The sequence below is a fragment of the Miscanthus floridulus genome, chromosome 13 (assembly GCF_019320115.1).
Source record: "Miscanthus floridulus cultivar M001 chromosome 13, ASM1932011v1, whole genome shotgun sequence".
In the NCBI taxonomy this organism is placed as follows: domain Eukaryota; kingdom Viridiplantae; phylum Streptophyta; class Magnoliopsida; order Poales; family Poaceae; genus Miscanthus; species Miscanthus floridulus.
The window spans coordinates 14557847-14629935 of NC_089592.1; the positions used below are offsets into that span (position 1 = coordinate 14557847).

At 43.0% G+C, this 72089-nt stretch overlaps 1 pseudogene; it reads right to left on the bottom strand.

Moving 5' to 3' along the window:
• Positions 1-663: 663 nt before the first annotated feature.
• Positions 664-14482, bottom strand: LOC136499492 (uncharacterized; annotated as a pseudogene).
• Positions 14483-72089: the final 57607 nt, after the last annotated feature.

The window sequence follows — 72089 nt, forward strand, 5'->3', positions numbered from 1 at the left end:
AGGAACAGGCAAAAGTGATTAAGGGAATATGTACCCGGATTTAATAATGGTAATCAATAGCAATAACCATTTAAAGTAGATAACTCCTAAGACAACAGGTCAAGTGTGCTACCAAACACATTGACATTAAGTTATATGTTGTAAAGGAGAAAATCCAGAATTATTTTGAAAGCATTGAGCATATAAGTACCAAGCAAGTACTTGCGGATCCGCTTACCAAAGGTTAACCACCCAGTGCGTTCAGAGAACATACAGTCGACATGGATTTACAGAAAAGCCTATGATTTCTGGATACTAAGGGCCTAGTTGAGAATCTGTTTCAAAACAGAGAGGTACATTATAGCTGTTTAATCTAATGGCAACTGACCATGACGATGAGGTACGCTCTATGCAATGATCTGCGATGGAATGGAAAAAAGATAAAGTAAGTTAAGTTTAAGTCATAAGGTGAGATCAATGGAGAGAATGTTAGATTGATCTACACCAGTTGGCCCAACGGTCAATTAGGCCCTTGATCCGTGCCCTGATCAGGGGCGCCCAACCGTTCTCTTGGCTGATGGCCCCCATTGCACAGCGTAATAAATAGGAGGTGGGGGCTGGGGCTCGAGATACGAGGTTCACCGTAGCTGCCAGCGCCCCACCATGTCCTAGACCTAGTCCGATCTAGAAGGGCGCGTTGTAAGCGACGGGAAACGCCATCGCCTTCGCCGCCACTACTGGACTGCGCCTCCACGTCGCTGCTACCTCGGCGGCGGCGCCATGGCCACGACTGCACTTTTGATGAGGTATATCAGTAAGTTATCCCATCTAAGTCAAGTCTTACCCACTAATCTATGCACCTGGAGGTTCTATTACATCTATCAACACGGACAGAAACACAAGCTGACTGTCAACTCGTCGCCTGTTCACCACTAACCACCCCCATCAATCAGAGTTCAGATGCTCGACACGCGTACTGACGATGACCAGAGGATGCAGCTGAGAAATGCACACGCAGGTGTACTGACGATGAACACAGGATGCAACACGCAAATGAAGAGTATATAGCACCAGGCACCCCAGTTCAGCAATGTTAGGACTAAAAGTCTAAAACATTGGAACTGATCGAACAGTGCAGGACGTCAAGCCATTTATGAAGGTTGGTACATGAATAAAAACCCACACACAAGGGCTCAATAACAGTGGCGCTAACGACAGAATCAACAGATTTGGACGGCATTCATGATCCCTCTTGGGACGAACAATCGTAATATTGTCCACGTGATCTGATAATATCAACCTTATCAATCAAGCAGTAAACCCCAGGACCAGGAAGGCCCATATACATAATAGTATCATCCTGTTTATCAGGAATGACAAAAAGGTAGTAAGAGATACCCAATGTTTGTGGTCACTCTGGGCTTGGAAGGCTGCAACTTATATTCACAGTAATAATGTTACAAGTAACCAACCGAGGTCACTATTTTACACAAGGTGTACAAACATGTCCACGCCTGCAAGATGCAAGGAACTGCTCTACAAAAAAAATACAATTCGCGAGTGCAATATTGAACCGATCAAACCGAGCTTCAATGCGCTTGTGCATGATAGCTACCCATGACGGCCAAGATCCGAAACAACTGCCGACTGGCAGCTTTGTTGGAGTTCATGGGATTTGGCAGAATTTAAGGATCCCACTGCGTGATGGGTTGTCCATCCTGAGGGGGTAGACGACCAACATCTTGCTGCTTGTTAATGGAGTATGGAGACCACAGAGCGACTGTTCACTGTTAATCATTCACGCGATGCTTCTAGCTAGTTGCTCAAATCTCTGGGTAATGACTTGCTGGTTTCTGCCCGTGTATATGCCAAGCAAGGACTGCAGGGCAGAGGAGAGCATAACTTTCTGAGTCACGTTTGGGCTGAAACCATCCTCATCATGTATGGCCTCCGTTGGCAAGGGCTGGTGCTCATTATTATTGAATGATGTGCATAATGATTTCAGCCAGTCTTCTAGAAACGATGCTTTCTGCTCAGGTCAGGTGGCAGATGAGTTAGCTTGGGTAATAGGCCAATAGGTCCATCAGACTACTAGAGAACAGTTGCAGCAGTCAATATTACATATTTAGACCATAGAAGAATTTGCAGTACACAGCAAATCTACATGGAGCAGGAAGCACCTTACATTACTTTTCTATTCCTGCATGGATTATGGAGTGTTCCGTTTATGCATACGTTACAAAAGCTACAGTACACTGATATAACTGTACATCTAAGTGATTCGGACACATTCAGCCTGTTCGGCAGCTCGTATCTGGCTTATAAGCTTTGGCTTATCACCCAACGAATAATATTTTTCTCTTACACCAAACCAGCCAGCAGTACTTTTAGCCATGACTTATAAGCCAATCCAGACGAAATGAACAGGCTGGTTAGGTGCACCTTACAATCCACTAGTCATCAGACCAAGACAAAATATAGAATAGTATTTATTCTGTTTGTTGTTTAGCAAGTATTGCAATGGTATTATCATCATATGCTTTCATTCCCAGGACATCTAATATTATTTATTTCTGTTTGTTGTTTAGCAAGTATTGCAATGACATTATCATCATGTGCTTTCATTTCCAGGACTTAATAATAGTAAACAGACTCAAGTACCAAGGCATGTCTTGAAGTCTCAAGGTATCATTCATGAACAAGTTGCTAAGGGCATGGCAAACATTCCATTGGACCTATACAAAAGACATGTCAAAGTGCAGCCAGTTATTCACCTCAAGAATCTTAACATTCCACAATGAATTCTACCATCCCATAAATTAGATAAAGATATATACTTTTTTTGTTAAATGTATAACAACCTATATTTTTCACTTCTTTACAACAACAACAACAACAAAGCCTGTAAGTCCCAAACAAGTTGGGGTAGGCTAGAGTTGAAAACCAGCAGAAGCAGTCAAGGTTCAGGCACGTGAATAGCTGTCTTCCAAGCACTTCTATCTAAGGCTAAGTCTTTGGGTATATTCCATCCTTTCAAGTCTCCTTTTATTGCCTCTACCCAAGTCAACTTCGGTTTTCCTCTGCCTCTCTTCACGTTACTATCCTGACTTAGGATTCCACTACGCACCGGTGCCTCTGGAGGTCTCCGTTACATTGTCCAAACCATCTCAACAGGTGTTGGACAAGCTTTTCCTCAATTGGTGCTACCCCTAATCTATCACGTATATCATCGTTTCGAACTCGATCCCTTCTTGTATGACCGCAAATCCAACGCAACATACGCATTTCCACAACACTTATGGCAAAATAATACATGTGATAAAGGGGAGAAATCCTTCACTTCCCATTTAATGAGGTATTCCTCCTAAGGATGATAACAAGGAGGCAAAGTTGCATATTCTTTTCTCTAGACTTAAAACACAAGAAAATGACTCAGAAATTAGGCTAGTGCTTAAACTGTTAAGTAAAACTATTTCTTGTAGTACCTTTACATTCCCAGTTGTCACACAAGACACCAAAGCCTGCACCATTCTTTCGAGCCACACCGGATCTCCATAAAAAACTGAATCACTGTTACTAAAATCTTAAAATTGAGTTGGAGTAACCAGCAATAAGAATAGTGATTGATCCATACAGAATGTTCTGCTACCTTGGGTCATTTATTGTGGCAGCCTGGTAATTGAATCTGATAAATCTTGAAAGATAACCAAGAGCTCTAACAGCGTTTGATTTTACCTGAATGAAAATCAAAACAACTCTTTTCACCACGCATACAAGCAGCTTTGATTAGTTTGCTTGTTTCACAGCTTTGATTAGTTTACTTGTTTCACAATGAACATCGATCTCCAATTATCTCTGTATTCCTTGTGGCTAAAACTGACAATCTGGTATGGATGCTGCCGAACAAACATAAACAAAATACATAAATTGGCTAAAGCAATCTTACTTTTTCACTATCTTTGGCCAGACGCAAAGCAACTTCAACCAAAAGAGATATGCTTGATTTGTTCAGTACACCTACACTTGACAAAAGATAATAAATGCATAAGCATGCTTTATTGGCATATACACTGGCACTGTAACCATCAAAATGAAATATGTACCTGCATAGGGATCTGTATGCACTTCCAATGCTCTAAAACGAATACAAGAACAGAGATTTGCCAAAGCCCATGCAGCAGTGACACGAACCTAAATATTAACATTAATTTACAGGTAAGCATAACTGAGAGAGAGGGAAAGGGAGGGAAGAAAGGGAGGGAGATCATACTGGAGTTGATGAATTATGTGTATTGAACTCAATGGCATCTATGAACTTGCCTGGTAGGCTAGAGCTGCATGAGAAAACAGTGCATCACGCACTATTAAGTAACTTAACAAAAATGCTTTGAGTTTAGCATTTTTTTTAGGAGAGGCTGCAATGCAATCACAGTTGTGAAAATTACCTTGACAATATCTGAGGAAAACATGCAACAATGCCAATAGCTCGACACGCAGCTGATCTTACACTAGGAACCATATCATTTAATGCCGCATGAACCTAGACAAGAACATTTCAATATGAATATACAATGTTTCTGAACAGGGTAAGAAAACACAATCAGATACAGAAATAGACTAATGAGATTCCTGACTTACAGATGAGGAGGTCATATAGTCTCTTTTATTTTCTGGCAGGGAGAAGAATACATCAGAAGTCATGCCAGCAAAGCATGTGAGGGATGCTGTCCTGACCTAGAAATAAACAGATACTTTATCAGTCCAGGGAAAACACAAACAAATAGGTCCTAGTGCACATCTAGCTTTCTAAGAAGTCAATCAATCCTAAGCTTGATTAAGTTTATAAAAAAATAGTATCAACATTTATGTTTACAAATAGGCTTATATGAAAATATATTTCATGATTAATCTAATGATACTTATTTTGTATCAATAATGTTAGTCTTTTTTGTATAGATATGGTCAAACTTGAAATTGGTCGATTGCTTGGAAAACAAGATGTGCACTCTTTTTGGGAAGTAGGGAGTATAAACAATAGCATATGCACGATGTCCATTCAACACTTTGATGATTATAAATTAGCTTGCTTCTTTAGGTCAAGTGGCAGCCATTTGTTGCCATTCTGCTTCATTAAGTTAGGAACATAGCATCAACTATTGATAGACAATGAAATCTCATGGATGTTTTACTATAAATAACAAAAGAAAATGCAGAATACAGGTTCTAGAGTGGTAAAATACCATAGCAGAGCCATGGGATAATCCCTGAGGGAGATGAGTCTCTATCACCTCGATCCAACAGCTAGTTCCAAGTGTTATGTCCAAAGAGCAATTCTATGATGATCCAGCAGCTTCCATTTCAAAGTGAGGTGCAGACTTAATAGTTTTATTTATGGTAAAATCAGAAATTTGCTGAATATCCAGCAATCTGCGTTCTTTGATGTCATCTGCTCCTTTGAATCCAGATGAAACACGCAGACATTCATCCATTACCTGAAAGGGAGGGGGGAAATCTTAACCATATATAAATGTATAAATGATAAAAAGGTTATTTACAGTACATCCATCACTAAAAGGAAATGGTCTACTCACACTACTGACTCAACATCTATGTCAATAATAGCATACCAATACATAAAAAATGGAAAAGGATAAAACACCAGTACATGCTGCATAAAGCAATCAAGTTCATAAGAACATGAGCATGAAAATTATACAAGCATAGACACAATGCAAACAATGGAAGTCTAATGTTGGACGAAAAAGCTTGTGTATACATACAACTTTGCGTGTTATATCATATGCAGATTAATACAACTTAAAGGTTGATAGTAGCGCAACATCCATAGTTTATCGTGCTTTCCTAAAGGGGTTAGGGTTGAAGTTCAGAAATGCACAGCGGACACAAAATGTGATATAGCACAAAAGTACAGATTGTTAAGCAATATCACAGAAAACATTACCTTTATTCCAGCCACAAGACATCTTTCCTTGATTGATGATTCTTCTTTGGGTCCAGAAGGCCCAAAGTTAGCATCATACTTTTGGTCTTCAAAGCTTTGTATTTGCAACAAATTAAGAACGTTGTCTCGAAGTTTTTCCCAAATCATGTTTGCACAGCTTGGGTAGTTGTGAACCGCTGATCTCAGCACCTGAGCACACATAAAAGGTGGATGAATTATGGACAAGAATGTCGACTTGTATGCAAAGACAACTAATATACATATGGAAAAATGCATTTTTGTAATTTGCGATAAGCCCTACAAGGATGCTGGTGCACAGCAATTTATTCCTATGGCTAAAGCCCACATGCATAGGAAATTTATGTTATGGTATCTCGATTGGTGGTCCATATGTTCTTATTCATCATGCCAGGACTTGTATCTTCAGTTGATGCAACAGGTGGTTGTCGAATGAAATATCATCATTTAAATTGTACAAACATGGAAAGGACAGAATGTTACTTTTATTTAAAAAAAGGATGAAGCTCAACTTTCCTGAAAGCCCATTAAAATCAGAAATACAAACAAGATAACCAGCATACAACTTAGAAGGATGATACAATAGTTTTCAACAGCGCCAGTGGTTATAATAATAAGACCATAATATAGGAAAAGCTTATAACAAGGGGGCCCGGAGTAGAGGGGAGGGAGCGAGCGAGCGACACTTAGCAATGGAAATACATGATATGTCAACAGTCAAGTCTGTCAGACAGTTACTGGACAAACAAATGCAAAAGCAATCTGTAAGATTCACTGGATCAGAATGACCACTTGCCTGGAAAGCTCCAAGTCTAACACTGTAATACATTTCCTCCTCTATACAATGAAGAAGAATAGCTATAACATTTAATCTATGCAGCACGGATACGGATACGCGTATCGGTATCGGAAGGATACGGATACGCGGATACGGCAATTTTCTAGAAAACATGATACGCGGATACGTTTTACTATTTTTTAATAAATAAATAATAATACAAATTAAAATTGTGAAAGTCTAAAACTTAGTCACAGAAAATCCTAATGTCTGTTCTCTGTTGAGATTGTGGCCGGTAGTCACAGCCCACGGATACTATGCTAGGATTAGCACTAGCTAGTGCCAGCACTACCAAATTTGGAGAGGCCACCTATTGCAATGATATGGTACCAATTTTTCTTACCGTTGGAGTAATATATAATAGTAATAATAACAGTGGTAGAGCAGGAATGACGGGAGTCATGGACTGAGCGTCCGCCCGCGGCGCGTTCACACGGCGAGCGACAGGACTAGTCGTGGGTGGACGTGACGGCTCCCATCCATCACCGCTTCACCAGCAGCACTGACAGCGCAGACGCCAGGCACAGGCAGCCCAGCCGAGCGCACACACACCACCATGCCGTCACCGTCCGTCCCCCTGGTGCCGCGCACGCCCGATCCCCCGCCCGCTGCACCCCACACCACTGACACACCGTACCCCACCACCAGAGGGCCCCGCACACCGGTGGCCGCAACGCGCGCGGCGCTGGGTCCGACGCCGCCCGAGCTCCTTTTGACTTCCTCGCACACCCAGCCCAAGCCAGAGTCCCCAGCGCCAGCGGCGGAAAGGGAAGACGAGGAGGGGAAACAAAAAAAAAACAAAGCCGCACACAAACACGAACGCGAGCGCCCGCGTAACGTCTCCCTCGTCCTCAGGGTCCACACCCGGCCCTCCACGTGGATGGCCCGCGCGTCAGCGATGCGGGGCGGGCGGGCGGTCGGCGCGGCGGTCGCGGGACCTTGTCGGAATCCAATGCGGTTGTGAGGTTTTAACGTCCGCAAGGACACGCGCACACGCAGGCACCCGAGTCGCAGGATTTTCTACTGCTGCTACTACTCCCATCTCTACCCTTCCCTCGCTCGCTTCCGCTTCCCTCCTCCCCGTCCTGCCGCTCGCCTCGCCTCGCCTCGCGCCAAAATTTGGAGAGGCCACCTATTGCATCCCTGCGCAGGAGGCGGCGCACATGTACGCAGGAGGCCGTGCGCGGGGGCGGAGGCTCGTCTCCAGCGAGCGGGGGCGGAGGCTCGTCGCCGGCGGCCAGTGAGCAGGGGCGGAGGCTCGTCGCCGGTGATCGATGAGCATTCCATGCGCGCGTTCGCCGGAGGCGGCGCGACCGCACGAGGTGCGAGCGTCGGGGGCTAGGGCATCGGGGAGACATTGTTTTTGTTGGGCTGGGCCGTATCCCAAATACAGATACGTATCCACAGGCGTACTCAAAAATTACAAAATTAATAAAAAATCGGATACTGCGTAGATACGTATCGGGAGCGTGTCCGACGCGTATCCGATACGCGATACGCTCCCTCAGCCACGTATCCGTGTAACGTTGCATTTAATTCTTCCTGATCATGTGATGGTCCTGAAAAGCCCATATTGATACAAAATGTGATAGCTTAGTACTTTTCAAACCCTTTTGAATAAGAACAGCTTTGCTTGCCTTTTAAGAAGACAATACAGTAGATTTGTGCAGTATAAATGATGAAAAATGAGAAAACCAAGGAAGAATGTTATTTAAATTCAGGATTATAAGGCCTAACCAACACAGCAATCCTCAGTGAGAACCACAAAGACATCCAAAGTTGGTGGCACTTTTGAAAATGCTGTCTCTAAGCAACTTAGAACATTAACCTGTTGTGCACTCATGTTAGGAACAGGGCACCCAAGACCACTGGTTCTTCAATAAAGGAATTAACCAAAAAAAAAAAAAAAAAAACTAACCAGCAAGGCATAATGTTCAGTCTTGTTTGAGTGCTTGTCCAGTATTCTACTGCACAATACTTTAATGACTGTTGGCAACAACTCCTTTGGCATCCGAGTGTACCTGTTCGTCTAACATATTATTAATTATACAAAATCGAGTAGAGAAAATAGAAAACAGGCGTGTCAAGATCATACGGTGTAGCAGATATCAAAAGAATGAGAAATCTGAACAATGCCGCAAGCAAAGTAGCTTGAGTTTCACGCTGTATCAAGTATAGTGCTCCTGCAAATCAGAGGGAGCCAAAAATGTAAAATGCAAAACATCAACAGATCTCTTACAAAGTGGAGGCATCTAGTTAATTGATCACAGATGGATAGGAGAAATGGCTGAACAAAAATATTCAAGTTCCACCAAAATAAAGGGACAAAATGCTGGGATTTTAGTGCTCAGCTGCAGAAATGAGGCTATGGATAACTTAAGTACTTAAATAAGTTAATAGTGGTAGTGATAGTGATATGAAAGATCTGTTCTAGAGTGCTTTTTGGTGTGAGAGCTCATATTTTTTTTAAAGTGGATAGCATAAGTATCTGGAACTTGTGGGCCCAAAAAGACATCTAATCTGGTGTGGCCCATTGTTCCTAGTCATAACAAAAGTTTCAGCTCAGCTGAGTACACCGTCACTGCTCACAAATTGGATCAAGCAAGTTCAGACCAGAAGCAAATTACTGGAGATGTTCAGAAGACTTCAACCAGAGTTTACTGTGTACTGAGGTTGGGCATCAACAAGCTTAATGTAGCAACCCGTATTTGCTTTATGCTATTAAGCTCATGCAGTCATAAGACTCGTGACCCTGACACCCGGTTACTGTGTTTTTCTTTGAGAGATGCCTCTTCTAACTGTTTTAGCTTGTGTAACAGATGCCGGACAGGTTTGGGAGCCAAGAGGAACATAAGAATTAGAATGGTACGTAAACAGATGCCGAACCAGGAAATTGAGACCAGGCACCACTGAGTTTCTCCTGATTATTCTTTCCTTGATTCCAAAGAGATGACCAGTTGCCATATAGATATAATAGATGCAAGGTAATCTTTGGCCTAACGACTTTGGGGTCATGAGTTCATGACCCAGCTTCCCAGCAAACTAACAGCCCTATCTATCTGACCTGGCGTGTAGAAGCTATGACCTGACAACTAATAGGGGTTGTTTACTTGTTTTCCATAAAAAAGTAATAGAGGTCGCACAAAATCCTGCTGCTACAGTGGTGCTCCTTGGGCACATACAACCAGCCCAGTCAGCATGTCATGACAGCTTGAGCTGAGCATAGTTGGTATTAGGTAATGGTGCAATCAATTACTTTAGGATATGATTTTCTATTTGGAGCAACAGTTGTCAACCACAATCTCCGGTGGTAAAAAAAAGTCCAAGATATTATAGTATTCGATTCTGAAAATATCAGTAACTCCCCTACCTGTATGCAGTTGCATCAATATTTGACCAAGTGAGGAAGATAATGTGGTGAAAGATCCACGCTTGGACGACTCCTTGTACTCTGCAACTTGTATCAAAACTAATGCTTGCCCTTCCAGCATGGAAGCAATGGTTGATGCTGCCTCAACACGTACCTGCGCATATTTAATTCAGGCCATATAGATAGTGTACATGAGAGTTTCTAAACTGAAAATTAACAATTTGATGTGACTATAAATTGCATGTTCCATCAAATTCGAAAGACGGTGAAAGATATTTAAATTGAGAAAGTATCATATAGAGAAATTCCATAGTGCCTGCCCACTCGGTCAAACATAGGAATCACATTCAGACTAAGTTTGCTGTACAAAATTACATCTATTTCGACGGAGGAGATCAAGGAAAGGTGAATGCAAAGTAAAGTTTGGATTAAGTGCATCGTTTATCAATTTGGTTACTGCATTAGAATTTCCTTTTTCCATAAAGCACATAAGTCATAATGGCATTACGGCAAATAAATGCCTTCATTCGCACAGTTCAAGGAAAGCACAGCTTTGTCAAATGCAGAATAACTAGAAAAAAAGATTGTATAATGATGATTATGCGCAAATTTGAGAAACTTAAAATCAGGATATATGTATGTAATTGAAGACTTGTACCTTTGTTATAGGATCAAAAAGCAAGCATGTCATCAGAGTTGCTTGATATTTCCTGTACAAGCAACAAAAAGTAACATCAGATGATGTTAAGGTGTGAGAAAAGCTGTAGTGTTGTATGAGGAAAAGTTTACCTTTGTTGGAGAACATCATTCTCAGGCAAAAGTACTGGCCATTGTGAAGTAAGTAACTTTGGATCAGCACGGCAGATATCCTAAAAGAGGTGAGAACAGGATAGTGAGATGGTTACTTCAACAACATGAGCATGTTGAAATATTTGATGTTGCATTCGATATTTGATATCTCATATGGCATAACTTCAGGAAGAAAATGACATCAATTAGTGGAACTATGCAGATGCCATCGTAAGATGAGCTATCAAATAATCATTTTTTGAGCTCCACAATTTAATTTAATTTGTAAAATAAAAATCAAATCATAAGTTTTTTGAATTGCCATAGGGGAGTTAAGTTGCCCAGGTTATCTAATAGGTCAGACAATTTGCCTTATGAAATCAGTAGATACCTATTAAAGGGTACCACCATCCCTTCATATATTCAATAAAAGAAACAACCATCCTAAAAGTTAACTATGAAGGACATATCCCATGATATTTAACTCCACTATACAGCTCAACCTAAGCTGTACAAATGCATAAGGAAAATTTGACTAATGGATGTATCAGAACTAAGAAGGGAAGCACGATTCAAAGCATATGTGTAGCTACATACCTGTACACAAAGGATGGCAGCTAATCTAGCCTTTGAACTCCGGAAGCGGTCTCCACTTTTTGCATAACTATCACTATCACTCAGGTCTGAGTCTGATGAGCTTATATCATACCGAGAATATTCACTATCTGAATTTCGACCTTCCAGTGAATCATTCTCTCCTCCATCCTTGTTCCTCAAATGAGGTGGTCTATATCGTCCATGTGAAGCTCTGGGTTTTGAATCTGTTCTAGTTTCTTTTGGAGCTAGTGTAGGAGGTGAAGATGACCTCAGCCCATATATGAAAAATATTTGCAGATTTGCCACAAACCCTGCAACCTTGAAGTTTTATGGACATTGTTACAATCAGAAAATGCATGTAGAAATTTTATTTAAATGAGAGGACTAAAGTTTTATTTTATACTTACATGCCCTAAAAGTGGTCCTTTGAGATCCGCAAGAACCAAATGTAGACAACGAAGAAAGGAAGTATAAAATATGTTAAATTGGTGAGGTTAGATTTGAATTTACCATTCATTCAATTCACTCTGATCTGTAATCCATGAAATAATAAAAGTACTAACCTTGACATGACGCTACTCTCTATAACAAGATTCCTTGCTGTGACAAAATCCATAACTTTCCTCAAGACCTAGAAAGTACAAAACTGGAGTTTGGATTAAAACAGAAGGCCAGTGCACACATTGATAATAAAAAAATTCAATTCAAGCCACAGAACAGATGTGCAATGTGGATCAGCCAGTGCTTGATGTGTTAGCATGTAACAGTGCCAAACATCAGCAGAAGTCTAGGTGATCAGTCACAGATGAAGCTCTAAACCATTGATGACGGTTGTGTAATAAATTCTACATTCTTGCAGATTTCTTTTGCTGTGGTACTTGTTTGGTCACTCAATGCCCCCATGTCATAGCACCAAGCAGAACAACAAAAAGATAAGATCAAAAATCACTAACCTCAATGACAGACTGCCACAGATTTTCTGTCATATTTGATGCAACCTTACTCAGTATATCTTCCACCATGGAAAATGCAGATATCTTCATATCCCAAATATTGGAATTTTTACTATTCACAGATCCAGAATTGTGGGAAGAAATGCCAGTGGCATTTGCTGGTTTATCAGAGATGTTCAGTTCGGCTTGCAAGTATGATACAATCGAGACAAGCACTGTTAGTGAATGTGAACTTTCAGTTAATGAAACGCTTCTTCCATAATCCCTGCTCCAGAACCTGGCCATCAAGAACAGAAAGCATTTAGGAGCAATATAAAGATCATACTCCCTGATGACATTTGAATTAATTATGAATGCAGTAACTTTAGTATCACATACATACAGTAGAACTAAAGGCATTTTCCTTTTCTCCAACGTGTAGGATAAGTGCACATCACTAAAGGCAGATTTTTCAAGAACCATTGAAAGGATTGGAAAATAATAATAATAATAATAAAATTGTCAAAGGCTGTATGGCCCCACCCTTGCTTCTCACTTTTGGCAATTACACCAGCATTTCAGGATTGATGCAGATTATCACTTTCAGTATTAAATTTGGCATTTTGCCTCCCTGAACTTTTAATGTAGCCTGACTCATTCGCCACTATGCCCTAAAAATTGGCATTTGTTTCCTCTTGATTGAACAATATGGGTGCTAAATTGCTGAAACTTGAGGTGCATGAGGTAATTTGCATCAAATTAAAAGTATGGATGGAACTGCCAAAATCTATTCATGGGGGTCTGGAGTATCAGGCAAGTACAGGTGGTGCAGCACAATTTCTTTAAGTAGCCATAGAGGTTTGCTTATCTGGAATAAAGGGAAGAACTTCAGCCAAAAAAAGAAGGGTTATGATAGCAAATTCATCATTTAAAATTCCTTTAGGTAAGGGTATGTTATATTGGTATAGTTATAAATGTAGAAGTCATTGTGCTGACTGTTGATAGAAGCAAGAAAGAATCAGAAATTTTTATGTCACTGAAAGTTCAGTCGGTACATGAATAACTAGCAAGAAAACAGGCCATTTCTTCTTAATTCAAAGAGCACAAGTGCAGGAACAGTTTCTCCAGTAGTATTTTATAATAAACAAAACCTAACCTGAGGATATGTAAACATTCAGATGTTGTATTCAATATAATGCAGCTGTCCTACTAGAGAGGCCCTTCATGCATGCGCCCTCAATCCAGCATTTGACAAGTATGTCAAGAAACTTCAACATTGCAAGCCAACCAGAAGAGTCAATCTCCATATTTGTTTTGCACATGACATCATAAATCTGCAAAAGTACATTTTTTTTCATGAAAATTAATGCACAGATTTTTTTTTTCAGTTTATCCAAAACGTATAGATCTCACACTGATAGAATATTTGAATCTTATCAGTAGCCTAACCCAATATGATTGGACTAAAAAAATACATGGTGAAACTGAATCGAGCCACATTATCCTTATTGACCATCACAGAACACAGCCGATCTACAGTTATATAGACACTATAATAGTCGGTACATATGCATTCCACCATATCCTGCGATTGCCACCTATAATAGGTCGACCGAGCGGAAGCGCATAACCATTACCAGGTGGCAGACACCGCGCAGCGCGTCGTTGGCGCCGGGGCATGACGCCACCGCCGCGGCCGTGTCAGCGAGGAACGCCACATCCGAGCCCACCTGCACAGAGAGGCGAAACGCCACAGCGAGTGAGATCGAGCCGAGCCAAAGCGGGGCGGAGACAGAGGGGATCAGGAGCCGCACCTCGTGAGGGGAGAGTGCGGCGGCGGACGCGGCGAGCGAGGGCGTGGCCGGGGAGAGGAGGACGCGGCGGAGGAGCTCGAGGAGGGCCGTGGGCGAGGGCGAGGCGAGGGACTCGTCGCGGAGGGTGAGCAGCGCGGCGCGCCACGGACGCGCGCCGCCTCCGGAGGTCGAGGCGGAGGCCATCATCGGCCGCTGCCGCCGCCGGTGAAGTCGCGGGCTTTGTTTTGGCCTTGGGTTTGGGTTTGGTGGCCGAAACGCACGTAGAGGAGGGAGCCTGGGAGCGGGATTCTTCGCGTCCGTCCGCCGAACAGCTCTCCCGCCCACTTTTCCCACCGAAAGCCTCGTTTTCTTCGTAGTAGTATGCTACAGAAAAACTAAATTTTTATATCGGACCATACGATAAGATAACAATATTATTAAATTAAATACTATGTTAAAGTGATATTTAATTTAAAAGGCAAAGTTCGTGAAATTAATATAGTCACGGAGAGCGCGGCGGCGCAGGCTCATAAACTCTACTGTATAAACTTTTTCGTGATATGGCTAAGATAATATTTTATATTGGCAGAAAGAATTCTCCGATATCCATTTCTTTTATGTACCAATAAATCCATGAATAAGTTCCGCTGCATCTCTATATAATCCTTTACACACAGGTTCGAGTATATATGTAAATATTAGTGCCTGTCACATGTATAATACTGCGTGTCTTAAAAAATCTCTTGTAAAATTTTAAAACAAAGTATGTTATACTCACCGTATAAATATGTGTGGCTTTAGGACTATTCCACACAGATATATATTGTAGAATAAGGTATCCACTTGAGTATCTGTTCCAAGATGTTGAATTAGGTGTAATTCTTAATTTCGACACATTTTTTAGGTCAAGGCAACCAATGGTGACATTTTTTTTAGTGGTGCATAATTTTATGGTGCACCTTTTGACTATCTGAGTAAGGACAAATTAACACTGCAAAGGCTCAGAAAAGCTGCTGAGAAGGCTAATGTTGAGTTTTCCTCCACTATGCATACTAAAACCTATGTCCCCGTTTATCATTGCCGATGCATTTGATGCAAAGCAATTCAACATTACCATGATCAGATATAAGTTTGAGTCTCTTGTGAGCAATCTCATAGATGGACTCTCATCCTTTATGTGATCTGTCTTAAAGATATTGACAGGACGATGGACCCATGTTGAAATGTCGCACCAAAACGTATTCATGTTTTGTCCACGATTTATTTCCCATGAATACATGCGGGTACTATGATAACACTAACTACATCAAATGAAAGATTAGAGGGAATTTACATTGCCTCCAAAAAGATTTATTTATTAAGTTCTTTGACTCTACAGGTAATTTTGAAATATCTGTTTGCATGTCTTACCTCGTATCCTAATTCAAAATTTTATAGTTTAATTAGAATATTTAGGTGATTGTATATATATAATATTTAATACAAGAATAATCTATGCATGATCTTCTTTAAAGATTTCTGTAGTGTAAAGACATCTTCGTTTTTCATGCATGCCCGTGCTAACGCTATGATAAAAACAAATGGACAATATATCAATTAAAAAATAAAAACAAAATTCATGCTCAAAGTCAAAGAGATAAATTATGGATGTTTGAATTTTGTCATCTATTATCTACCGGCGTGCCTATAAAATAAACTGAATAAACAATTAAACATAGATAGAAAACTAAATTAATGAAAGGATCATTGCAAGACATTAATCATCTCATAGCTTCGGACAATATCACAAAGCTACTAAAAACTGTAACCGTGCCCTCACCTCAAACATTGTCCAGATAAATGGATTACAATGAAAGAAATGGATATCGAAGATTTCTTCCTGCCAATATAAAACATTATCTTAGCCGCATCACGGAAATGTCTATAAAGTAGAGTTTGTGAGCCTGCGACGCTGCATACTCTGTAACTGTGTTAAATTCATAAACTTTGCTTTTTGGATTAAATGTTACTTTAACGTTGGTATTTAATTTTTACAGTATTATTATCTTATCGTGCGATCCTTGTGTTTTTAGTATAAATTGTTAGTTATCTCGTAGCAACGTACGGACACGCTACCCATTTTACTAAAAACATAAAGTAGGTCTTCCAAAAATAAAGAAAAACAAGTAAATAAATTGCTCACTCATAACACTACCCCTTTAGTTGGTGAGAACTGTAGCTATTGTAGTTAAATACAACATGTATAAATCGCAAAAAAAAAACCCGACCTGTAATAGGTTAACCTTTATGAATGCAAACTTTGTTAAACTTTATAAACCATGCTTATACGAGTTGAAACAACTCGCGTCTAAAGATTATACGGAGTCTGGTTTCAATTTCAATATGTATTTAGCCCCATTGCAATGTTTGATAACTTTTTTTCTTTCGTTGCAACGCACAGGCATATTTGCTAGTGAAAGAAGAAAAAAGTTGTTCCTTTTGCAAATGTAAAGAGGGGAAGTAATTAAATATAGGTAGATTTAGCAAGGTTCTCAGAAATACAAAGATGTTCCTTTTGTCTTAATTCTCTTTCCTTCTGTGTTAATTCTCTTTCCTTTTACTCGTTGCCACGTATGCTGGTGCATGCAAACATACAATGTGTATATGGATAGCACAATAATTTTTTACTTCCTATTTTACCGTGATTCCTCTATTACATGACAGACAATATTCAATCAAGGAGCCTTCTGTGTTAATTCTCTTTCCTTTTGCTCGTTGCCATGTATGCTGATGCATGCAAATATGCAATGTGTATATAGATATCATAATAATTTTTTACTTTCTATTTTGTCGTAATTCCTCTATCACATGACAGACAATATTCAATCAAAAAGATATCGTGGGATCGTAGGCGTGGGCAGATAGACGAACTAAAACAAACGTCTTGTAGGAGAATCAAAGTAGTACCGTACGGGAGCCCGACGCGTTCAGGTGTCAGGGTCCCATGCAGCAGCCCAGTCCCGAGTCCATTTTTTTCTTCACACTATGCATCAGCGATGCCCTCGCACTATGAGAAACCTGCAGTATTACCTCTCAAATAAAAAAGAAATATGGAGTATTTACGTGAGATATGCCTCTTTTTTTTCTTTTCTTTTCTTTCTTTTTTCTTATTTCTTTTTTCTGCATCAAATTATTTTTATTTTCTTTTTGTTTTATGTGATTTTTTATCATTCTTTTCATTTTTTATAATTTATCTTTCTTTTTTTTTCATTTTCATTTTCGTGCTTTCAGTTTATTTAATTATTTTTTGTTTTATGTGAATTATTACTATTCTTTTCATATTTGAATTCTTTATCTTTCTTTTATTCCTTTTTTTCTTTTCCAGTAATTAATTAATTTGTTTGTTATTTTATTTTTGTTTTATGTTTCATTCTTTTTTGTTTTTCTTTTCTTTTTTCTTTTCTCTTTTGCCTTCATGTTTTCTATAGGTTTTTTACTTTCTTTTTTATTTTACTCTAATTAATTAATTTCTTTTAATGTTTACTTTTTAATTTTTCTGTATTTAATGAGATGTTGTGATGTTCACGTAGTATAAAATAATGTTTTATGATGTATTTTGTGATGTTCAATACAATGTTCTTAGATGCATTTTGTGATGTTTATGTGGGGGAGTATGTGATGTTCTACGATATTTTTGTGATGTTGATGTGACATACATTTGATGTTTTAGGATGTATTTTTGTGATGTTCATGTAATATACATGTGATGTTCTATAATTAATTTTGGTGATGTTCATGTGGTATACAGTGATGTTCCATAATGTTTTTTATATTCACGTGGTATACATGTCATGTTCTATGATGTATTTACTGATGTTCATATAGTATATATGTGATGTTCTATGATATTTTTTTATGTTTATATGGTATACATGTGATGTCTTATGATGTATTTTGTGATACCAGTATATTATATTCGCGTAGCATACAATGATGTTTATGATGTGTTTTGTGATGTTCACGTGGTATACATATGATGCTCTATGACGTATTTTGTGATGTTCACACGATATACTTGTGATGTTCTATGATGTATTTTTATGTGATGTTCAAGCAGTGTAATTCTCTATGATTATAGGATCTCTGGTACGTCTAAAGGGGGTGAATAGGCCTGTAAAAATTTAACTCAAACCAAAGTCAAATTCACCCACGGCACTGCCGCTCTGTGAGTGCGGCACTACCGCACCAAACAGCGGCACTGTCGCACCTGCGGGAGAGATTAGTTCACAGTTTAAAATCTACCTAACGAAATTTAGATCGGGTAAATTTCTTAGCTTCCTGCAGGGTAGTAAATCACAGATCAACAGCTGAAAGTGGTGGAAACACCACATACAAGTGTAGCAACACAAGTACAAGATGACACAAGGATTTATCCCATGGTTCAGCTCGCCACCAAGGCTTGCCTAAGTCCATGTTATTGAGGTATACCACTAAGGCTTAAGGCTTTGCAACCCTACCTCGTTCTCAAGTCAAGAGAGTGAACTTTTGAGATGAGGGGTGATTTTACTCGCTGCAAGAGGTGGTTACAAACCTCCCGGGGCTGCCACAAACTTAGCAAGCTCACCGGGTGATGCTCTAGCCGACTAGGAGACAAGCTCCAAGAGTAACAAACACAACCACCGATCAAAACACGAACCAAATGCTCTTTAGGCTTTGGTAATCAGTGGAGCTGCTCTCTAATCACTTTTGGTGCCTTTTCTCTCAAGGATTGATGGGGAAGTCAAAGGGAAAGCTTGAGAGATTGAAGGGCACCAATGGAGGAGAGAGGAGATGAGCACCTGCTGATTTTCGTCGGTCTGAACGATTAAGGAAGAAGAGAGAGACGTTATGGGGGACAGAGAAAGTATAAATACACTCCTGCCTCCCAATGGTTACTTAAGTGCGACAGTGCCGCCCTAAGTGCGGTAGTGCCTCTCTCTAGGTGCAGCACTGTCGTACCCAGCAAGACAGCAAGGGTGAAGGAGTTGTTAAGTTGGCTGTCTTGGCTAAGGTGTGAGGATATTTTGTGTAAAGATTGAGCATTAGGTTGCACGCTTTTAACCAGTTGTAGTGTCCCCCTTTATAGTATGGCTTTTCCCATACTCAATTTCAAAAGACAAAAGAATTCAAAACTCCTTTGAGCGCGATGCTGTTCTTATTTGTAATTGGGGGCTCCTCCTTTCCATGTAACATCCTCTATAATGAATTTCCTGTTTGTTATCTTAATAAATCTCATTAGTTCTCTAATTAGGTGGTCATCAACACCAAAAACCACATTAGGGCTTGATTGCACTTACAATCTCCTCCTTTTTGTGATTGATGACAACCTAATTAGAGCTTACAAAAGGTATGAAATGAATAACTAAGATTTTTTTGAGCCATGGGTGTAGAGCCTCCCCTAAATATGTGAATAGAGAACTGAATTCTCAACTTAGCATAAGAGACCAAGATTCACACTTTAGTGAAGTGAAAATTAGGGCTCCCCCTACATCCATGCCTTTGTGGGGTGCTGCACACAGTGTCAAGAAAATATATAGATGATGCATATGACAGATCATGTACACATGTGCTTGCTATTGCAGCTAAGTGCAGCACTGCCGCACTAGGAGTGCGGCACTATCGTACCTGACTGTACGAGCAAGATAGAGTCAAGCACCACACAGCTAGCTCAGATAAAAAAAGATATGTAACCTAACACAATAAGATCACTTCTAATCTACACAAATGATACATGTCCATATCCGATACACAAAGAGTCAAATAGTAGTATTAATTCACAATTTAGAGTTTTGAGCGACTCTCAAACTTTTCACCTAGCGAAGACTAACACTCATCGAATAGGACATGAAGCGCAGCTGCTGACCATGGCGTCAAAAAGTTGTTGACCCCTCTAATTTTTGCCCCTTTGGCATAAAGCACGAAAAAGAGAAAAAAAGAAGAAAGATCAACACCTACTCGTCATCTCCCTAGATGTCTGTCCAATCAATATCATCACCTCCTGCAGCCCTAGCACCTCCTGCAGCTGTCCCGACACCACCATCACCATCATCGTCGTCGGAGTCAATACGTGCGTGGCCCTGACGGTGAGTAGTGGCGGTGTAGCGAGTGGAACGCCTCGGCTCCTGTCTCTGTCGGTATCTCTCCAGGGTCTCATCCCAATCTGCTGCTTGTCCCTGCTGCTCCTCATCATCATCATCCTCATCATCTGAATCTGTGTCAGAGAGACTCGGAAGGTCATACTATGGAGGTGGAATAGGAGGAAGTGGTGGAAGGTCCTGTCCAAGCTGCTGACGCTTCTCAGGATGTGTCTCATATGCTCTGTCAGCTACATAGGTGCACTTGCCGAAGATTGCCTTCAACCACTTGCCAAATTTCTTCATCTTGCCTCCTCTGCGAGACCTAGAGCGGGAAGACTCAGGGATATCTACATGTGCATGAGAGCTCCCCACTCCCTGAGTAGTTGCAGCTGGCTGGGTCTTCTCAATTTTGTAGACGGTGTGCATCCCATCCTTCGGAAAATAAAATCTAGTGACACTCTCAATCATGAACATGAGGTAAGGGGCATAGGGCAGCCCCCTCCTCACATCCTCCACTGCAAATCTCAACTCAGTCCACATGAATCTAGGGACATTGAACCTGTCCCCACCTGGAGTAAATCTAGCCAACACATTTCTCACATAGCCATTAATATCTGAGGCTGCTCCATCCTTTGGGTTGATGGTGTTCCTAATGAGGTTGTTGAGGATGTAATAGAAGCTGTGTAGACCACTCCTCTTGCCATCTACAATCCTTCTATCTCTCCACATGTAACTAATGTCATGGATCTCAGCTCGAGGCTAATCATAAATATAAGTGTAACCTCTGTGCTCCTCCCCAAAGCTAAGAATCTAGCTGAAAGTGACAAAGTCGACTCGGTAGTGCTGACCATCAGTCATCCAGTGAATCTCATCAGAGGTCTGGTCATAGAAGTATGTGGTATGAAACTGTGCAAGGACCTCCTCATTCTAGTTATACTGGAAACCTATGATGTCTGAAAGCTGGAACCTGTCACATTTTGATTACCTTCTCAAACTCAGGCTCCTCCTTCTCCTGCATCTCATCCCAATCAATATACTGCATCTTGATGATCTTGGTTTTCTTGGATGCAAGAATGGCAGTGGCATAAAAGTTGGAATAAAACTCATTCCAAAATATGTAATCAATGCCCAAATCCTTGCGCATTGTATAGGGATTGATCCCCTTACCTCTTCCACCAGCTTCCAACTCTTGGAATAGTTGACAACTGCATGCTGACGGGAGTCATCTAGAGGTCTCATGATGATTTCACCCTCAAAATCTCTCATGTATCTGTCATCAAACTCAGAGAGATGTTGTAGGGTGTCAGGAATGGCATCAGTGGTATGATCTATGATCTCCGGTCTCTCCTCATCTTCAATGTATTGCTCATGCCTCCCCCTATCACCAGGTCCCCTTGGAGCTGCACTACTGCCTACTGTTGTTGACCTCCCTCGACCACGGCGAGGTGGATCCTTGTCTCTTTGCTTATTCATCTTCCTTTCCCCCCTTTGGTCATTATCTCCGTGCTCCATCTATGCATAGAATGAACTAGATAAGAACTATACAAATGGGACATAGAAAATCACTTGAAGAATAGTCTTGATAAGAAAAAGGACTTAGATCATGAACTTGAGAGACACTATGGACAGTGCTGCCCTAGCAGTGCGGCACTACCGCACCCTGAGAGCAGCACTGCCGTACTTAGTATCTCCACAAGCTCATGACCTCCTTCTTCTTTCTTAGTAAATCCATTTTTCAAATGTCTTCCCACATCACCAAACAATTTTTAGAGCATAGTTCAAGATAAAAACACATGATGTCATGTAATAGATGGGAATAGTGATAACATTTTGAGTGGGAGAGAGCATGTGGTGAATAAATCCAACCAATACATTGATTCATCTGGGTAAAGTCACAACCAGACGCAGTCTTAAACTACAGGGTGCGGTACTGCCACACCTTACCGCGGCACAGCCGCACGTGGTGTGCACCACCCCCAAATGAATCGGCCTATTGATTTAATTTGTCCATTAAATCTCCCTCCTACTCGTTCATAGTACCACTAAGAACCCGAATCCATCATAGAAACACTCACATTGCATAGATCAAGTAGGTTTAGGGTTCTACCTTCTCAAATGAGGATTGGAGAGGAGAGGGAAGAAACTACTTGGGCTAGGGGCAGTAGTAGTCGTCAACGACGTTGAGGGAGGGCTGGCAGCTACTGCGGCACTGCCAGAGATCGGCAACACATGGCCAAGCGACGGTGACGGCGACGGCGTGGGCACAAGAGGAGAGAGAGGTGCGGGCATCGTCGTGGGGGGAAGAGAGATGGAAAGAAGTTACTACGGACCAGAGGATAAGAGGAAGAATAAATGGACCCCGCAGTAAAACTGTTTGGGCTGAATCTCAATTGAGATTCAAAGTGCGGCACTACCGCATGCCTAGCTGTAACACCCCGGGTGTTTAAATATTAAAAACAGGACATGTCATCATATGCATTGCAAGGCATTGGTCATATTGCAAACTATGATATGCATTCACTAAAACAAGTTTACATTTATGTTATGAGTGTTGAATTGAATTGTTTGAATCAAGTTCAAATTTGGTTTGGATTTGAATTTTCAAGAAAACCCTGATTTTCAGTATTTAAATCCTACCCTGAAAACTCATTTCAAAATCTAAGCATATTTTGGGGTTGAGCCCAAAAGCAAAAGTGTAGAGCTTGTCAAGTTATACAAAGTTTGTTTTTGGAGTTTTCAAAGTTGTTATAAAAAATTTGAAGTAATTCGAAAAGGCGTAATTCGTTAAATGACCCCTATTTGAATTCAAAAGTTCATTTCAAAATGTAGACTGAATTAGGGGTTGGTTATAAAAGAAAAGTTGTAGAACTTTGAATTTTGAACAACTTTTATTTTTGGAGATTTTTGAGTTGTTATACAAATTTGGGAGTAATTTGAATTTGAACACGAATGACAATTCTGTAATTAAGTGGAACAGTGTTCACCGCCTAAGCTACACCGCCGGTGACCTTCTGCTTGCTTCCAGGCATGGCCGTGGTTGTCTTTGGCATCGTGCTGGTGTGGTAAAGACCGTGGCGTGGCTTCTCCTTGTTTCTAAACCAAGCTATTTAGCCTGAGCCGTCGCCGTTTGTCTTCGCTTCCTTGATATGCTTTTCCCGACATCGCCGATCATCTCCGTCGAGCCCTCGCCATCGAACCAGCGCCTGTGCCATCGCAGCAAAGCGCCCAATAGATTCACCTACTCCTTGCGCATCTAGGCAACCAACTATGGTCGCCTGATTCCATCGGGAACCGATCTATTCATGGGGGTCTGGAGTATCAGGCAAGTACAGGTGGTGCAGCACAATTTCTTTAAGTAGCCATAGAGGTTGCTTATCTGGAATAAAGGGAAGAACTTCAGCCAAAAAAAGAAGGGTTATGATAGCAAATTCATCATTTAAAATTCCCTTTAGGTAAGGGTATGTTATATTGGTATAGTTATAAATGTAGAAGTCATTGTGCTGACTGTTGATAGAAGCAAGAAAGAATCAGAAATTTTTATGTCACTGAAAGTTCAGTCCGGTACATGAATAACTAGCAAGAAAACAGGCCATTTCTTCTTAATTCAAAGAGCACAAGTGCAGGAACAGTTTCTCCAGTAGTATTTTATAATAAACAAAACCTAACCTGAGGATATGTAAACATTCAGATGTTTGTATTCAATATAATGCAGCTGTCCTACTAGAGAGGCCCTTCATGCATGCGCCCTCAATCCAGCATTTGACAAGTATGTCAAGAAACTTCAACATTGCAAGCCAACCAGAAGAGTCCAATCTCCATATTTGTTTTGCACATGACATCATAAATCTGCAAAAGTACATTTTTTTTCATGAAAATTAATGCACAGATTTTTTTTTTTCAGTTTATTCCAAAACGTATAGATCTCACACTGATAGAATATTTGAATCTTATCAGTAGCCTAACCCAATATGATTGGACTAAAAAATACATGGTGAAACTGAATCGAGCCACATTATCCTTATTGACCATCACAGAACACAGCCGATCTACAGTTATATAGACACTATAATAGTCGGTACATATGCATTCCACCATATCCTGCGATTGCCACCTATAATAGGTCGACCGAGCGGAAGCGCATAACCATTACCAGGTGGCAGACACCGCGCAGCGCGTCGTTGGCGCCGGGGCATGACGCCACCGCCGCGGCCGTGTCAGCGAGGAACGCCACATCCGAGCCCACCTGCACAGAGAGGCGAAACGCCACAGCGAGTGAGATCGAGCCGAGCCAAAGCGGGGCGGAGACAGAGGGGATCAGGAGCCGCACCTCGTGAGGGGGAGAGTGCGGCGGCGGACGCGGCGAGCGAGGGGCGTGGCCGGGGAGAGGAGGACGCGGCGGAGGAGCTCGAGGAGGGCCGTGGGCGAGGGCGAGGCGAGGGACTCGTCGCGGAGGGTGAGCAGCGCGGCGCGCCACGGACGCGCGCCGCCTCCGGAGGTCGAGGCGGAGGCCATCATCGGCCAGCTGCCGCCGCCGGTGAAGTCGCGGGCTTTGTTTTGGCCTTGGGTTTGGGTTTGGTGGCCGAAACGCACGTAGAGGAGGGAGCCTGGGAGCGGGATTCTTCGCGTCCGTCCGCCGAACAGCTCTCCCGCCCACTTTTCCCACCGAAAGCCTCGTTTCTTCGTAGTAGTATGCTACAGAAAAACTAAATTTTTATATCGGACCATACGATAAGATAACAATATTATTAAATTAAATACTATGTTAAAGTGATATTTAATTTAAAAGGCAAAGTTCGTGAAATTAATATAGTCACGGAGAGCGCGGCGGCGCAGGCTCATAAACTCTACTGTATAAACTTTTTCGTGATATGGCTAAGATAATATTTTATATTGGCAGAAAGAATTCTCCGATATCCATTTCTTTTATGTACCAATAAATCCATGAATAAGTTCCGCTGCATCTCTATATAATCCTTTACACACAGGTTCGAGTATATATGTAAATATTAGTGCCTGTCACATGTATAATACTGCGTGTCTTAAAAAATCTCTTGTAAAATTTTAAAACAAAGTATGTTATACTCACCGTATAAATATGTGTGGCTTTAGGACTATTCCACACAGATATATATTGTAGAATAAGGTATCCACTTGAGTATCTGTTCCAAGATGTTGAATTAGGTGTAATTCTTAATTTCGACACATTTTTTAGGTCAAGGCAACCAATGGTGACATTTTTTTTAGTGGTGCATAATTTTATGGTGCACCTTTTGACTATCTGAGTAAGGACAAATTAACACTGCAAAGGCTCAGAAAAGCTGCTGAGAAGGCTAATGTTGAGTTTTCCTCCACTATGCATACTAAAACCTATGTCCCCGTTTATCATTGCCGATGCATTTGATGCAAAGCAATTCAACATTACCATGATCAGATATAAGTTTGAGTCTCTTGTGAGCAATCTCATAGATGGACTCTCATCCTTTATGTGATCTGTCTTAAAGATATTGACAGGACGATGGACCCATGTTGAAATGTCGCACCAAAACGTATTCATGTTTTGTCCACGATTTATTTCCCATGAATACATGCGGGTACTATGATAACACTAACTACATCAAATGAAAGATTAGAGGGAATTTACATTGCCTCCAAAAAGATTTATTTATTAAGTTCTTTGACTCTACAGGTAATTTTGAAATATCTGTTTGCATGTCTTACCTCGTATCCTAATTCAAAATTTTATAGTTTAATTAGAATATTTAGGTGATTGTATATATATAATATTTAATACAAGAATAATCTATGCATGATCTTCTTTAAAGATTTCTGTAGTGTAAAGACATCTTCGTTTTTCATGCATGCCCGTGCTAACGCTATGATAAAAACAAATGGACAATATATCAATTAAAAAATAAAAACAAAATTCATGCTCAAAGTCAAAGAGATAAATTATGGATGTTTGAATTTTGTCATCTATTATCTACCGGCGTGCCTATAAAATAAACTGAATAAACAATTAAACATAGATAGAAAACTAAATTAATGAAAGGATCATTGCAAGACATTAATCATCTCATAGCTTCGGACAATATCACAAAGCTACTAAAAACTGTAACCGTGCCCTCACCTCAAACATTGTCCAGATAAATGGATTACAATGAAAGAAATGGATATCGAAGATTTCTTCCTGCCAATATAAAACATTATCTTAGCCGCATCACGGAAATGTCTATAAAGTAGAGTTTGTGAGCCTGCGACGCTGCATACTCTGTAACTGTGTTAAATTCATAAACTTTGCTTTTTGGATTAAATGTTACTTTAACGTTGGTATTTAATTTTTACAGTATTATTATCTTATCGTGCGATCCTTGTGTTTTTAGTATAAATTGTTAGTTATCTCGTAGCAACGTACGGACACGCTACCCATTTTACTAAAAACATAAAGTAGGTCTTCCAAAAATAAAGAAAAACAAGTAAATAAATTGCTCACTCATAACACTACCCCTTTAGTTGGTGAGAACTGTAGCTATTGTAGTTAAATACAACATGTATAAATCGCAAAAAAAAACCCGACCTGTAATAGGTTAACCTTTATGAATGCAAACTTTGTTAAACTTTATAAACCATGCTTATACGAGTTGAAAACAACTCGCGTCTAAAGATTATACGGAGTCTGGTTTCAATTTCAATATGTATTTAGCCCCATTGCAATGTTTGATAACTTTTTTTCTTTCGTTGCAACGCACAGGCATATTTGCTAGTGAAAGAAGAAAAAAGTTGTTCCTTTGCAAATGTAAAGAGGGGAAGTAATTAAATATAGGTAGATTTAGCAAGGTTCTCAGAAATACAAAGATGTTCCTTTTGTCTTAATTCTCTTTCCTTCTGTGTTAATTCTCTTTCCTTTTACTCGTTGCCACGTATGCTGGTGCATGCAAACATACAATGTGTATATGGATAGCACAATAATTTTTTACTTCCTATTTTACCGTGATTCCTCTATTACATGACAGACAATATTCAATCAAGGAGCCTTCTGTGTTAATTCTCTTTCCTTTTGCTCGTTGCCATGTATGCTGATGCATGCAAATATGCAATGTGTATATAGATATCATAATAATTTTTTACTTTCTATTTTGTCGTAATTCCTCTATCACATGACAGACAATATTCAATCAAAAAGATATCGTGGGATCGTAGGCGTGGGCAGATAGACGAACTAAAACAAACGTCTTGTAGGAGAATCAAAGTAGTACCGTACGGGAGCCCGACGCGTTCAGGTGTCAGGGTCCCATGCAGCAGCCCAGTCCCGAGTCCATTTTTTTCTTCACACTATGCATCAGCGATGCCCTCGCACTATGAGAAACCTGCAGTATTACCTCTCAAATAAAAAAGAAATATGGAGTATTTACGTGAGATATGCCTCTTTTTTTTTCTTTTCTTTTCTTTCTTTTTTCTTATTTCTTTTTTCTGCATCAAATTATTTTTATTTTCTTTTTGTTTTATGTGATTTTTTATCATTCTTTTCATTTTTATAATTTATCTTTCTTTTTTTTTTCATTTTCATTTTCGTGCTTTCAGTTTATTTAATTATTTTTTGTTTTATGTGAATTATTACTATTCTTTTCATATTTGAATTCTTTATCTTTCTTTTATTCCTTTTTTTCTTTTCCAGTAATTAATTAATTTGTTTGTTATTTTATTTTTGTTTTATGTTTCATTCTTTTTTTGTTTTTCTTTTCTTTTTTCTTTTCTCTTTTGCCTTCATGTTTTCTATAGGTTTTTTACTTTCTTTTTTATTTTACTCTAATTAATTAATTTCTTTTAATGTTTACTTTTTAATTTTTCTGTATTTAATGAGATGTTGTGATGTTCACGTAGTATAAAATAATGTTTTATGATGTATTTTGTGATGTTCAATACAATGTTCTTAGATGCATTTTGTGATGTTTATGTGGGGGAGTATGTGATGTTCTACGATATTTTTGTGATGTTGATGTGACATACATTTGATGTTTTAGGATGTATTTTTGTGATGTTCATGTAATATACATGTGATGTTCTATAATTAATTTTGGTGATGTTCATGTGGTATACAGTGATGTTCCATAATGTTTTTTATATTCACGTGGTATACATGTCATGTTCTATGATGTATTTACTGATGTTCATATAGTATATATGTGATGTTCTATGATATTTTTTTATGTTTATATGGTATACATGTGATGTCTTATGATGTATTTTGTGATACCAGTATATTATATTCGCGTAGCATACAATGATGTTTATGATGTGTTTTGTGATGTTCACGTGGTATACATATGATGCTCTATGACGTATTTTGTGATGTTCACACGATATACTTGTGATGTTCTATGATGTATTTTTATGTGATGTTCAAGCAGTGTAATTCTCTATGATTATAGGATCTCTGGTACGTCTAAAGGGGGTGAATAGGCCTGTAAAAATTTAACTCAAACCAAAGTCAAATTCACCCACGGCACTGCCGCTCTGTGAGTGCGGCACTACCGCACCAAACAGCGGCACTGTCGCACCTGCGGGAGAGATTAGTTCACAGTTTAAAATCTACCTAACGAAATTTAGATCGGGTAAATTTCTTAGCTTCCTGCAGGGTAGTAAATCACAGATCAACAGCTGAAAGTGGTGGAAACACCACATACAAGTGTAGCAACACAAGTACAAGATGACACAAGGATTTATCCCATGGTTCAGCTCGCCACCAAGGCTTGCCTAAGTCCATGTTATTGAGGTATACCACTAAGGCTTAAGGCTTTGCAACCCTACCTCGTTCTCAAGTCAAGAGAGTGAACTTTTGAGATGAGGGGTGATTTTACTCGCTGCAAGAGGTGGTTACAAACCTCCCGGGGCTGCCACAAACTTAGCAAGCTCACCGGGTGATGCTCTAGCCGACTAGGAGACAAGCTCCAAGAGTAACAAACACAACCACCGATCAAAACACGAACCAAATGCTCTTTAGGCTTTGGTAATCAGTGGAGCTGCTCTCTAATCACTTTTGGTGCCTTTTCTCTCAAGGATTGATGGGGAAGTCAAAGGGAAAGCTTGAGAGATTGAAGGGCACCAATGGAGGAGAGAGGAGATGAGCACCTGCTGATTTTCGTCGGTCTGAACGATTAAGGAAGAAGAGAGAGACGTTATGGGGGACAGAGAAAGTATAAATACACTCCTGCCTCCCAATGGTTACTTAAGTGCGACAGTGCCGCCCTAAGTGCGGTAGTGCCTCTCTCTAGGTGCAGCACTGTCGTACCCAGCAAGACAGCAAGGGTGAAGGAGTTGTTAAGTTGGCTGTCTTGGCTAAGGTGTGAGGATATTTTGTGTAAAGATTGAGCATTAGGTTGCACGCTTTTAACCAGTTGTAGTGTCCCCCTTTATAGTATGGCTTTTCCCATACTCAATTTCAAAAGACAAAAGAATTCAAAACTCCTTTGAGCGCGATGCTGTTCTTATTTGTAATTGGGGGCTCCTCCTTTCCATGTAACATCCTCTATAATGAATTTCCTGTTTGTTATCTTAATAAATCTCATTAGTTCTCTAATTAGGTGGTCATCAACACCAAAAACCACATTAGGGCTTGATTGCACTTACAATCTCCTCCTTTTTGTGATTGATGACAACCTAATTAGAGCTTACAAAAGGTATGAAATGAATAACTAAGATTTTTTTGAGCCATGGGTGTAGAGCCTCCCCTAAATATGTGAATAGAGAACTGAATTCTCAACTTAGCATAAGAGACCAAGATTCACACTTTAGTGAAGTGAAAATTAGGGCTCCCCCTACATCCATGCCTTTGTGGGGTGCTGCACACAGTGTCAAGAAAATATATAGATGATGCATATGACAGATCATGTACACATGTGCTTGCTATTGCAGCTAAGTGCAGCACTGCCGCACTAGGAGTGCGGCACTATCGTACCTGACTGTACGAGCAAGATAGAGTCAAGCACCACACAGCTAGCTCAGATAAAAAAAGATATGTAACCTAACACAATAAGATCACTTCTAATCTACACAAATGATACATGTCCATATCCGATACACAAAGAGTCAAATAGTAGTATTAATTCACAATTTAGAGTTTTGAGCGACTCTCAAACTTTTCACCTAGCGAAGACTAACACTCATCGAATAGGACATGAAGCGCAGCTGCTGACCATGGCGTCAAAAAGTTGTTGACCCCTCTAATTTTTGCCCCTTTGGCATAAAGCACGAAAAAGAGAAAAAAAGAAGAAAGATCAACACCTACTCGTCATCTCCCTAGATGTCTGTCCAATCAATATCATCACCTCCTGCAGCCCTAGCACCTCCTGCAGCTGTCCCGACACCACCATCACCATCATCGTCGTCGGAGTCAATACGTGCGTGGCCCTGACGGTGAGTAGTGGCGGTGTAGCGAGTGGAACGCCTCGGCTCCTGTCTCTGTCGGTATCTCTCCAGGGTCTCATCCCAATCTGCTGCTTGTCCCTGCTGCTCCTCATCATCATCATCCTCATCATCTGAATCTGTGTCAGAGAGACTCGGAAGGTCATACTATGGAGGTGGAATAGGAGGAAGTGGTGGAAGGTCCTGTCCAAGCTGCTGACGCTTCTCAGGATGTGTCTCATATGCTCTGTCAGCTACATAGGTGCACTTGCCGAAGATTGCCTTCAACCACTTGCCAAATTTCTTCATCTTGCCTCCTCTGCGAGACCTAGAGCGGGAAGACTCAGGGATATCTACATGTGCATGAGAGCTCCCCACTCCCTGAGTAGTTGCAGCTGGCTGGGTCTTCTCAATTTTGTAGACGGTGTGCATCCCATCCTTCGGAAAATAAAATCTAGTGACACTCTCAATCATGAACATGAGGTAAGGGGCATAGGGCAGCCCCCTCCTCACATCCTCCACTGCAAATCTCAACTCAGTCCACATGAATCTAGGGACATTGAACCTGTCCCCACCTGGAGTAAATCTAGCCAACACATTTCTCACATAGCCATTAATATCTGAGGCTGCTCCATCCTTTGGGTTGATGGTGTTCCTAATGAGGTTGTTGAGGATGTAATAGAAGCTGTGTAGACCACTCCTCTTGCCATCTACAATCCTTCTATCTCTCCACATGTAACTAATGTCATGGATCTCAGCTCGAGGCTAATCATAAATATAAGTGTAACCTCTGTGCTCCTCCCCAAAGCTAAGAATCTAGCTGAAAGTGACAAAGTCGACTCGGTAGTGCTGACCATCAGTCATCCAGTGAATCTCATCAGAGGTCTGGTCATAGAAGTATGTGGTATGAAACTGTGCAAGGACCTCCTCATTCTAGTTATACTGGAAACCTATGATGTCTGAAAGCTGGAACCTGTCACATTTTGATTACCTTCTCAAACTCAGGCTCCTCCTTCTCCTGCATCTCATCCCAATCAATATACTGCATCTTGATGATCTTGGTTTTCTTGGATGCAAGAATGGCAGTGGCATAAAAGTTGGAATAAAACTCATTCCAAAATATGTAATCAATGCCCAAATCCTTGCGCATTGTATAGGGATTGATCCCCTTACCTCTTCCACCAGCTTCCAACTCTTGGAATAGTTGACAACTGCATGCTGACGGGAGTCATCTAGAGGTCTCATGATGATTTCACCCTCAAAATCTCTCATGTATCTGTCATCAAACTCAGAGAGATGTTGTAGGGTGTCAGGAATGGCATCAGTGGTATGATCTATGATCTCCGGTCTCTCCTCATCTTCAATGTATTGCTCATGCCTCCCCCTATCACCAGGTCCCCTTGGAGCTGCACTACTGCCTACTGTTGTTGACCTCCCTCGACCACGGCGAGGTGGATCCTTGTCTCTTTGCTTATTCATCTTCCTTTCCCCCCTTTGGTCATTATCTCCGTGCTCCATCTATGCATAGAATGAACTAGATAAGAACTATACAAATGGGACATAGAAAATCACTTGAAGAATAGTCTTGATAAGAAAAAGGACTTAGATCATGAACTTGAGAGACACTATGGACAGTGCTGCCCTAGCAGTGCGGCACTACCGCACCCTGAGAGCAGCACTGCCGTACTTAGTATCTCCACAAGCTCATGACCTCCTTCTTCTTTCTTAGTAAATCCATTTTTCAAATGTCTTCCCACATCACCAAACAATTTTTAGAGCATAGTTCAAGATAAAAACACATGATGTCATGTAATAGATGGGAATAGTGATAACATTTTGAGTGGGAGAGAGCATGTGGTGAATAAATCCAACCAATACATTGATTCATCTGGGTAAAGTCACAACCAGACGCAGTCTTAAACTACAGGGTGCGGTACTGCCACACCTTACCGCGGCACAGCCGCACGTGGTGTGCACCACCCCCAAATGAATCGGCCTATTGATTTAATTTGTCCATTAAATCTCCCTCCTACTCGTTCATAGTACCACTAAGAACCCGAATCCATCATAGAAACACTCACATTGCATAGATCAAGTAGGTTTAGGGTTCTACCTTCTCAAATGAGGATTGGAGAGGAGAGGGAAGAAACTACTTGGGCTAGGGGCAGTAGTAGTCGTCAACGACGTTGAGGGAGGGCTGGCAGCTACTGCGGCACTGCCAGAGATCGGCAACACATGGCCAAGCGACGGTGACGGCGACGGCGTGGGCACAAGAGGAGAGAGAGGTGCGGGCATCGTCGTGGGGGGAAGAGAGATGGAAAGAAGTTACTACGGACCAGAGGATAAGAGGAAGAATAAATGGACCCCGCAGTAAAACTGTTTGGGCTGAATCTCAATTGAGATTCAAAGTGCGGCACTACCGCATGCCTAGCTGTAACACCCCGGGTGTTTAAATATTAAAAACAGGACATGTCATCATATGCATTGCAAGGCATTGGTCATATTGCAAACTATGATATGCATTCACTAAAACAAGTTTACATTTATGTTATGAGTGTTGAATTGAATTGTTTGAATCAAGTTCAAAATTTGGTTTGGATTTGAATTTTCAAGAAAACCCTGATTTTCAGTATTTAAATCCTACCCTGAAAACTCATTTCAAAATCTAAGCATATTTTGGGGTTGAGCCCAAAAGCAAAAGTGTAGAGCTTGTCAAGTTATACAAAGTTTGTTTTTGGAGTTTTCAAAGTTGTTATAAAAAATTTGAAGTAATTCGAAAAGGCGTAATTCGTTAAATGACCCCTATTTGAATTCAAAAGTTCATTTCAAAATGTAGACTGAATTAGGGGTTGGTTATAAAAGAAAAGTTGTAGAACTTTGAATTTTGAACAACTTTTATTTTTGGAGATTTTTGAGTTGTTATACAAATTTGGGAGTAATTTGAATTTGAACACGAATGACAATTCTGTAATTAAGTGGAACAGTGTTCACCGCCTAAGCTACACCGCCGGTGACCTTCTGCTTGCTTCCAGGCATGGCCGTGGTTGTCTTTGGCATCGTGCTGGTGTGGTAAAGACCGTGGCGTGGCTTCTCCTTGTTTCTAAACCAAGCTATTTAGCCTGAGCCGTCGCCGTTTGTCTTCGCTTCCTTGATATGCTTTTCCCGACATCGCCGATCATCTCCGTCGAGCCCTCGCCATCGAACCAGCGCCTGTGCCATCGCAGCAAAGCGCCCAATAGATTCACCTACTCCTTGCGCATCTAGGCAACCAACTATGGTCGCCTGATTCCATCGGGAACCGCCGCTAGCAGCCTTTCTTCCTTGCGGCCGGGAGCATCTCCGTCAAGCGCGTTTCGCTGTGGCTAGAGCTCCACGGTCTGTCTCTGCTCGTGCTTGGCATGCCGCCAGCTCCGCCTTATCCCCGTGATGCTCTATGACCAGTTGCTTACTCATTTTGTCCATCACAGTCGCCTGAGCGCCACCGTCGTCGTCGCTTGCTCCGCCGTAGCCGCTGTCAATGTCGACACACGTCACCGTTGCTTCTCCGGTCTCGCTATTTGCTCCAACGTGTTCGTGGTGAGCTACTAAACCTTCCCATGCCTTTTGTTTCACCATTTTCAGCTTCGTTTCACCGGCGTAGTGTCGCCGAGCCGCTGCATCCGCCATGGCCGGTGTTGAGCTAGTATAGGGTCATAATTGGTGCAAGTAGGGACGTCAGTAGGTGCGCCTAGTCTCGGTGAACGTTTTGGTACTTTAGCCGTCGCCGTTGGTCTCACCGTCGGCGAGTTAGCGTCGGTCAGCGCCGTCACCGTCGTGGTCAAAGCTGGAGGTTCAAGATGACAAGTGGGGTCCGTTGTCAGCGACTGTATAGTTCAAAATGAATTTTCTGTTTTTCAGATTTGAATGAATAGTGATGCAATTTGTTATTTTTGTGTAGATTTATTTAGAGTTCCAAAAATTATGAAAAGTTTTGTGTGACCTCTCTGTGATGTATAGTATTTAAGCAAAATATGAAATATTGTTTTTCAGTACTTTTTGAATGTGATAAAAATTCCTCAATTAATTAATAAATGGATTTCCATGATTTTTCTAGGCTTATTTAATTATCTAAAAATTATGAAATTTGTTTTGCCACTTACTTATCATGTGATGAACCTTTACTAAAATTTTGAGCTCAAGTAAAATAAGTTGATTTATTTCATCATTTTTGAATTAAATAATTAATTCATAAAAGCAAATAGTAACCTTTAATGATTTAGGTTTTTCTTGAATTTTTTATTAAGTGATGACCTTGGGTCATTAGTTGGTAATGATCCTTGGCAAATGATGTATGAGTTACGAAAAGGGTTTAGTTAGTTTGACTTGCAACTGTACCGCGAAGGAAAGTTGTATTCCAGTTGTTAATTTTTGCATCTATCATCAAGCATCATGTTTCGTATTCTGCATCATGTTAAACATGGCATTGTTACTACATGTAGTGAACGAAGGTGAACACGTGGTAGTTAATCAAGTTGCGGAGGAGGTTAATCCGTCTGTTGAGGTCGGATCGAATACTTGTGGAAGGTCGCAGGAACCAGACTTTTCCGTCAACGAAGGCAAGCCCCGGATGCATACAACCCTACCTTGTGTTTTACAAATTAATTTCGCTTTTGCTTTTCTATACTGCATTAAGTGATTAGGAGTTAAGTAAAAGCCTAATTGGTGCATTACCAACATTGTTTTTCTGTATCTACCTTGTTACCGGTTTTATGTCATAAATGTCTAGTTATGCTTAGCCATGCTTAGACAGATCAAAGTTGGGTCATTACCTGTCACCTACAGGTTTTAAATGGATCTTTGGTTACTTATGTTATCATGTGATATGAGTATGTGGAGTAATAAATCTAGACCGGGCGGATTCGGTATGTGAGAGCCACAAGACGTGGAGGTCTTGTGAGCGGGTTCTTTCCGCCTATGTCGATTAAGGTCCGTCCGTTGTTGAACTGTGTGTGGTGAGACTTTGTAGTACTAACCACATACTCCGGTAAGCCTTAACTTGGCGATTCTATCACGAGAATGGCTACTCGCACACTGGGAGTGGAGAGATGACGGGAATAGCGTGTACCCACGTGGCAATGGGCTAGATTGGTGGAGTATTGTATTCTCAGGTGGCGTGGACCCATTCTTGTTTTAGAGGATCTGAGAGTAGGTTGGTATATGTAGGTCAGGGACCTACATATGTCGTGTGGTCTAGAATTCCCAGCTGGGTTTATAATCTGTTCGAATCGTTGTTGCCCCTCGGTTATGGAGACTCACTTCTCTGTTCATCATCGTAGTTTAATAACTGAAATTTAAGAAGGTGTTGGATATGAAGTTTCATGATCTCAATTCAGATCGTGTCATCTTGGTATATGAATTTATGAAGTTTTAAATGTCGAATTAAAGAATTTTGTTAAAGAGCTTTTACGCAAAATAACTTTGATTATTGTTAAAGCTATACCTTGAATCCCTGAGCCTGCATTCCTGAGTTTATCAATTCTTATTTCGGTTAAGTCTTGTTGAGTACTTTTGTACTCAGGGTTCGTTGACCCTTGTTGTAGGTGAGCCTCATGAGCAGATCTGTTTTGGATCATGCTGCATGACTATTGTTCGATCTGACGATGAGAAGTAAATGTGTGGCCCTTGGGCAGGGCAATTCTATTGTGTGTTTTGTATTATGTTATAATGCCACTCCACTACTACGTTTTGTATTAATTATCAAACTTAGTTTGTAAGGTTTGAAACCACTAGTTTGTAAACTAAGTCTGGTAGTACCAAAGGTTCCTGAGTTGTGGCAGTCAATTCTAGAAGAGGCACATGCTACTAGGTTATCTATCTATCCGGGAAGTAACAAGATGTACCATGACTTGAAACAAAGATTTTGGTGGACTAAAATGAAAATATAGATTGCTAGATACATAACAAAGTGTGATACTTGTCAAAAGGTGAAAGCTATACATTTGAGGTCTGCTGGTGAATTACAACCATTACCTATTCCATCTTGGAAGTGGGAGGACATAAGTATGGATTTTATTGTTGGTCTACCCAAGACATCAAAGGGATTTGACTCAATATGGGTTATTGTAGATCGACTAACCAAGTCAGCACATTTTCTTCCAGTTCAGAATACATATCCCACTATACGGTATGCCAAGATGTATTTAGAGCGAATTGTGAGTCTCCATGGAGTACCCAAGACTATTATGTCCGATAGGGGTACACAGTTTGTCTCCAGCTTTTGGAAACAATTGCATTCTTCATTGGGTACCAAACTACTGTATAGTATAGCTTATCATCCACAGACTGATGGACAGACTGAAAGAGTCAATCAAGTACTTGAAGATATGTTAAGGTGTTGTGTCCTTAACTATTCCAATAAGTGGGACGAATGCTTACCTTTGGCCGAGTTCTCATACAACAATAGTTATCAGGAAAGCATTAGAATGCCTCCATTTGAAGCACTCTATGGTCGTAGATGCAGAACATCGCTGAGTTGGTCTGAGCCTAGAGAAAGAAGGTTCTTTGGGGTTGACCTTATGAAAGAAATAGAAGACAAGGTTAAGCAAATACAAAGTAATTTGAGGATAGCTCAATCCCGACAAAAGAGTTATGCGGATAGACGACGTAGACCATTGGTGTTTAACAAAGAAGATTTTGTATATCTAAAAGTATCACCAATGAAGGGAGTTACCCATTTTGGTGTTAAAGGCAAGTTGGCACCTCGATATATTGGACCATTTCAAATTCTGGAGAGGTATGGAAAAGTGGCATATCGCTTGAAATTACCAGAACATCTCATAGCTATACATGATGTGTTCCATGTTTCTCAATTGAAGAAGTGTCTCTGAGTGCCTGAGCAGAATGTTGAGGTTGAAGGAGTGGAACTTGAACCAGATTTGACTTATTCCGAATATCCTATCTGAGTTTTGGATCAGAAAGATCATGTTACTCGAAGAAGGACAATCAAGTTCTACAAGATATAATTGAATCAACATTCAGAAGAAGAAGCTACTTGGGAATCAGAAGATTACTTGTTAGAAAAATTTCCAGAGTTTCTTGCGTCAATATAGAGTAATGTTAGTTGAGCTAGGTTGTTACAAATTGTGTTTTGTAAAGGGACCTCAGCTATTTTATGGACAGGTTTTGGATGTTTTTGAACCAACACATTTCCTTTTCCATTACTTACCCTATGACTTTGAATCTCGGGGCGAGATTTCTTTTAGGGGGAAGGATTGTAACACCCCGGGTGTTTAAATATTAAAAACATGACATGTCATCATATGCATTGCAATGCATTGGTCATATTGCAAACTATGATATGCATTCACTAAAACAAGTTTACATTTATGTTATGAGTGTTGAATTGAATTGTTTGAATCAAGTTCAAAATTTGGTTTGGATTTGAATTTTCAAGAAAACCCTGATTTTCAGTATTTAAATCCTACCCTGAAAACTCATTTCAAAATCTAAGCATATTTTGGGGTTGAGCCCAAAATCAAAAGTGTAGAGCTTGTCAAGTTATACAAAGTTTGTTTTTGGAGTTTTCAAAGTTGTTATGAAAAATTTGAAGTAATTCGAAAAGGCGTAATTCGTTAAATGTCCCCTATTTGAATTCAAAAGTTCATTTCAAAATGTAGACTGAATTAGGGGTTGGTTATAAAAGCAAAGTTGTAGAACTTTGAATTTTGAACAACTTTTACTTTTGGAGATTTTTGAGTTGTTATACAAATTTAGGAGTAATTTGAATTTGAACACGAATGGCAATTCTGTAATTAAGTGGAACAGTGTTCACCGCCTAAGCTACACCGCCGGTGACCTTCTGCTTGCTTCCAGGCGCGGCCATGGCTGCCTTCGGCGTCATGCTGGCACGGTAAAGACCGTGGCATGGCTTCTCCTTGTTTCTAAACCAAGCTATTTAGCCTGAGCCGTCGCCGTTTGTCTTCGCTTCCTTGATCTGCTTTCCCGACGTCGCCGATCATCTCCGTCAAGTCCTCGCCGTCGAACTAGATCATGTGCTGTCGCAGCAAAGCACCCAATAGATTCGCCTACTCCTTACATGCCTAGGCAACCAACTATGGTCGCCTGATTCCACCGGGAACTGCCGCTAGCAGCCTTTCTTCCTCGCGGCCAGCAGCATCTCCGTCGAGCGCGTTTCGCCGTGGCCAGAGCTCCACGGTCTGTCTCTACTTGTGCTTAGCATGCTGCCAGCTCCACCTTGTCCCCATGATGCTCTATGACCAGTTGCTTGCTCATTTTGTCCATCACAGTCGCCTGAGCGCCATCGTCGTCGTCGCTTGCTCCGTCGTGGCCGCTATCAACGTCGACACGCATCACCGTTGCTTCTCCGGTCTCGCTATTTGCTCCAACGTGTTCGTGGTGAGCTACTAAACCTTCCCGTGCCTTTTGTTTCACCGTTTTTGGCTTCGTTTCACCGGCATAGTGTCGCCGAGCCGCCACGTCCGCCATGGCCGGCATTGAGCTAGTATAGGGTCGTAATTGGTGCAAGTAGGGACGTCAGTAGGTGCGCCTAGTCTCGGTGAACGTTTTGGTACTTTAACCGTCGTCGTTGGTCTCACCATCGGCGAGTTAGCGTTGGTCAGCGCCGTTGCCGTCGTGGTCAAAGCTGGAGGTTGAAGATGACAAGTGGGGTCCGTTGTCAGCGACTGTGTAGTTCAAAATGAATTTTCTGTTTTTCAGATTTGAATGAATAGTGATGCAATTTGTTATTTTTGTGTAGATTTATTTAGAGTTCCAAAAATTATGAAAATTTTTGTGTGACCTCTCTGTGATGTATAGTATTTAAGAAAAATATGAAATATTGTTTTTCAGTACTTTTTGAATATGATAAAAATTGCTCAATTAATTAATAAATGGATTTCCATGATTTTTCTAGGCTTATTTAATTATCTAAAAATTATGAAATTTGTTTTGCCACTTACTTATCATGTGATGAACCTTCACTAAAATTTTGAGCTCAAGTAAAATAAGTTGATTTATTTCATCATTTTTGAATTAAATAATTAATTCATAAAAGCAAATAGTAACCTTTAATGATTTAGGTTTTTCTTGAATTTTTTATTAAGTGATGACCTTGGGTCATTAGTTGGTAATGATCCTTGGCAAATGATGTATGAGTTACGAAAAGGGTTTAGTTAGTTTGAAATGCAACTGTACCGTGAAGGAAAGTTGTATTCCAGTTGTTAACTTTTGCATCTATCAAGCATCATGTTTCGTATTCCGCATCATGTTAAACATGGCATTATTACTACGTGTAGTGAACGAAGGTGAATACGTGGTAGTTAATCAAGTTGTGGAGGAGGTTAATCCGTCTGTTGAGGTCGGATCGAATACTTGTGGAACGTCGCAGGAACCGGACTTTTCCGTTAACGAAGGCAAGCCCCGGATGCATACAACCCTACCTTGTGTTTTAAAAATTAATTTTGCTTTTGCTTTTCTATACTGCATTAAGTGATTAGGAGTTAAGTAAAAGCCTAATTGGTGCATTACCAACATTGTTTTTCCGTATCTACCTTGTTACCAGTTTTATGTCGTAAATGTCTAGTTATGCTTAGCCATGCTTAGACAGATCAAAGTCGGGTGATTACCTATCACCTGCAGGTTTTAAATGGATCTTTGGTTACTTATGTTATCATGTGATATGAGTATGTGGAGTAATAAATCTAGACCGGGCGGATTCAGTATGTGAGAGCCACAAGATGTGGAGGTCTTGTGAGCGGGTTCTTTCTGCCTATGTTGATTAAGGTCCGTCCGTTGTTGAACTGTGTGCGGTGAGACTTTGTAGTACTAACCACATACTCCGATAAGCCTTAACTTGGCGATTCTATTACAAGAATGGCTACTCGCGCACTGGGAGTGGAGAGATGGCGGGAATAGCGTGTACCCACGTGGCAATGGGCTGGATTGGTAGAGTACTGTATTCTCGGGTGGCGCGGACCCATTCTTGTTTTAGAGGATCCGAGAGTAGGTTGGTATATGTAGGTTAGGGACCTACATATGTCGTGTGGTCTGGAATTCCCAGCTGGGTTTATAATCGGTTCGAATCATCGTTGCTCCTCGGTTATGGAGACTCACTTCTCTGTTCATCATCGTAGTTTAATAACTGAAATTTGAGAAGGTGTTGGATATGAAGTTTCATGATCTCAATACGGATCGTGTCATCTTGGTATATGAATTTATGAAGTTTGAAATGTTGAATTAAAGAATTTTGTTAAAGAGCTTTTACGCAAAATAACTTTGATTATTGTTAAAGCTATACCTTGAATCCCTGAGCCTGCATTCCTGAGTTTATCAGTTCTTATTTTGGTTAAGTCTTGTTGAGTACTTTTGTACTCAGGGTTCGTTGACCCTTGTTGCTGGTGAGCCTCATGAACAGATCTGTTTTGGATCATGCTGCATAACTATTGTTCGATCTGACGATGAGAAGTAAATGTGTGGCCCTTAGGCAGGGCAGTTCTATTGTGTGTTTTGTATTATGTTATAATGCCACTCCACTACTATGTTTTGTAGTAATTATCGAACTTAGTTTGTAAGGTTTGAAACCACTGGTTTGTAAACTAAGTTATCATAAGACTTCCGCTGTTTTTACTCTGATGTATATATTTGAATAAATGTTGTAATACTGCAATGACTCTGTAATGTGATCCTGCTCAAAAATCATGGATGATTCGGGGTTCCCCGAGGACAACCGACAGACTTCTTAAGTTACCAGGAACATATGCATAGTTGTCAAAGGTCGTTGGACAGTGACAAGTGCATGTGGGTCCTATAATTTAGGAGGTTCTGCCACACTAGCCTAGCACTGCCGCAGAGCGGCACTTCCACACTCCCCAAAATAGTGGGAGTTAGCTATAATCTATATGACTCTCTCTGTATAAGATATGGACACATATCACCTATATACCATGACCAGAAACATATAATCAATACAGACCCTGATCATGATACATAAGTTGCATTTTATAAATCATTTTCATGCACAATATGAAAATTTGCAACTCTTTTGCCTAGATACTAGTTTATCAAACAGAGGCAAGCTAAAATTCAAACCACGTTATGAGAATCAAGTATATTTAGCTCACTACGCAAAGCACAAAACCTTGACTCATCGAGGGGCTTTGTGAAGATATCGGCTAGTTGCTTTTTGGTGCTCACATGGCGAATTTTGATATCTCCTTTGGTTTCATGGTCTCTCAAGAAATGATGACGGATGTCTATGTGCTTGGTTCTAGAGTGGCTTATAGGATTGTTTGTAAGCTTAATGGCACTCTCATTGTCACATAATAATGGGATTTTGGTAAAATGGCATCCAAAATCACGAAGAGTTTGCCTCATCCAAAGTAGTTGGGCACAACATGCACCGGCCACAACGTACTCAGCCTCGATAGTGGAAAGGGCTACACAATTTTGCTTTTTAGAACTCCAAGACACTAGGGATCGTCCAAGGAATTGACGTGTCCCCGAAGTGTTTTTTCGATCTACTTTGCAACCGGTGTAATCGGAATCCGAATACCCAAGTAGATCAAACTTAGAGCCCTTAGGATACCACAAACCAAGGTTAGGAGTGTGTACTAATATCTCAAGATTCTCTTAATAGCCACCAAGTGACACTCTTTCGGGTTAGCTTGAAATCTAGCACACATGCACACACTAAGCATAATATTAGGCCTAGATGCGCACAAATAAAGTAGAGAGCCGATCATGGAACAATATTCCTTGGTATCCACGGCTTTCCCTTCAATGATAAGATCAAGATGTCCATTGGTTGGCATGGGAGTTTTGATAGGCTTGGCATTCACCATGTCAAACTTCTTGAGCATATCATTGGTGTACTTTGTTTGACTAATAAAAGTTTCATCCTTCACTTGCTTGATTTGAAATCCGAGGAAGAACTTCAACTCACCCATCATGGACATCTCAAATCTCTTCATCATTATCCTACTAAATTCCTCACAAAAAGTATGATTAGTACTACCAAATATTATGTCATCGACATATATTTGGCACACAAATATATCTTTACCAACTTTGTGAGTGAAAAGGGTAGGGTCGGCTTTGCCTATTTCAAAGCCTTGTTTAAGCAAGAATTCCTTAAGGCATTCATGTCGTGCTCTTGGTGCTTGCTTAAGCCTATAGAGCGCCTTTTGGAGTTTGTAGACGTGGTTGGGGAACTTGGGATCTTCAAAACCCAGTCGTTGCTCAACATAGACAAGTCCTTGAATGGGGCCATTGAGGAATGCATTCTTCACGTCCATTTGATATAGCTTGAAATTATGATGAGCGGCATAGGCCAGAAGCATTCAGATTGCTTCAAGTCTTGCCACTGGTGCATATGTTTCCTCAAAGTCCAAGCCCTCTAATTGAGTGAAACCTTAAGAAACCAATCTTGCCTTGTTTCTTGTCACCACGTCATTCTCATCTTGCTTGTTGCGGAAGACCCACTTGGTTCTAATGATATTGGTGTTGGGTCTCTCCAATAAGGTCCACACTTGATTTCTTTTGAAATTATTGAGCTCATCTTGCATGGCCATCACCCAATCTGGATCACCAAGTGCTTGCTCAACCTTAAGAGGTTCCAAAGAGGAAACAAACGAGTAATATTGGCAAAAGTTTGCTAAATGTGAACGAGTTGTTACCCCCTTTCGAAGACTCCCAAGGATGTTGTCAACAAGATGATCCCGTTATATTGTTTGCCTTAGCCTTGGATAATCAATGGCCTCTTATCCATCTTTTGGATCTTCATTATCTTCTTGCTCGAATATGGGTTATAGCTTCGTCCTTGAATCAGAGTTGGACTTGCTGCTGCTATCAGAGAGAGTGCGGCACTGCCGCTCTTATGTGCGACACTACCGCTCTACTGATTTACAGCAGGGGTCTACTCCCCCTCAATATCAGGTACATCAGCTGAACTTTGTTCATGAGCAGCTTGAGGAACCTCCACTTTGGTGACTTCATCTTCTTGTGGTCTTATATCACCAATAGACAATTGCTTGATTGCTTCACATAGTGGATCCTCCTTTCCTACAACACTTGAATCAACTTGCTCCACTTGAGAGCCATTAGATTCATCAAATGTCACATCTATCGCTATTTCAACTCTCCCAGAGGTTTTGTTGAAAACACGATAGGAATGCTCATTTGATCCATAACCAAGAAAAAAACCTTCATCAACTTTAGGTGCAAACTTAGAGGTTTTAGGTTTCTTATTAAGTATGAAATACTTGCATCCAAATACTCTAAAGTAGGACACCTTTGGTCTGTTACCGGTTAGAAGCTCATATGAAGTTTTCTTCAACTTCTTGTGTAGGTAGAGGCAGTTGATGGTATAGCAAGCGGTGTTGATGTCTTTGCACCAAAAGAGGTCTGGCGTCTTGTACTCATCTAGCATTGTCCTTGCCATGTCAATTAGTGTATGATTCTTCCTCTCTACTACACCATTTTGTTGAGGGGTGTATGGAGTTGAGAACTCATGCTTGATGCCTTCTTCATCAAGAAACTCCTCAACTTAGGTGTTCTTGAATTAGATCCCATTATCGCTTCTCATTTTCTTGATGGGGAGACCGAACTACTTTTGAGCTCTTCTAACAAATGTCTTCACTTTGTGTCTAACTTGACACTTATCAAACAAGAAAAATAACCAAGTGAAACATGAATAATCATCAACAATAACAAGACTATATTTGTTACCCCGATACTTAGGTATTCGACCGGTCCAAAGAGATCCATGTGTATAAGCTCCAATGGTTGCGTCATGGTCATGATGCTCTTTGGTGGGTGAGGTACGCCAACTTGCTTTCTGGCTTGACAAGCGCTACATATCCTATCTTTTTCAAAGTGAACATTTGTTAGCCAAAGGATGTGTTCGTCCTTTTGAAGTTTGGCCAAGTTTCTCATCCCAACATGGGCTAGTCGGCGATGCCAAAGCCACCCCATGCTAGATTTTGCCACTAAACAAGTCTCAAGATTAGCTTTACTTTTGTTGAAATCAACCAGGTAAAGCTTTTTCTTTAAATGACCCGTAAAGACAATAGAGGAATCCTCCCTTCTAAAGACTTCCACACCCTTATCCATAAAGAGACAATTGAATCCCATCTCACATAATTGAGAGATGGACAACAAATTGTAACCTTATGAATCAACATGTAAAACATTTGTAATTGAATGCTCAAGGGTTATAGCAACTTTACCGAGACCAATCACATCCCCCTTAGAGTTGTCTCCAAAGAGAATATTTTCATTTGAGTCCATCTTCGGGGTATATGATGAGAACATATTCCTTTCTCCGGTCATATGATTTGTATATCCACTATCAAGCACCCAACTTGACCCACAGGAGGAGTATGCCTGTAAAACAGATTTAGTTGCTTGATTTAGGTCCCCAATTAGACTTGGGGCCTTGCATGTTAGTCATAAAAAATTTAGGAATCCAAATAGAAGTATTCCTATATGTGTTGGCTTCCTTTCCAACATATTTGGCAACCACTTTTCCATTGATGTTGTTCCTTAAAACAAAACACGAAGTCAAGCTTTGTCGAGGTGGTTGAAACTTTGGTTAGTAGGCATACTTGTTCATAGTGCCCACACTGATTCCTTTGGCTTCAGCTGAACCTATTTTTGCTGGGTCACCTACTTCTTGGGCTTAGTTTGATCAGGAGCAGAATTGGTAGCCTTCCCATTTTTGCAGGGAGCGACACAACCGTCCTTCACTGCGGCACTACCGCTCTGGACTGCGGCACTGTCGCTGTCTGTGCAGGCTGATCTATACCAACTCTTTCCTTCCTCTCAAACTTGACACACTTATAGCCATTTATGATCTTTCTTCCATTTGTCTTGGCTCCTGCAGTGTGCCCAAGCCCATACTTGATTGAGGGGTGTCTCCCTTGCTTGAATTGAGGCACTTTTGAATCATTTGCCTTTTTGTCACTTACTTGAGCCTTACCACTCAAGCAGCCCTTGCCAATGATCTCATTGAGTCTAGCAATTTCTTTTCTCATTGCCTCCATGTTTGTAAGGTTAGTGGAATAAGCATTCAAATCAATATTATAACATTTTCCACAACCTTGACTAGTGGAGGTAGTAGAGGCATCCTTTGCTTTAGAGGGATGTGAGTTGCTATCCCAAAGAATGTTATATTGCAGCTCAAGTTCTTTGTGTTTTTCATCTAAGTCACAATACTTTTTTAAGAGCAATATTTTCTTTCTTTGTGATAGCATGGTCCCCTTGTTCTTTGGCCAAGGCCTTGAGCAAGGATTCCACCTCACTTCTCTGTAATGCAAGAGCTTCCTTGCTAGCAATGTAGAGATCCTCTTGTTGGATAAGAGTTTTCTCTTTAGATTCTAGCTCGGCTTGGACACTCTCTAAGTCCTCCATTAGTTTAATGATGAATAGTTTGGTCTTTCCATCAAAGTTCTTAGTTAATTTATCAATTTCTTCATCACTAGATTTATCATCACTAGAGCTATCACTAATATCACTACTAGAGATATCACTAGGAGGTGGAGGTGGAGGAGCTTTGGCCTTGGATTTAGATTTTACCTTCTCATCCTTTGCCATAAGACAAATGTGAGGGGAGTAGTAGTCATCATTGGACATGTTGGTGAAGAGTCTTGATGAAGAAGATGGCTCATGGATAGCAATGGTTGCAACTTTCTCATCTTCTTCACTTGAGCATTCAATAGATGAATCCCATTCATGCCCAATGTGAGCTTCTCCCATGTTTTTCTTGCTCTTTCTCTGGTCGGCCTTGTCCTCCTTCTTCTCTTTCTTATACTTGTTCTCCTTGATCTCATGTGGGCACTTGGCAATGAAGTGATCGGTGCTTCCACAATTGTAGCATGTCCTCTTCTTCTTGTTTGGAAACTTCCTCTTTACTACCTTGTACCCTTACTTCTTCAACCCTTTGTGAAACCTCCTCATAAAGAGAGCAACATCATCCACTTTCTCATATTGGTCATCATCATGTTCACTCTCATTAGAGGATGAGGTGGTCTCTACTCTTTCTTGATCTTGCTTGATTGCTTTGGGCATGCTAATTGAAGCTTGCTTGTTGGTCTTGGACTTGCTAGTAGAGCCTTGCTTGCTTGATTTATTGGCCTTGAGAGCTACATCCTTGTTGATCTTGAAACCTTCTAGCTTTGCTTGCAATTCTCCAAGCTTCTTCCTCTCATTTGCTTCTTCTCTTTGCATGTCAAAGGTCAAGATCCTCCCAAGTACATCATTTGGTGTTAAGTACTCAAACTTCTTCTTGTCTCTAATTAGAGTTACTACGGTCTCATTTCTTAGTGAATAAGCTTCCAACATAATCTTGACAACTTTGTGATCATCTAGCTCATCACAACCATAGCCTCTAATCTTGCCCACCATGGTTATCAACCTATCAAACTTCTCTTGTGGCCCTTCTCCATCCAAGATAACAAATCAGTTGAGCTTGGACATCAACAAATCAATTCTTGCCTTTCTCACTTTGTCAACCCCTTCATGTGCAAGATGCAAAGTATCCCAAATTTGCTTGGCAACATCCACACCAATCACTCTATTGTACTCATCACCATCCAAGGCACTAAGTAGCACACTAGTAGCTTGACCGTTGAGGTGGATGATTCCCATTTCTTCCATGGTTGGATTCTTGGGATCAACCTATGGCTCAAATCCATTGCAAACAACCTCCAAAATGCCGGGATGAAGACCTATAAGATAGGCTCTCATCAAGTGCTTCCACTTAGCAAAGTTAGTCCCATCGAAATGAGGTAACTTGCCCGCGGGCACATTGATGAAAGACTTGTGATCTTGGTTAGTCATAGACATAGAACAATAGTTAAAGGATACGGCGGCATATTTGTTGTCATCATTCTTCTTGCCCTTTCCTTTTCTTGTCCTTCTTGCTATGCACTTGGTAGGACTCATCATCATCACCATCTTTGGACCTGCTAGATAGCTCACTTGAAGATGCATTGGAGGCTTTTGCTTCTTGTTCCTTCTTCTTTCTTGCTTCTCTTCTTTTTCTTCTAGCTTCTCTCTTGAGTCTTCTTTCTTTTTTTCTTGCTTTCCTCTCTTATAACCACTACTGCTCCTTCTTCTCTCTTGCTTCTCTTTTCTCTTTTCTAGCTGCCCTTCTTCTTCTTCTTTCTTCTTCATTTTGAGCTTTTTTGGCATTGGTTGCCTCTAGCTGTGGGAGCGTGGAGTTGCTCGCTATAGAGGCGCTAAGCTCACTGCTGTCGATGTCACGTAGCCCAACGTCCTTTGGATCGATGTTGATGGGCTTCACAACATTGGATCCTCCCCCGGGCTCCATACCTCACGCGGTGAAGCGTACATGAGGTAACCCACTCTGATACCAATTGTAGGATCTCTAATACGTCTAGAGGGGGGGTGAATAGGCCTATTGTCAGTGCGAAAAAGTGACCAACAAGTAAATATTTGTAGTTTTGCCATGCGTTGTGATCGGATGTGGCCTAGCACTCAATGACATAGGATTTATATTGGTTCAGGCAATGTGCCCTACGTTTAGTTTTGGTCGGTCAATGACTTTATTCCTGCGCCTAGGTGCTGGAAGTTTGCTACGGGGTTACAAACAAGTAGGAATAAGAAGGGGGTGTTAAAGGTCCGGTCAGACTCTGAACCAAAGGGCCCAGAGTGATAGGAGCTCTAACATGCAGTAAGTATTGGAGCGTATGCTCTATAGCTTTAGAGTTCTAGAGCTATTGAGGTCCGAATAATGCCATCCCTCTTTAGGAGAGAGCTCATCCCCTTTTATAGTCGAAGGGGATGGTCTCTTACAAGTTTAGAGAAGAGAGAGAATATGTACGTGTGCTACCTAGTCTTGTTGCCCACGCTGTCAGGTACAAGACAGTTGTCGGCGCCCATAATACTGTTTATGTCTAGATGCATGTGGCAGGCTCCACCGTGTTCGCCTGGTATGGCAAATGTCGGCGCCTACAATACTGTAAGGCAAATATCGGCGCCCACAACACTATTTGGGTTCTGACATGCTTGGAAGGTTGCATAGTACCTGTCTGGCATGGCCTGGTGGCACTGCCATGTAAGTGTGCAGGGTATGGTCCTCGGTACTGCGGTTGACTTGAGCGTCTTACCTTATCTGCTCCATTGGATTCTCGTGCCCTCACTAAACGGGCGTCCCTAGTCGGTTGTTCCCAGTTGACTCCTATCGTGTTGGTCGGGGAAGACCTATAAACAGAGGTCCAGTGCATTCCCGATTGGAAAAGGCGGTTGGAGTCAGACGATGTTTGCACCTTGGCCAGGTCTTCCGGTCAGGGATCGGATCGTTCTCCTAGCCTGTCATTAGGTATCTGGGCCAGTCCAGGAGGTACGCATTATCGTTACGCTACCTACTGGGCTGAGTTTTTACTAGAAAGTGGGTCCATTGGGGACCCTAGGTTTGTGAACCCAAAAGGAGCCCCCGAGCCCTTTTAGGACTTCTGTGAAGTCATAAAGGGGCTATTTATATTTGCTTTTCGAGCGCACACGGTGGGTGTAAAATTGTGGGTCAGGCGTGGCCAAGGGGTCAGGCATGATGGAGCGCCAACCAAAGCATCGAGCGTGGCCGAGGGGTTAGGCACAATGGAGTGCCAACCCAGGTGTCGGGCATGGCCAAGGGGTCGGTGCGATGGAGCGCCAACCCAAGTGTCGGGCATGGCCGAGGGGTCAGACAAGACGGAGCGCCAACCCAAGTGTCGGGCACGGTCGAGGGGTCAAGCACGACAGAGTGCTGACAAAAGTGATGGGCGCAGCCGAGGGGTCGGGCGCGACGGAGCGCCAACCCAAACGTCGGGCGTGGCCGAGGGGTCGAGCATGACAAAGCGCCAACCCAAGCGTCAGGCATGGCCGAGGGGTCAAGCACGACGGAGCGCCAACCCAAGTGCTGGGCATGACCGATGGGGTCAGGCGAGATGGAGCACCAACCCAAGTGTCGGGCGCCAACCCTAGTGTCAGGCGTGGCCAAGGGGTCGGTCTAGTTTCGTGCGTTACCCCATCCGTGGTTTTTGCAACCAGAGGGGTTGAGCCAACGTCACTTGCCTCGATGGCTCGAGTGACGTGCTCGGTGACCTTAATAACGGGTACATCCGAGTGGAATCTAGGTCCGTCGTTCTTAACAGGGTTGGCATAGCCCTCATGTGGCATTCCACTGCTCCTTAACCCACCTCCTAGTAATGCCCGAGCCGTTTCCAGAGACCGACTTAGGTGGCCCGCTGGCCTCCCCTCGATGAAGATTATGTGGGCATGGCTCGAGGTTAGGATAGAACGAGAAGGTCGAGATGACCCTGTCTACTCCTGAGCAGATCGGGCGAGGGCCACTGGGGCTCATTTGCATTTTCACCCCTGGCTATGTTTGATGTGAGACAGCCTCGAGCCCTTCGTGGGCCAGCCTTCGAACCCTGGTCGGTCGTCACTCATATCGAATGAGGCGACTACCGCTTTGTGATGCAACACGAAATGTTGTGATGCAACAACTGCATATGCAATGCTTGGATGTATGGATGAATGTGTGAATGAATGTATGAATGCATGCATGAGAAAAGATGAATGAATGATCATGCACTAGAGAATAAAATAAAAAAGGGTTTGGTAAAGTTACCTCAATGACTCGAGTGACGGGTCTAGGGAGCTCCTATTGGATATGTCCGAATGGGATCCGTGTCCATCATTTGTGACGGAGTTGGCATAGCCCGCATGGGGCATCCCACTTCTCAATACATGTCTCTTGTCAGCCACCTGGGCCGTGCGATCGACCTAGGTGACCTGTTGGTCTCTCCTCGATGGAGATCTCACTGGTGGGCCCCTCTAGATCCTTCCTATGAAGGTGGAGGGATGTTTGCATGTGGTTGTGCCTCATTTTATGCACCCAGGTTGTGGTAGTGGTGGGCCCTACCTAGGCCATGTCCCACTAACCGGGCAATGTTTCACCAGGTAGGGCACTTCCCGCCGCACGCTTTCCCACATTAAATAGGGGGAAGGGAGAGGTTTTTCCTCCCGTTCTTTTGCCTTCCTTCAACCACCACCATTCCTCCTTCCTCTCTTTTGCCAAATCTATTTGTGCGCCACTGCGGCTGCTAGGAGAGAGGAGGATAGAGCGAGGGAGAAGACTCACAGATCCATTCATGAATCCGAGGTGCAATGTTGAACTAGAGGCCTTCCAACGTGGATGATGAGGTGCTGGCCGCCTTCACCAACAAGGGGCTACTCCTGTGGAAGGAGGTGGCACATTGGAGGGATCCTACACTAAGAGAAGTGGTTCCGCAGCCCTGGGCCAATGAGGTCGTCTTCTTCCTCACCTTCCATGAGTGCGGGCTTGGGTATCCCGCGCACTGGTTCTTGAGCGGGCTTCTCAATGAGTGGGGCCTAGAACTACAGCACCTCTACCCGATTGGGGTGCAACACATCGCCAGCTTCATCACTATCTATGAGGCCTTCCTTGGGATGGAGCCGCACGTGGACCTCTTCCGACAGATCTTCAGTGGGAGAGCCCTATTCAAGGGGAAGCCACCTAGAATTGCGCTGATTGGGGGATTCACATTGTAGAAGAAGCCAAAGCCATGGACCCCTACCCTGCGTACTCCCCATATGACTCCAATCAGGGGTGGCATGGCGAGTGGTTCTATATCAGGAACCCAGCGGAGGCGCCATTCCTGTCGTTCACCAGAAGAAGGCTGGAGAGGAGGGAAAGCTAGTCGTGGGGTCCTGCCGGCCGACAGAACAAGTAGGAGGTTATCGAGGTGGAGCTTCAGAAGCTTGTGCAGCATGGCCTCGATGGGTTGTGGGTCTTCCATACCTTCTTCCACTGTTGGATCACCCCATTGGTGAGAGAAGGTGGCCGATGTGGGAGTACCTTAGCCTGACGGATCCCGACCATGCGTCGCCAGAGGAGTTGTCAAAAGATGAAGTCTAGAGTTGACTTGATCAGGTGCTGCAGTTGAGGGATACAGACTCCCTCGAAGGGACACCTGGACCTCTTCACGCCGCGAAGCTATCCACTTTGGTATGCCCCCTCCTCTTTTCCTGTGACTTTTCCTTCTTGCTCTTCTTTGTTTTAATTGATTTTGAGTTGCCTGTTTTGTAGGGACTTAAGGGTTACAAATCACGTCCGCATCTTCCGAGGGGGCTAGAAGGCGTAGCGTGGCAAGCCGCCCAGAGGGAGGCGGTGCTTGCCAAGAAGAAGAAGAGAGCCGAGAAGGCCCGGAGGACGTTCGAAAAGGAGAAGGAGATCAGCCAGCGGGTCCGAGGGGGTGAGAGTCAGAGCGACATGGAGGCAGAGCTTGAGTCGGAGGAGCCCACGGAGATGGGTGGCGATGCGAGTGCCTTCGAGGACGAAGGAGATAGGGGCACTGTCGTGACCTTGGTGGAGCACCGTGAGCCTACAGCCGCATCCATTGGTGGCGGGCATGATATGGAGACGCGCGATGACGTTCCTGAGTCAAGGAAGCGTGCCATGAGTGAAGACACCGCCATCGAACAAGGGGCAAAGTAGGCGTGGTCGCCTCGCCCTTCAGAGGCGTTGTTGTCTCTGTACCCCCCTGCTCCAAGTGTGGTGGAGCACGCCGGTCGGTCGGGGGAACATGTTCGTTCCCCTGCATCTTCGGTGTTAGCGCATGTGCGTGACCCCCAACGAGAGGATGTCCCACTAGTTGCTCCGGTGGTTTCGCCATCAGCTGGCGGCCATGGCCATTCGCAGGCCGATCGAGGACTGGTTGGGTCAGCTCCTTCCTCGGTCGATATGAGGGGGCGTGAGTCACGACCCGTGAGTGGTCCTTGTCCGTTCGTCTCATCACCAGCCAGTCGAGGCTTCAAGGCTCTGCCGCTGTTGTCTAGGTAAGCATTCATGCTCCATCATGTTCTCATAGTAGAGTTTTTTAGTGTGACTAACCCACGCTTGTTTGATAGCACCTAGGGGCTAGCGGGACTAGGTGTCTCCCCACCTCCCGTGTGAGAAGAGTGGAGACCTAGCCTATAGTGGGTCACGATGAGCAGTGGAGGAAGCATGCTGGCGGTGGTGCGACCTTCCTTACTGGGGGTTGCATCTTCCTGGCCAGTTGCGAGCACAGCGGCAGCGGCAGTGGTGGTGATGACGGTGATCCCCATAGTGATGGTAGAGGTTGGGTCGAAGGTGACCCTCGCGATCCCTCCCCCAACAGCTATGGAGGAGGAGAGGAAGGAAACCAAGCTCCCTACCTCGCTCGATGGAGGAGCACATGGTTCACCCTCCTGATCAGAGCTAGAGGGGTGGGAGGAGACACGGCTAGGCTAGAGGTAGAACATCTGCCGATGAGCCATGGAGTCTAGGCGGTGGAGATCCCCTTCTCCGACAAGGCAGGCACTAGGGTGGAGCCGCTAGCCATCCTATCATCATGGGAGTTGGTGATGGTCCGGTCATCGCATGATACTACGATGACTGGACCTTCCAGCGGGTCAGGGGTGACCTGCGAGCTGGTGTGGCCTTGCCCTGATGAGTTGGGAAAGGCCTGGTTCGTCCTTCACGATGAGGAGGAGGTGAAGCTCTGGCACTTGCTCGGGGGAGAGAGGACTATTGATGGAGTCCGATCTCACTGATACCAAGGCGAGGCTCAAGGAGGGCCTTGGAGAGGGTTGAGCTCATCCATCAGGCCATGACAATCGACATGCCACATGTTGTAGAGGTAAGTTCTCTGCATTTTTGGTGTTGTCCTTGACTTCTTGGTCTTTCAATGGTTGTCTTAGTGCACCTGCTTCTTGTCTCACAGGATGTGGAAATGATGTTGTTCCGTAAGTCCTGATTTATTTGGGAGAAGCATGGTCGGATGGAGCAGGAAGCAACAGCGTCGTGGTGGGTCGATGAGCTCAGTTACTAGCTAGAGTCCGCCCACCATGAGTCCCAAGACCGGGCGACCGAGGCGACGGGAGCATGAGTGGCGGAACTATGTGCGGTTGAGTGGGCGACTGTTGTCGAGCGGGAACTCGACACGGTGAAGGTCCACTTGGCAGAGACCGAGGCGGCACTTCAAAAGTCCTTGGAGGCTCTAGAGGCAGAGCGGAAGGCCCGATCGGGCGTTGAACAAGAAGTGGTTGTGCTCTGTGGGTAGGTGCTCGGGGCAAAGGAGTTGAACGCTCGACTGCTCGAGAGGGTGACCTAACAAGAGGAAGGACTCTCTATCCTCAAAAGCGCCCAGCTTGGTATGTATCTATTCCACCTTCGGTTGATGCCTTAGTTTTTCCTTTCCTTTGCTTCTGAACTTCTCATCTTTTTCTAGAACTGGGTGGAAAAATTGGCTCTCTGGAGCAAGAGCTGGAGACAGCCAAAGCGGCGGTCGGTCGGGGCATGGAGGCGCTAGCCAAGTCCCTTGAGGAGCGATGTGCTCTTGAGGGAGAGCTCAACCTGATTCGTAATGTCGCTTAGGTGGTCATCTCCGAGGTGTTCGGGTTGGGACCGAGCACCAGTACGCCCACCTTCCAGCTGGCGGAGGTCCTCAATGAAGTTCGGGCACTCATCTCTGATGGCATGTTCTATGGGACGTCGGGGGTGCTGACCTCTGTGGTGACCCACCACCCCGATCTAGACATTGTGGTCATCTGTAGAGGATACATCGATGGATGGAGCACAGATGAAATCCATGCACTGGGGGAGAGTTTGGTGCCATATGCATAGATGGTCGCCGAGCAGGTCATCGAGCAGTGGGAGATGGAGGCTCCCCATTCGAGCATGGCTAAAGAAGTGCGCTGGGAAGATGTCGTCCAGCCTATGGAGGGCATGGGGACCGGGTCGGTGGCGAGCGTCGTCCCACCCCCAATAGTGTCGAACATCGTCCTGGCCGGAAGCGAGCTACCTTCGTCCTCATCGATCGTACCGTCCTCCGATGTCACCGGGCGGCCATAATAGAGTTTAGAGTAGAAATAGTCAGTAGATGTAAAAGACGAGTTCGTGGGGAAGCCTCCATATGAACAGTTTACACTCATGACTATTTTGAGTTCGTTTTTGTGATGAGATCACTTGTGAGGGGAAGCTTGTCCCATCCACCCTTGTTTTTACCCTTGCATAGCTTTGTTTCTTGCCCTTTCTTTTTCGCACCTACCCATTGACCCATAGGCTGCAACCTTAAGAACCCGAGCGTGGCCTGCGAGGCTCAGCTGCTCATAAACGTAGGTCATGGCGAGGCACGATTAGTCGGGAGTTCAAAAACACAAGTTACGTAGGGTAATTAAAGGAAGGGAGTGCCCTTTCGTTTGGGTGGCGCCCTTTCGTTTGGGAAAAAAGTATTACTATTATGATAGTAAAAATGAGGGTGGTGTCGTACCCCTATGGAGCCCCCGAGCGCCCTAGGCCGAGAGTGGTCAGGCTAGGGTGTTGTAGGAACATGCGTTGAATGGAAAGAAAAGGTAAGACCGAGCTTTAGGGGAAGAAATGATATAACTGTTCGATGTTCCATGTGTTGGTGAGAACGTTGCTGTTGTCATCCTTCAGCCGGTAGGCACCTGGTTGGATCACCTTGGTCACCGTGTAGGGTCCTTCCCATGGTGGAGAGTTTATGTTTCTCCTTGGTCGACTGGGTTCTCTGGAGCACGAGATCACCGACCTTGAGGATCCTCCTCCTAATTTTTCTTTCATGGTACCTACAGAGAGTTTGCTGGTAGCGAGCGGTGTGGATGATGGTCGTCTCACGAGCCTCCTCGAGTAGGTCAATCATGTCCTGCTGAGCCTTCGTGGCTTGGTCTGGGTCGAAGGCCTTCACTCTTGGGGCACCATGATCGAGGTTGGAGGGCAACACTGCTTCAGCTCCATAGGCTGGGAAGAAGGGTGTGAACCCTATGGATCGGTTCGGGGTCGTTCTTAGGCTCTAGAGGATCATTGGGACCTCTGCGACCCATCACCCAGCATACTTTTTGAGTCGGTCGAAGATGCAGGGCTTGAGTCCTTAGAGGACCATGCCATTGGCCCGCTCGACCTGACCGTTGGTACGCGGGTGTCCGATCGAGGCCCAATCGATCCTTATGCCGTATCCATCATAGAAGTCTAGGAACTTCTTCCTGGTAAAGTTTGTTTCGTGGTCTGTGATATAGTTAGGAACACCAAAATGATAGATGATGTCAAGGAAGAACTTAACCACCTCTTTCGAGCGGATATTGGTGATGGGCTTCGCCTCTATCCACTTAGTGAATTTGACCACCGCTACAAGTTGGTGAGTGAAGCCGCCCGAGGCCTTTGAGGGGTCCAACCATGTTGTGGCCCCAGACCGCTAATGGCTAGGTGATGGGGATGGTTCGAAGCTTCTGTTCCGGTAGATAAGTTTGCCGAGCATAGAACTGGCACCCTTCATACCAGCGGACAACCTCCTCTGCATCTCGCAGCACGGTGGGCCAGTAAAAACCTTGGCGAAAGGCTTTTTCTAACTAGTGACCTCAGGGCCACATGATGTCCACAAATTCCAGCATGGACTTGAGGAGAAGATGTTTCCCCTCGGTCGGTCGGGATGCACTTCATGAGTATTCCCGATGGGCTCCGCTTGTAAAGTTTGTCACCAATGGCAACAAATGTCTTAGCGCGTCGACCGATTCATCACACTTTAGTCCTTTCTGGTGGGAGAACCTCCTCGAGGAGGTAGACGAGCAGTGGTGCTCTCTAGTCGATCGGATCAAGCGCCATTATGGCGATGTCGATGGGCGATGTGGCCATGAAGGCGGCCCAAGTTAGAGCCACCGAGCACTTGGTCAGGGGTCGGGGCACGTCGGGAGGTAGGATCCCCCATGTGCTGGATTAGTGTTGGAGTGCATCTGGATTGGATCCTCTAGGACATGGGCAGACGACTCATGGAGGTCATTGATGAAGACCCCATCTAGAGACGGCACCCGCCTAGCAGCCAATTTTGTGAGGAAATTGGCGGCATCATTGTCCTTTCGGGGGACATGATGCATTTTGATCCCTCGGGATTTGTCCTCGAGCTTGCGCACCTCCTAGCAATATGCTGCCATGAGAGGGCTCTTGTAGGAGGACTCCTTCATGACTTGGTCAATGACTAGCTCTGAGTCGCCATGGACATACAGCTGCGTGGCGCCGAGCTCGATGGCGATGCGCATTTCGTTGATGAGGGCCTCGTATTCACGGTGTTGTTTGAGGCCGAAAAATGAAGATGGATCACATAGCGGAGCTGCTCCCATCCATGGAGATTAGAACCACTCCAGCCCCTAAGCCGGGCGCCATGACTGACCCATCGAAGTACATCGTCCAATACTCATGGGTGATGTCTGGGTCAGGAGCTAGACTTTTGTCCATTTGGTGATGAAGTCGGCAAGAGCCTTAGACTTAATAGTAGTGTGGAGGATATATATGATGTCATGGCCCATGAGCTCAAGAGCCCACTTGGAGATCTGACCCATGGCATCATGGTTGCAGATGATGTCTCCCAGCGGGTATGAGGGTGACGACTGTGACTTCGTGGTCGGTGAAGTAGTGCAGTAGCTTTCGGGTCGCCATCAACATGGCGTATAGGAGCTTCTGCACCTAGGGATATTGAACCTTGGCGTCCGTGAGTACCTCACTGATGAAGTACACTGGTCGTTGGACCTTCAGGGGGAACCCTGGCTCTTCCCTTTCAATGGCCATGGCGGTGCTCACAACATGGTTGTTTGCCACGATCTAGAGGAGGAGGGGTTCTCCCCATTCGGGAGCGATGAGGATTGGGGCCGATGTGAGTGATGCTTTGAGGATTTTGAAAGCCTGCTGTGCCTCCTCAGTCCAGATGAATGTGTCTATCTTCTTGAGAAGTTTATAGAGAGGCATCCCCCGCTCGCCTAGTTGAGAGATGAATCGATTTAGGGCGGCCAAACAGCCGGTGAGCCTCTGTATGCCCTTGAAGTTGCGTATTGGGCCCATGTTGGAGATGGCCGTGACCTTTTTGGGGTGGCTTCGATGCCGTGTTCGGACATGATGTATCCGAGCAGCTTCCCCTTCGGAACCCCAAAAACACATTTTTTGGGATTCAATTTGACGCTGAACCTTCGGAGGTTCGTGAATGTTGCGGCCAAGTTTGCGATCAGGTCGTTGGCTTGAGCCGTTTTCACCACTATGTCATCTACATAGACGGCAATTGTTGGTTTTGGCCGCTTGACTTGGTCAGGCTGGTCGGGTGGGTCAATTTGGTCAGTGAAGCATCGCTGCATGCACCATTGATAGGTGGGTGCCAGCGTTCTTTAGACCGAAAGGCATGGTTACGTAGCAGTATGAACCATACGGGGTGATGAATGAAGTCGTGAGCTGGCTAGACTCTTTCATCACAATCTGGTGATAGCCTGAGTAGGCATCCAGAAAGGAGAGGATGTCGCATCCTAAGGTGGAGTCGACTATCTGGTCTATGTGTGGCAAAGGAAAATGGTCCTTTAGGCATGCCTTGTTGAGGCCAGTATAATCAACACACATCTCTCCATTTCCTGGTTTTCTTTTTTCACAAGAACAGGATTAGCTAGCCAGTCAGAGTAGTATACCTCTTTGATAAACCCGGCTGCTAGGAATTTGGCGATCTCCTCGCCTATGGCCCTGCGCCTCTCATCATCAAAGCGACGCAAGCGTTGCTTGGCAGGCTTCGAGCCCAGGATGAGGCGTAATGCGTGCTCGGCGACCTCCCTTGGTATGCTCGGCATGTCAGAAGGTTTCCATGTGAAGACATTGTGATTGGTGCATAGAAAGTTGGCGAGCTCACTTTCCTATTTGGCTGGGAGCTTGGTCCCAATCCACACCATTTTGGTCAGGTCAGCGGGGTCGATTCCCACCACCTTGGTTTCCTTGATCAGGTGGAAGGCACTCGATGAGGTTGGCTTGTTGCAGTCTGGGACTACTAGAGTCGATGAATTCCTGAGCTGCGGGAGCTCAGCGGAGTTGATGACGGCAGTGACGAGCTCGTAATGCTCGCGGTCGCACGTGTAGGTGTGTGAAAAGGTGCTACCCACAGTGATGACACCGTTCGGTCCTGGCATCTTCAACTGGAGGTAGGTGTAGTTGGGGATTGTCATGAACTTGGCATAGCATGGCTTCCCCAAGATGGCATGGTAGGACCCCGGATAGTCCACCACCTCAAAGGTGAGGACCTCCGAGCAGAAGTTGGCTCGGTCGCCAAACATGATGGGTAGGTCGATCTGCCCGAGCGGGTACGCCTACATCCCTGGGATCACATTGTAGAAGGGAGAGAGCTCACTGGGCAGGACTCTGACCGGGGATACGCATGGCATCGAGGGTGTTGACATAGAGAATGTTGAGGCCACTACCCTCCGTCCATCAGCACCTTGGTGAGGCTGATGAAAGTGCATATAGCCCTTTAGTGGGTTTTGGATGATTGAACGACAACGTGATTAAAGGACTAACGTATTTGCTAAGTGTGGACAGGTAATAAGTTATCTCATAGGTACTTAATGAAAGCCAAAATAATGTGTTGTTGTGTAAACAATCTAGTTCAAGCACAAGACAACAATGCAAATGGAATTCATGCAAAGGCTTAATTATTGTGGGATTTCCATGTTCTATGTGAAAGCAAGCTTGTAAGAATTAATTAATGAGACATAAGGAATTGCATATGGATTGGTCTCATATTTGAAGCTTGCTAAATTGAAATGAAAAAGATAACAATACATGAATGGATGATTCAACACAAGATGTGACTTGATGGCTTGAGATGGTGAAGATAGCAAGGAAAGGCTTTGAGGTACTAAGCAAGGGTGAAGGGCAAGCGACAGCTTGGCGGCCGAAGAACCTAGCTAGGGTGAAGAAGAAGTACTTGCATTTAGTTGAGGTACTAATCAAGCCATGATACTCATATTGATGTGGAGGATCAAATCACTATTAGAGTGTTTGATGGAAGTGACTTGATACATTTGGGATTATTCAAATTTGATGAATGGAAATCAAGTCACGTGCTCAAGATGGCTATGCTCAAGTGAAAAGATCAATATCAACATGTTAGCACCCTTTCTTGATGAAGATTGAAAGCGACGGCTTCGATTCAAAAGAGATCAACTCAAGTGGTATAAATTCATTTTTCCTTTGATCTTGAGTTTGATAGGTATGCCATACTATTAAGAGGGATGCATCATGTTGATAGATAATGTTTCATAAGTGCTCAAGCCAACCCATGTGAGTTTTGAGTATTTAAGTGACAAAAGAGCTAACTTTATTTTTGCTGGTCTGGCAATACCAGACGGGTATTGATACCGGACATGTCCAGTATTTACCTAGCAGTGGTAAAATTATTGTTCTCGGGTTGGTTCGTCGGGAGTTCCGATGGTCGGGAGCTCCGGCAACGGTCAGGAGTTCTGACGTCTCGCACTTTAACTGACATTGGAGGGTTCACTGTCCTGGTCATACCGAACGTGTCTGGTATTCTACCGGACGTGTCCGATATGCATGACCAGAGGCCAACGGATAGTTTTCAAATTTGCTGAGGGTCGGGAGTTCCGACATGAGTCGGGTGTTCCGACGGTCGAAAGTTCCAGCATGAGTCGGGAGTTCCGACACCTCACATACTTTAACTGAGTTACATGTTTTTCAAATTTGCTGAGGGTCGGGAGTTCCGACGTGAGTCGAGAGTTCCGACGGTCAGGAGTTCCGGCATTCATCGGGAGTTCCGACGCCTCACAACTTCACTGTAACTTAGTTACCGTTGGCACATTGTAAGTCATACCGGACATGTTTGGTATTGCAACGGCTATAAAATGGCTAGTTTTTCCAAGGGGGCTATAAATACCCCCAAGCCTCCACCTTTGGAGGCTGCTGATTCTGCTGATACACACACACGTTTTTGAGCCTTGCCAACTCTCCCAACCCTCTCTTAGTGAGTGATTGATCAAATTTGCCAAATCAAATTGTGGGTTGCGTGAAATTCAAAAGGAGAGCAATCCAAACACTTGAGCACTTGTGCATATTGTCAATCTCGTGATTCGCATTTGTTACTTTTGGACTCTTTGGTCCTAGACAGTTAGGCGTCACCGGAGAGCACCCGAGAGATTGTGGTGTGCCTCGAAAAGTTTGTAACGGTCGATTCCACCGCCTCAGAATCATCTAGTGGAAGGAGGAAAAGGAGTTGGAAAAGACTCCGGCTAGAGTGACCTTCATGGTACCCTCTAGGGCTGACCTTTGCTGGGTCGCCCACAGCCCCCTCAATAGAGAGTAGGACTCGAACGAGTCCGAACTTTGGTAAAACAAATATCGTGTCTCAATTTGCATTTCATTCGATATTTGTGTTGCTCTAGCTCTTGTGCAGGGTCTCTGTGTTTACTGTCATCTCAAGTAGGTACCCCTGCAGTTTGGTTTGAAGATAGAAATCAAAAGGAGCAAGTTTGGGGCTGCTCTACAGAAATCGTGTATACTGGCCGGACACGTCCGGTATTAGAGCTCAGTGCTGAATTTATTTTATCCTTGCGCTAATCCTTGTGATGCAGGATTGTGGCTCCTAGATTTATTTAGTATCTTTTACATACTCTGTGGCTAACTTGTGAGGGGTGGTATTACTCTTATTTAGAGTTTCCATTATGGAAACTCCCTTTACTAATTGTTTCCGCATTTAAAGGTGTTAATTTTCAGAAATGCCTATTCACCCCCCTCTAGGCGGCATCCTAGGTCCTTTCAATTGGTATCAGAGTGAGGTTCTCACCTAAAGCTTCACCGCCGTGAGAAAAGGATGTCGACGTCTATCGAGTTGGAGCCGGTGCTTCTCCAAAATGATGGTTCAAACTTTCTAACTTGGTCAATACATGTACTCAATGCTTTTAGAGATATTAGTCCTCTTGTTGAGCATATTGTGGATGCAAGCATACCTCTTTCTATAGTTGATTGGAGCAACTACAAAAATTTGTCAAAAGAGAAAGAGATATGCGTGCAACTCAATGCTCAAGCTATTAATATTATTTTGAGTACATTGAGTGTAGAGGTTAAGATGAGGCAATCTTCAATGGACAACCACCTCCGGAGAGTGCTCATCTCATTTGGACTAGACTTTTTGATTTATATGGAAAATCCAAATGTGATGATGCATTTGAGATCGAGTCAATGAAAAGTATGTCCATTGTGTCTTCATGCAGCGAAGAAGCCTCACAACACCTCAAGAGTGCCGAGCAGAAGCAAGAAGTGCAAGCAGCGCATGACCTGTTGTCTGCTGCATGTACCAAACGTGTCCGGTATGCCTACTGGACGTGTCCGGTATAGCCAAGGCAGCAGACCAGCAAGCCGCTGTTCGCAACGATGCTCAAGCCCGGTGGCGACCAAGTAATGAGTCAACCTCAGTATCTCATGATACTCATCACTTATGTCTCATGGCCAAGAAAAGCAAGAAAAAGAGTAACAAGAAAGATCAAGAAAAGGAGAAAGCACAAGTAGATGATCAAGATGAGAGTGATGTTGAAGTTGAAGACAACTACAACCTTGATTATCTCAACCGCAAAGACAAGTTCATCATCATGAAGATAGTTGAAAAGAATGATGAGCTTGAAGAAGAGATTGAGAAGCAAGAGCAATCACTTCAAAAGCAAGAATTGTTTCTCATCTCTAAGATGGAAGAACTAAAGGCTCTAAGTGAAAGGTATGAAAAATTGTCAATTGAGCATGCTTTAGTTACTAACTCCTCTTCTAGTGTTTCACAACTAGAGAAGGAAAACTTTGAGCTCAAGGCAAGGCTAGATGAACTATCAAGCAAGTATAATTGTGCTACAAGCAAACTATGTTCATCTAAAGTGCTCTCATGAGGAAAGTAGTAGAATCAAGCATCATGCTTGAGGTAGCTCATGAGGTTGTGATCACATCGGTAAAATTTTCTAAACCTCTTACACATTCACTCACTAGTACACAATCTCAATTAAATATTTCTTGTACTAATGAGTGTGCTCCTCAAGTAAGCCAATCTTCGATTGAGCTAAATCTCATAGAAAACATAGAGCTCAAAGAAGAGGTGGAAAGATTAAAGAAAGATGTGATTCGGTTGAAGGGTAAGAAGAAAGCACAACCTTCTCAAGATAACTGTGATAATATGGTGAAGAAGCTTGAGAAAGGTTCAAACCTTGCTTCCTCCAAAGCCCAACAAAGAATCACATCTCAAGCAAGGCCAACCCAACCAAGAGCAAGAAACATGGAAAAAAGGATGTGCTATGGTTGCGGATTGTATGGACATGAGTGGGCTATGTGTCCACACAAGAGTTGGGCTAACAAGTGTGAAGCGGCCGATCAAAAGGCTTCTACCAAGGAGGCCAAGCAAATGAAGAGTGATGGACAAAGTGCTTGTCTCATGAGCAAGAAATTGGGGCATCCTACCAAGAAATGCCCAATGTACAAAGAGGCAAGAAAGGAAGCCCAAGTTGCAACAAGAAGATGCTATGGATGCAATGAGATGGGTCATAAGGTTGATAGATGTCCATACAAGCAAAACAAGCATAGAGCAAACAAAGGCCGCATATGCTATGCTTGTAGAAGAAAGGGGCATCTAAGCTATGAATGCCCAAATGGTAACGCTCCTAAGTCAAACACATATGTTTATAATGATAAGCTTAGGAAGACCACAAATGGAGTTAGCACTAGCAAGGTGATGTGTTCACTACAAACTAGTGCTAAAGCCATTTGGGTGCCTAAGCACTTGTTGACTAACTCAAAAGGACCCAACAAGAGTTGGGTACCAAAGTGTGCTTAGGTTAATGATGTAGGTACTTGATGATGAAATGAAGGTCTCGGGGTGGTTGAGCAAGCAATTTGACAATATTCACTCAATCTATCAACCAATTCTTATCATAATCCCTTATATGATTGACCCGAAGATAATTCAATGAACATATCATATATTTCATCCTCACCATTGGTAACAAGTACCTAAACCTTTTAGGATAGTCACTTTGTTCATTTCGTGTTCTATAGTTCACAAATAGGTACATTTGTGAAATAATGAAAGTGGCTAATTAGATTCAATTAAAAAGAATTGTACTTTGCCATATGATGCTTTTAACAGCTCTCTAGTAAACCAATTCATTTGTTGAGATGCAAGTTTACAATAAATACTAGAGCTAAACGAAGAATCACAAGCAGCGAATTAATTGGTTCTGTCCTGCACCTATCGGACGTGCCCGGTATTACTATCGGACGTGTCCGGTATGGCCAGGGATAGAAATTGAGTGTTTCTATTCTGTGTGTTCCGGACGTGTCCGGTATACCTATCGGACATGTTCGGTATTGTAGGAACCAGAACACTAATTGGATAAGCAACTGAGTTTCTGATCCATATATTTTCATATATCCTCAATTTACTCAGAAGCTTGTGGTTTACCAAATCTAAGTGGATTGTGAGCATCTCTTATACTCAAATTTACTTATGAAAAATTATTTGGTTGTGGTTCAAAATAGAAAATTGACTCCAAAATTCTTAATAGAATAAAAGTGCTTGTGGAAAGTCATTTAAATTACTTGAAGCATTTATTTAGGGGGAGCTAAATTTCTATTTTGCACCTTGTGGACTAACAAATTTATCTAGCATTCTTTGTAGTCCTTTGGATGAAAAGTTGAAATCATAACTAGCATGATTATTTGATAATTAAGGTCAACATAAAGACTATCATGCTATATATCTTCTTAGTGGAATTCTTGTGGGCTCAAGGCAAAGGTATGTGTTTACATACATGCATTATATAGTGCATCTAAGGCCCTTTGTATGTTAGAATGTGCATTTGTGTGACATAGGAGAGATGTCTTTCAAAACCCCTAACTAGCATGAGTAGGAAGTGTGAATTTGAAAACTATTTGAATCTTGGTCTTTGTGACCTAGCCTTGTCATGTGTTGATTATAGCTCTCCTTGATTGTTTGATTGGCTAATCACACATGACATGGCTTTCTTAAGTCTACAATCTACTATGTCTCACTCTATCTCTCTCAAGTAAGCAAAATCTTGTATATGCCAAATATTTAGAAAAGAGAAAATCATTTTATGGATTTGGATAAGAAAAGTGATGATACTCAGTATGGATCAAGATTATATACCCTTTTGGACTAAGAAATAACTGAAAAGGGGTTTGGAAGAGAGAAAACACTTTTTGGAATTATTTGGGCCAGCCCGCGTATATCGGACGTGTCCGGTATGCTACCGGACGTGTCCAGTATGAGCGGGACTATAAAACCGAGTGTACCCCTTCGGACCAGACAAACTTGTCTCCTTCCAACCAACCCAGCCGCTGACTTCTTCCTCTCCTAGGGCGACCAGAATTTCACCAAGAAAAGGGAGAGAGGGAGATTGCATTGGAGAAGGCTTGCATCAAGGATTGAAGGCCCGTGGATTTGGATTTCACATCGCTCTCTCGTCTCTTCTCTCAAGGTACCCTAATCGCGGACCTCGTCCGATCTACATGGTTAATCCTTGATATTGAAATTCCTTCGGTCAATATGCTGCATTGGTGATATAGAAGCAATGCCCAAAGTTTGGAATTGATCCATGATGGTTTGAATCGAGGAACCCTGGTTAGGGTTGCTAGGCGCCCATATCGGACGTGTCTGGTATTTATACCGGACGTGTCCTGTATGGCCCAGCAGAGCAGACCCTCTGCTTTCCTTTGATTTAATCCAATCTTAGAATTGTATATTAGGCATAGTTTCTTCTGTATCTATGTTTTGCAAACCTAGTGACAGTGGGTGTGTCGAGGTGATTGTAAAACCATGGATAAAAAATCTATGTCTAATTGCAATTCGAGAATAAGCTATGGGCATGTATCTAAAATTCTATGGAAATCTTTGGATACAGGATAGCAGCCATGAGTGGACGACAGGAGCCGAGGTCCAAGCATAGGCATGATCCCGCACTTGAAAAGTACAAGAAGGCGAGACAGGAAATGCATCCTAGATTCAAGCCAAGCAGCAGGAGGCCTCCTAGAGCTGCCTCTAGTGCAGCACCTCAGTATGTAGAGGGGTCTGGGAGCTCTTCTTCTGACACTAACACTGATGTGTTCAGAGTGGAGTCCAGAGAAGAAAGAAAGAGGAAGAGCACTCACAGAGGATCAGACGGTGACAGCTCAGATGAGGAGCAGGAGATTGAGGAGGAGGAGCTAGTTCCTCCAGTTCAGCACCCAGCCTGGTCAAGGGATGCATTATGGTCTCCTTGAGACATGTTTGCCCCAATGTGCCCTCTTATGTTCCCAGAGTTGACTACAGGGGAAAGGGTATGACCTGGAAAGCTAGAGATGAGCGAAGGGTTGATCCGAGAGGCTTACCTAAGGTTCAGTATGATCACCCGCTTCCAGACAGCTTTTCACCTTGACTTCTACTCTAGTGTGATTCTCACCAGGAACCCAGTTATTGTCATGTCTCAGTGGATTGACTAACAGTATGTTAGAGAGTTGCAAGAAGGCCTCAGTTTATCATGCCATTGCTATTTGCCAGCGCACTGGGGTTTATGAGATCATGGAGTTCTAGCATGACTGGAACACAGAGGTAGTAGCTTAGTTCTATGCTACTCTATTCGTTGAGGAGGATGAGAGACAGATGCACTGGATGCTTGAGGGCCAGTGATATAGTGTTGATTATGATGTTTTCGCTGCTCACCTTGGCTTTTCAGAGGATGACCTCTAGAGAGACCAGGATTCACACCGAGCAGATGTTACCCCATGAGTAGCTTGCCTATATGTATCCACTAGGAGGTGAGAGAGGAGGCAGTGGGGAAGGTTCTAGGTCTTCACCCTACCTACAGATACCTAGACAGGATGTTCAGGAAGACTATTGACTGCAAGGGTGGAGATAAGGGCAACATTGCAGATTATTCTAGGACTTACTCCATAGGATGGCACCTGATGCTCGGCCCTTCAGTGTATTTGACTTTATTTGGTCCGAGATTAGGAGCGTGGAGAGAGAGGCCCCTCAAGGGCTATGGTTTTGCTCCTTATATCATGTATATGATTGAGCAGGTGACAGGCACACATTAAAGTATGATAAGATTCACAATGCCCCGAAGATTGTTGCAGACTTGCCTAAGACAGGGTTACCTCCAGCAGGTCTAGGAGGAGCAGCAGGTACAGCTAAGGCAGATGCACCTGAGAGTGGTGCAGCAGCAAGAGCTTCACCTCCACCACGTGCTCCTTCACGTTCTACTTCATGCCGTGGCAGTCCTCCCTCGCCTATCTGTAGGCTTTTCAGCTCCATATTTGGGATGTGCTGGGACATCCAGACCCGGCAGTAGAAGGAGAGGGAGGCTAGGAGGAAGGATACTCGAACCTTGAAGCAAATTGCTTCAAGGCTTGAGCTTGATCCTCCTAGGTCTCCACTATCAGATGAGGCAGCTAGTGAGCCTAAGACTGAGGAGCAGTAGCAGGCCAGATACAATAGAGAGTATGCTAAGTTCCTTTAGAGACAGCAGCAGCAGGCACCTAAGCACCCTGACACTCTACCACTTCAGCTCGTGTGCCTACTCACTTCTCAGCCACGTCCCAGTAATACAGACGACTATGCTATAGATTGGTGGAGTGATCTCATAGGTTGGTGGCGGCTACTATGGCTCTGCTGGCTATGACCCATCTGATGCGGGTGGTTCTCGTCCAGCCAGTGTAACACGCTCAGATGACGAGGATGGTAGAGATGATGATGATGATGAGTGATCTTAGCTTTCAGGACAGCTTGTAGCCCCTTTGTCCTTAGTATGTCATTATTAGACCTTTGTGGTGATAGATGACAAAGGGGGAGAGAGACTGATTAAAGCTTCAGGATAGTTTCATTTGCTTATCTTTGTACCTGAAGATATGTACTGCAGGCTGTCGTTTCTTATTTTTGAGCTTCATTGATGTATCTTGGATTTGAGATAGATTGTATCATGTGAGATATGAGACTTACTTATGATTTATCTATGTATCTCTTGAGACATGATCTTTATTTATATATTAGTGGCTTGTGGACTTGAGAAAATTTGTAATGAGTGCTATGTGTGAATTACATGTGTTATATTTATTTTCATAAGGGCTATGCATGCTAGAATGAAAATATTTGATGTGATGCCTTTATATTATTCTTGTGTGATATATCTTGTCATATGCATCACTGTTTCACTTTGTCACACACACATGCACCCCACGGATGCAATGATTTAGGGGGAGTCTCCTATATGTTTTAGTATGTGCAATTGACATTTGAGGTCATTTTATGAATTCTAATCATAAGCACATATTAAGGAGGAGTCTCTTATAAATCATTGAACCCAAAAGTTTAAATGTTTATATTCTTTTGTAAGCTTTAATCAAGTTGTCATCAATCACCAAAAAGGGGGAGATTGAAAGTGCATATAGCCCTTTAGTGGGTTTTGGATGATTGAATGACAACATAATTAAAGGACTAACCTATTTGCTAAGTGTGGACAGGTAATAGGTTATCTTATAGGTACTTAATGAAAGCCAAAATGATGTGTTGTTGTGTAAACAATCTAGTTCAAGCACAAGACAACAATGCAAATGGAATTCATGCAAAGGCTTAATTATTGTGGGATTTCCATGTTCTATGTGAAAGCAAGCTTGTAAGAATTAATTAATGAGACATAAGGGATTGCATATGGATTGGTCTCATATTTGAAGCTTGCTAAATTGAAATGAAAAAGATAACAATACATGAATGGATGATTCAACACAAGATGTGACTTGATGGCTTGAGATGGTGAAGATAGCAAGGAAAGGCTTTGAGGTACTAAGCAAGGGTGAAGGGCAAGCGATGGCTTGGTGGCCGAAGAACCTAGCTAGGATGAAGAAGAAAGTACTTGCATTTAGTTGAGGTACTAATCAAGCCACGATACTCATATTGATGTGGAGGATCAAATCACTATTAGAGTGTTTGATGCAAGTGGCTTGATACATTTGGGATTATTCAAATTTGATGAATGGAATCAAGTCACATGCTCAAGATGGCTATGCTCAAGTGAAAGATCAATATCAACATGTTAGCACCCTTTCTTGATGAAGATTGAAAGGGACGGCATCGATTCAAAAGAGATCAACTCAAATGGTATAAATTCATTTTTTCTTTGATCTTGAGTTTGATAGGTATGTTGTACTATTAAGAGGGATGCATCATGTTGATAGATAATGTTTCATAAGTGCTCAAGCCAACCCATGTGAGTTTTGAGTATTTGAGCGACAAAAGAGCTAACTTTATTTTTGCTGGTCTGGTTGATACCGGACGTGTCTGGTATTTACCCAGCAGTGGTAAAATTATTTTTCTCGGGTTGGTTCGTTGGGAGTTCTGACGATCGGGAGCTCCGGCAACGGTCGGGAGTTCCGATGTCTTGCACTTTAACTGACATTGGAGGGTTCACTGTCCTGGTCATACCGGACGTGTCCGGTATTCTACCGGACATGTTCGATATGCACGACCAGAGGCCAACGGATAGTTTTCAAATTTGCTGAGGGTCAGGAGTTCCGACATGAGTCGGGTGTTCCGATGGTCGGGAAGTTGCCAGCATGAGTCGGGAGTTCCGACACCTCACATACTTTAACTGAGTTACATGTTTTTCAAATTTGCTGAGGGTCGGGAGTTCCGACGTGAGTCGGGAGTTCCAGCATTCATCGGGAATTCGATGCCTCACAACTTCACTGTAACTTAGTTACCGTTGGCGCAGTGTAAGTCATACCGGACGTGTCCAGTATGCATACCAGACGTGTCCGGTATTGCAACGGCTATAAAACGGCTAGTTTTTCTAAGGGGGCTATAAATACCCCCAAGCCTCCACCTTTGGAGGCTGCTGATTCTACTGATACACACACACATTTTTGAGCCTTGCCAACTCTCCCAACCCTCTCTTAGTGAGTGATTGATCAAATTTGCCAAATCAAATTGTGGGTTGAGTGAAATTCAAAAAGAGAGCAATCCAAACACTTGAGCACTTGTGCATATTGTCAATCTCGTGATTCACATTTGTTACTCTTGGACTCTTCGGTCCTAGACGGTTAGGCATCGCCGGAGAGCATCCGAGAGATTGTGGTGTGCCTCGGAAAGTTTGTAACGATCGATTCCGCCGCCTCGGAATCATCTAGTGGAAGGAGTAAAAGGAGTTGGAAAAGACTCTGGCTAGAGTGACCTTCGTGGTACCCTCTAGGGCTGACCTTCGCTGGGTCACCCATGACCCCCTCAATGGAGAGTAGGTCTCGAACGAGTCCGAACTTCGGTAAAACAAATATCGTGTCTCAATTTGCATTTCATTCGATATTTGTGTTGCTCTAGCTCTTGTGCAGGTTCTCTGTGTTTACTATCATCTCAAATAGGTACCTGCAGTTTGGTTTGAAGATAGAAATCAAAAGGAGCAAGTTTGGGGCTACTCTGCAGAAATCGTGTATACCGGACACGTCCGGTATACCTATAACAGAACCGACCAAATTATAAAAATGTAAGTACAAAAACAATCACCGTAGTGATCAAATTCCTATACTTAAGCTCCCATAATCCCGGTAGTCCAGAAATCACGAAGGATTTCAAACAACTCTCGACATACAAACCAAGATCGTAGTGATTCAACACAACACATCATTCGTTACAACATTTCACAAGTGGCATTCGGATTACATCCATCAGAGTTCAAATAAAATATTACAAACCAAGTTCAAATTTGCGGAAGCAACATAGTTTAGTACATAACTTCATAGTTTCAAATACATTGTCAGATCTTAGTCATGTCCCACAAAAGCATCTTCAGGTACTGAGAACTAGGAGAGACCGCGCCCAATCGGTCTAGTCTTCATCCCCAGCCGGGAGAAGGCAATACTTGCTAGCAACCAAAGTAGAACTGGTCATCTGCAACTAGGTGGGAGATAAACCCTGAGTACGAGAAGGTACTCAGCTAGACTTACCCAGTCAAAACCAGAAATAAAAGACACCAAGGGTCATGCAAGGCTTATGAGGTGGGCTAGCTGGACACAGTTGCATAAAAGAGCTTATGAATATAGTAACCAATTTAAACTTCGCATCAAGTTTATCATCATTTACCTGTCCACTAGATTTGCACCTGTACTAGAGCACTCACTTATTAGGAGCAAACAATATTAACCATAGCAGGTATAATGAGGATTGTCATCATCATATCATCATTTCTGAACCATTATGTTATTTAGTGTATCTACTTTGGAGATAAGCCCGTCAAGTTCTCACTAACCGGGAGAGACGGCGACTCGAATCGAATTACAACTCAGCTGAGGGGGTATTCCTAACTCTCACCCTGGCATACTTTGCAAGGGTAGCCGTGGGTCACCTTTAGGGACAACTCAGGAACCAAATTTGTGGGTTCGATCAGCGCCAGCTACTCTTAGGGATTACCCTTCTGCCAGGACTGATCAGGACTTTTAAATCACCTGCCCTTGGACTCACGCCTACGGCTCCCTTCCGAGGCGTACTTTATACTTATCGACTCCCTGGCCTGAGGTGAGCTACTCGGCTTCGTGGTCGGATCTCCGAACCCGGCCAACTAAGAGAGAGGCATGCGTTCAACATGAACTAGGAAAGGCTCCAAGATTCAGTCCTTAAGCGACACAGACGGAGTCACTACAAACCGGCAAGCCTCCGCCCGGTCTTCATTTCAAATTAAGACATGTTCTTTTCCACGATAGCAAATATAGCCAACCGTGCCATATGTATATTCCTATATCTCGCAGGTGACAGGAAATCACCTGACTTCTACCGCGTTTAAGCAGGGCTAAGCACTACACGAACCTGAGCTACATAGGATTCAGGGTATCAATATCTGGACAAGGATTGGATAACCAATGCAGCAAGTGTTTGCATCCAATACCTAAACTTAATGCAACAATATATATATGTAACAATAATACTTTAACTGCATTTCAGAAATTAGGAGGCTTAATATGCTCCGGGGCTTGCCTTTCACAAAGTTGCACGGACGGTGATCCTGGGCACTCAACGGCGACCTCGTCTGGCACTTCTCCTAGAGGCTGCACCTCCTGAACCTCCGGTGTTGGCTGCTGCTGCTCCCCGCTCGGTTCCTCGAATTCTAGCAGTGATCACTCCTTCCGGTACACCTATTGCATGCCGATGCACAAGATAAATATCATGGATGCATAAGGAATGACATGATGCTCATGATGAATGGATCACAGTAAGTGTTTAACGAAAACATCACTGGACACTCGTTTACCGATTAAGAACAGCTCTATTCAAATCACTTTAAAACATGTATCTCAACTTAACTTGAAGAACAAGATCAACTTACCTAACTTGCATAACCTAAGATAAAGATGCTCATCTTTAGTTAAAGGCCTAATACCTAGGAACATTACCACAAGCTTAGGAATAGTAAAGGCATACTTAAATCAACAGTTAAAGTTT